General features: G+C 38.4%; 1 protein-coding gene across 2 annotated transcripts; it reads left to right on the forward strand.

Moving 5' to 3' along the window:
• The first annotated feature begins 5560 nt into the window (after positions 1 to 5560).
• Positions 5561 to 31068, forward strand: FAM199X (family with sequence similarity 199, X-linked). 2 transcript variants are annotated; one of them, XM_007182759.2, is made up of 6 exons: positions 5561 to 6095; positions 13890 to 14109; positions 23091 to 23240; positions 23616 to 23777; positions 24856 to 25122; positions 26409 to 31068. In XM_007182759.2, exons 1-6 carry the CDS (start codon positions 5899 to 5901, stop codon positions 26577 to 26579), a joined length of 1167 nt encoding a protein of 388 aa, XP_007182821.2. In that variant the 5' UTR covers positions 5561 to 5898; the 3' UTR covers positions 26580 to 31068. The 2 variants fall into 2 exon arrangements, with proteins under 2 accessions (XP_007182821.2, XP_057394545.1); XM_057538562.1 differs by having other exon boundaries at positions 24856 to 24993.
• Positions 31069 to 72089: the final 41021 nt, after the last annotated feature.

Raw genomic sequence — 72089 nt, forward strand, 5'->3', positions numbered from 1 at the left:
TGTCTTTTATATCATACATTTTGGCCCATTGGTTTGTCTTCTAGGAAAAAGGATAAGCAGATAATTTAATTCAAGAAAGAAAAAAAGGGAGGGGGACTCTGACTAGAGAACTGAAACCCTAACTACTTTTGGGGAATTCTGGATTTCTTTTTCCTCTCCTCAGGCCTCTTAATTTCATGCTTTATAAAAGGCCCAGAAAGTAGAGCAAATCCTACATGCTGTGGTTCAGAGAATATCAAGCAATTTAGACAATGCCACTGCAGTGGGCTGAATGGTAACCCCCTGAAAGATATTTCCACTTCCTAATCCCTGAAATCTTTGAATATTACAATATATGGTAAGCAAAAAAAAAAAAAAAAAAAAAAGATAAATTTAAGGATTTTGAGAGGAGACCTTATCCTAGATTATCCAGGTGGGCCCTACATCAAAAGACAAGTGTCCTTATAAAAGTGAGGCAGAGGAATATTTGACAGACACACAAAGAAGGCAGTGTGATGAAGGCAGATGTTGAAGAAATGAGGCTACAAGCCCATTAATGCCAGGGCAGCTACAAGAAGCTGAAAGAAGCAGGGAACCACTTCTCCCCTAGGGCCTCCAGAGTGAGTGTGGTCCTGCCAGATTTCAGATTTCTAGCCTTCACAACTGTGCAAGAATAAATTTCTGTTGTTTTAAGCCACCAAGTTTGTGGCAATTTGTTATAACAGCCTTAGGAAACTAATACAGCCACTAAGATGATAGAACTTCTTGCCTCAGAAGTTCATAGAATTGAGCAGGCCATGGTTCAGAATTGAACTGTCTCAGATATGATTGGCTTCTTGAGGGAGAATGTGAGCTACTTTAACAGTAGAATGTTGTGCTTACATCCCTGCAGACTTCTCTGAGATCTGTGATACTACTAAAAATCCAGGAAGTAAACCAAGAAATCAGAAATTGGGTAATCTGGAGAATGACCTCATAGCTGGTTCAGCAGACTCTTCAGATCAGAGATGGGATATATTCCCTTGGTTTAATATAGGCACTCTTGGCTCCTGGCTGAGAAGTGTACCACAAACTCTGATCATAATCAAACATACAAAATCTGATCACAATCCTTCCTTTAGTATTTAGTATTGTTTGTTTTGCGGTTTCAGATTTATGATCTCCATCACAGCTGTTGTTCTGTCAAACAATCGAGCAAATGGTTATATAGCAGAAAGAGCAGAAAAACCTGATACAGAGATATAAACAACCACTGTGGGAAACTTGGAGACTGGAACAACCATAGACAGAAACTTGAAATATGATTGTGACACCTCAAGCAACAGTGAAAATCAAGAATGATCACACCTTAGACATTAATGATGTATTTAAGGAAAAACTGAGAGCCCAAACTAGCCCCACACTCAGCCTGGACTCTGAGAACCAAAACTATGCTTTACTGTCTATATTAATATAACTTTGCTATTCCTCTGTCTTCATGAGCATCTCTTTATTTTCAGGACTGTCCTGCCCAGGTAAATGGTTTGATTGCTCATCCCAAGAACTTCCCCAGGATACAAGGTTAATATACAAAAGTGTCACTTTCCTGTATACCAGCAATGAACAAGTGGAATTTGAAATTAAAAACACAGTACTATTTACATTAGCACCCCCAAAATGAAATACTTAGGTGTAAATCTAACAAGATATATATAAGATCTATATAAGGAAAACTATAAAATTCTAATGAAAGAAATCAAACATGAACTAAATAAATGGAGAGATGTTCCACATTCATGGACAGGAAGACTCAATATTGTCAAGATGTCAGTTCTTTCCAAATTGATCTATAGATTCAATGCAATCCCAATCAAAATCCCAACAAATTATTTTGTGGATATCGACAAACTGATTCTAAAGTTTATATGGAAAGGCAAAAGACCCAGAATAGCCAACGCAATGTTGAAGAAGAAGAACAAAGTCAGGGAACTGACACTACCTGACCTGAAAACCTACTATAAAAGCTACAGTAATCAAAACAGTGTGTTATTGGCAAAAGACTAGACAAATAGGGCTTCCCTGGTGGCGCAGTGGTTGAGAATCTGCCTGCCAGTGCAGGGAACACGGGTTCGAGCCCTGGTCTGGGAGGATCCCACATGCCGCGGAGCAACTAAGCCCGTGAGCCACAATTGCTGAGCCTGCGCGTCTGGAGCCTGTGCTCCGCAACAAGAGAGGCTGTGACAGTGAGAGGCCCGCGCACCGCGATGAAGAGTGGCCCCCGCTTGCCGCAACTAGAGAGAAAGCCCTCGCACAGAAACGAAGACCCAACACAGCCAAAAATAAATAAAAATAAATAAATAAATTAATTTTTAAAAAAAGGAGAAAAAATAAAAAAGACTAGACAAATAGATCAGTGGAACAGCACAAAGAGTCCCAGTTTAGACCCACATAAAATAATCTTTAACAAAGGTGTAAAGGCAGTACAATGGAGAAAAGATACCCTTTTCAAAAAATGGTGCTGGAACAACTGGACATCCACATGCAAAAAAATTAGTCTAGACACAGACCATATACCCTTCATAAGAATTTCCCAAAAGACCCACTAACTCTTCAATGGGAAGCATCAACAAAGTTTGCACCCTAAGATTCTCTGAATTTCTTACCTCAATTCTTGCCTTGCTGCTTCCACCACTCTTGGACTGTTGTATCATGATTCTGAATCCTAATCGAGTCTCCACACTGAAATCCCTACTTTAAACCAAACTTCCAATTTTAATGAATTCTATCCTTACCTCTTCCCTCTGAGACACTGCCAAATCTTTGTGGAATAGATGTTCTCCCTTGCTGTGATAAGTAATATACTCAAGCTTTGTTTTTCAGGTTGTGTTGGTGATATTTGGGGAGCTTATTATATATATAATATATATATTATTTAATATATATATATGTAGATATAGATGTCAATACATACACACTCATACGTTGCATCCATCAATCACATGAAAAAATTATAAGAGTTAGATCATAGATCATTGGGTCAAGTTCAATATTTTTTTTATCCAATAGTAACTAAAACGATAAAGATTGGTTGGCAATTCTCAATCCTGTTCAGTCTCTCACAACACTCTTGCAGTTCATCAACTCTCTGGGTGCTAAGTTATGCATCTGAGGAAGGTAGATCACTCCAGAGTTTCCTTCCAGGCCCAGACCCTCAAAGAAGGTAGGGAACTAATACATACATATTAGAATTATTCCATTCCATTATAATGGAAGGGAGGGACGAATTGGGTAAATGCATTCAGACTAGGTACACCCAAGGGACAAACCAAACAAATTGAAGTGGGGCAAGAAGGGAGGATGCACAACAGTCATCAACTCCTAGTGGCTAAGAGCATAGTAAAGATGTATTAGTACATAATTACCACGTATTTAAGTAAACATTACACACATAGTGCACAGACTCTATGTACTGTCATTATCTATATCACTGTTTCTCAGCTGAAAAATATATTCAAGGGAACTCTTAAAAGAAAAACATTCTCTCAGACCCAATCATTTATGTAAATTCTTTTTATACTACTATTTCTTAAATATAAACAAACAAAACTAAATATGGACTCTGCTGTTCATAAAGCTCTTATACAAATTCAACACCAACGTAAATTTACAAATTATGCACAAATAAAAAATAATGTTCATTTAATGTGATACATGATGTTTGCTGAGACAAAACTGCCCTTAGAAACCTGAACATACTACTGACTGGCCAGTGTGTGCTCTTGACCTTCAGCATGCTTGTATGTCTTGTGAGGACTCTCCTTTCCCATCACTTTCCTCTCGCAAACTACTGGAAAATCTTCATTTGTACAGTAAGCCATGAAGTAGGAGGTTCACCTCATTTATTTTCTCACTAACTTATGACAAAGTAGTATTACCTTGTGCCAACTTGATTTTAAAAACAGACTCAAATACATGTCCAAATTATGTGGCAGCTGTTATCATTCAGTCATCCAGGCACTCCAGAATATGCTTAACACTGGATGTAAAAGTAAGACATGCTTGTAGAAAAACTCAGACTGTCATTGGATTCCAGTTTGAAAAACACTGTCCTATTAAAGTATGTGTACAAAATATATGTTTAAATTAGGCTATTTTGTTAGCTTTTTATTAATACTTTCTGGTGCTATTACCTGAGTACCTACATTATAATGCAACACTTGACTCTTGCTTCATTTGGACAATCAAGTCTCTTGTTTGTGGGGACTAAGCTATGGGCCATTCTGTCTCACTAGTCCCAGGCCCCTGAGAATGGGTGCATTGGGACCACAGGTCAAACCATCATCACTCTCACTTCTACGATCTCTAAATTAAGTGAAAGAAGACACACATACTCAACAGTTGGGTAACCAAATAACTGAGGCAAGACGTAAATTTTAAGGAGTGGTTGAGGAGCTGTTTTCATTATAAGTTGCATTGGTAGGACAAGGCACCGAGTTTAAGACTGTTTGGGGCTTGTGTGAAAACTCCCCACTTCTCCAACCCCCTTTCTCCTTCCCTTCCTCCTGCGTTCTTTCACTGTTCCTCTCCTTTCCACCTACTTTAGTTCTATGCTTCCCTCAAAGTTCATTGTGATGTTTTCCCATGAAGCTAAATATATTTTTTATTGAGAGATTATGCCCTTATCATTTTATATTAAAATGTGCTTCCTTTTATAAAATAGTAGTAGGTAGTTTTAAAAATTGTCTTTGTTTGGCAAAATAAGTAATTGGCAATGTTGTGTTTTCCTCCGACTATTTTTAAAAATTTTACGTGTCCAAGATCTGGAACCACTGTCTAGAAAACAGAGAAAAGAGAAACAGGTAGGAAGAAAGAAAAGCATGTAAGTTGATTCAAGTTGAACAAGTTTAGCGCCATAATATATCTTCTACGGGAGCATTGGCGGGAATACCTAAGTCTCATTTGGGAGTCAGGGAAGGCTTCACAGAGGAGGTAACGTTTGAGCTGGGCTTTAAGGATTAGCAGTGGAGAAACGGCAGGGCATTCCAAGCAGAATGCATAATGCGTGCAAGAGCACAGAGCACAAAAGAACACTACGTGTCCAGCAACTCTAAGTAGCCTGGTGGCTGTTGCGCAGTTCTGGGGTTAGGTGATCAAGGGTGAAGCAGGGACTATTTCTTCCTACTTGGCCCACTTCCCCTGCAGGTCATTGCACAGTGCTGGGCACACACACTTCAGAAGCTCAATAATTACTTGTTGAATTGGGACAGGGTGATCGAGTGTGCTGGGAACCAGGGCCTCCGGATTCTTTCTCACGCACCGCAGTGTGACCTTAGCTAAGTCCCTTTTCTCAGGACTGCGGCTTGCTGATTAGTAATCAGCCGAGGGTGAGAAAGCGGAGGAGGAGGTTGACCTGAAGCGCCAGGCCTCTCCAGCGCCTGGAATCCCTGATTCGACGCGTGGAGGGCAGGGCGGGGCGGGGCGGAGCCGGAGGCGCGGGCTGCGGCGGGCGGAGATTCAGTTCCTCCTCCGCGCCAGCAGGGGGCACAGGGAGCGGCTTCCCGCCGCCTTTCCCTTCCCTGCGGGTGTCGGGCTGAGTGCTGCAGTTGCGAGCGGCGAGCGCAGTGGGCGGGACGGTTGGCGGCGGCGGCGCGGCGCTGCGCTGACTGGGCTGGGCCGGGCAGCGGCAGCGACGGCTGAGGTGGTTAAAGAGGCCACTGAGGCGCTGACTGAGTGGCCGGCAGGCGCCTGTAGCCTCGAACAGCCGCTTCGTGCCGCTCGGCACTCCCCGGGCAGCGGTGGGCCGCGGTGCGCAGCCTGCCAGGGAGCTGCGGCGGGCACACCCCGGCGGCGGCGACAGCGGACAGGTTAGAGTGGGGGCAGGGACGGTCGCGGGGGCAGTCGGGGGCCGGAGAGGGAGCCCGAGCCAGGCCATCTCCAACCATGTCCGACGAAGCGTCAGCCACCACTTCGTATGAGAAGTTTCTAACCCCCGAGGAGCCCTTCCCGCTTCTGGGACCCCCTCGCGGGGTGGGCACCTGCCCGAGCGAGGAGCCGGGCTGCCTGGACATCAGCGACTTCGGCTGCCAGCTCTCGTCTTGCCATCGCACGGATCCGCTCCACCGCTTCCACACCAACAGGTACAAACCTCCGCTGAGGGCAGGGGTAGACTGCCCACACCCCTGCTTCCAGCCGGAGAACGCCGGGTTCCCCCCATTCTGGCCCTCCGCCTCGGGTCTGCGTTTCCAGTCGCCCCCTCCCCCACCTTCCTCCGCCCAGCGCTCATTCCCGGGCTCCTTCCCTCTTCCCCTCCCTATTTCACCCCTGTCCTCCGATTTTCCTTTTGGCCGGCATTTTACTCTCTCTCTTTTCCCCCATTCATCTTCTGACCCAGCGACTCCTCCCTTCCCCCTCCCGCCCCATCTGTACCCTGTGAATCCCAAACCCCAACCCTTGATTCTTAGATGCTTCCCTGTTTTCATCCACCCTCAAAAGTTTAACCCCTTCCATTTCCGGTACAATCCAGTCCTCCATAGAGAGGATTTCGGATGGCTCAAAATCAAAAGTCGATCTTTTTGAAAGGTGGCACTTTAAAAGCTTGAATCTACCTTTTCCCAATTTTTAACCTGTCTCATAGCCCTATTTCCACCTCCCAACCCCCCATTTTTTAGTGAAGCTCTAGGAAACCAGGCGATTCTTTTTTTTTCTTTGCTCAATGAACTCTTTGCCCTAGCGCTTTAGGCCCTGCCAAAATGTATAAGCTTAAATCTGGAAGATTCCTTCCTGAAGCACATCCTTTGGTTTGCTCCCCCAGTGGAAGGATGCAGCGAAGCTTAGGATGGGCTTGCTTATACAAATTTATTCAGAGGGTGCATCCCCTAACTGGTTTTATTGGAAGGTAGAGTGTTCTGGAGAATTCTCTGATGCAGGCATTTGTGTTATATCAAATGTGGGGGATTTGAAGATGTTTTACACATACCCCAACCTATAACATAGGTGCATATTATATGTATATGTGTGTATACACACACACACAGAAGCCTGGAAGGGGGTGGAGAACAAGGGAGGAGGGAGAGAGAGAGGGATTCAGCTATGGAAAATACTGGAGTTGCATTAAGGAGTCTAGTTCTGATTTCTGGTCCACTTTACAATATGAACACAAACAAATCCTTCCACATTCTAATGCCTTTTGCATGCTCCCCCAACCCCTTAAATCAATCTACAGAGTTACTAACCTTCTACCAAGTACAAGGAATATATAAAATATGATTCTTACCTAAAAGAAAGTTATAGTCTGGAAACAAGGTGTTACAATTAAATAATCATACAGAACATCGCTATAACACATTTGAAAAGAAAACGGTAGTAAACTTGTTACAACTGTTCCAAATCCTCATTGCAAAAGTGAGGAAACTGAGGCCCAGAGAGAAAAGACTGTGTTAAAGTTAATAAAACCGAGTCAGGCAAAGCCAGGATTACTCCTTCGGAGCCAGTGATGAAACTTGGAACAGAACTAATGGCTCCAGTGTTATAAATGGTTGTTACGGTTTCTTAGACTAACTCACAGAAACCCATGATGTGACTATAGCATGAATGTAACATATTTATGAAATCAAGTGTGCTTAGAATTGTTTGCATTGGAAAATAAGGTAAAAGAATACTTGTGCACATATTGGATATTTTAAGTTTTGCAGCACTGGAATAAATCATATACACAGGAAAGTTAAATGATCTCAGAATTAGCCTGCTCTGATGATGAGGGCAAAGGAGTGGGGACAGAGGCTGAGGGTAAGTGCTGCCAAAATGTGTGGGGGTGATGGGGAGGGAAGCATGGTGAATAATACATTTCTTACAGCTTGTTCTGTTCTTTCTCCTCCTCCCCATTTTTTCCTTGTGTTTTTCTACCCCTTGTCTTACAGACCTTGGTAGGGTCAAGGTTGTTTCCAGCATGAGGTGGTGAAGATAGAGGGGGAGGTTCTTGTTCAGCCCCAGTTTTCCCAAGTCAAGCATTTTTTCTAGTTACTGCCTGCTTTCTTAAAACCCCCCTCTCCTACCCTACTTTTCACAAGGCTTCGAATGGTAGCAGGAGGTCTAGTCTGTCTTGCTCTGTACCCTCCTCAGCTGAGATAAGGGGAAGCAGAATTAGCAATTCTTACAGCAGGTGATGTTTCTGCCCTAGGCTACCTTGCTTTTTAAATCTTTTCTCCTTCTGGAACATTCTGCCTTCTTACCCCGCTCCTCAGGATGGCGTTTGAGAGGACCATATGCTTCCAGTTATTTCTTTTCAGGGAGAAGAAAACAGCTAAATCATGTATGTGGGCAAAGTTTAGTTTAGGGAGTTCTTTTATTTTGGAGTTGTATGGGTCACAGCACATCATTCACCAATTCAAGCAACAATCCAAAACAGAAATCAGATCTGAATAGTTGAGTTCTGATATCGTGCCTTGGGTTTAATCATTATAAAACAAGTTTCATTGAAAATAGAAAGCTTGTCAGTGGGTAGGTACTTGATTTACCTTTATTTTGCTTCTTCCTTGTTACCTGATAACAAAACTATGGAGATTGTTTAAATAATGCTGTTGATAAGGGCCTTATGGTGATGATGATTTTGTGTCTGCTCGTTTACTGGACTCTGGGGTATCTATGCAGTCTTCATTAATCAAAAGAGTCAAGGCACTATTACTTATGATTCCTAAGTTTGAATGTTTGTTGCGTTTAGAGTCACCTGTGACTTAGATTGGTGTGTCACTGGTCTGGGTTCAGTGGAAAATGAATTACACGAACATAGCCAGCTTCCTGAGAATTCACTTTTCTAGGAGTATCTTTTAGGATTTTATCACCAAGTTGGGTTAGTCTAGAATTTGGGGGGAATAAAATAAACTTCAGTAAGCCAAAAAAACTTAAAACATTTCATTTTTAATTGAAATATCAATATGGAATATATATATAGTTTCTAAGGCTTTTTTTTTTCTTTTAGTTTGGGGGACAGGATTTTTCTGGTGTAATTGTGGGTTTTCTCTTAGCATTTGTCCACGGTAACTTCCACTGTCATCAAAAAAGGATATCATTTAGCAAATTGAAAAAAAATATAATGATATTGGTAGGTCCTGTAATTAAGTTGTGAGATGAAGGAGGTTAATATGAACTACTCAGTGTGTTATTCTCTTCCTCTTTCAGGAGTACATCAGTACTTTGACATTGAACAATTGTGAAAAGCATGTGGGAGGACAGTGCCTCACTTTTGTATACCCTATTGGCAGGATACAAGATGAACTACGTATTGTATAAAGCAGTTACTCAGTTCTGTGATTTCAGAGCCCCATTTTCAATCACCATTAACTAGCAAAAGCCCAAGACTACCGTGTGCCTTTTGTTCTACCCACAGTTTTCCTGTCTTGTTAGAGAATTAGAGGTGCAGAAGAGTTGTGAGTTACAGGTGGGAGAACCACGTTTCATGAAGTGAGATGTATTACAGAGGCATGAGGAATTTGGTTTGGGGGCTTGTTGTGACAAATTGAGAATGGGGATCAGGCTTTGGAGAACTATTTAGGCTAGAAATGTAGATTTCTAGAACAGAGATTCCAGTAGTGTGATAGGAGTGGAACTGTGGGGTTACAGAGGTTGAGAGAATAGAAGACACTTTTCAATAAATTTAGCAGGGAAAGGAAGGAGAGATGTGGTAATTTGGAAAAAAAAAAGTGAAGGTTTCTTCATTTGTTTTTTGCCTTGTTTATTTATGTATTTTCCAAGAACAGATATTTTAGCTCCTTAGAAGCAGCCCACAGGAAAGAGAGAAATTGAAAATACAAGAGCAGGTGGGATGACAGGAGATGGATGGGATTAACTCAAAAGGCCAAATGGAAGAATTAGCCTTAGAAATGACATGGAATGTTGTTTACTTCCCAGACTGTAGAGGGGGTAGGAGGGATGGGTAAGGATCCCAAGACAATGGAGGTCGCTGGGAGGAGAGTTGGAAATTTGAATGAGTAAAGTAGGGGGGTTGTGTCATCTGCTCTAACTTGGGACCTTGATGGCCTGTTGGGCTCCAGAGGAGTAGCAGAAGTCAGGGTGGCTGTATGGGGATTCTGGCAGGGAGTCAGTGAGGAATACAAAGAGGACTGTTAACTGAGAATAAATGGCATGGATTTGGAATGACTTTCAGTAACTTGACAGTAGGACTGTATTCCACAGTGCTCATTGGCTGGATTCTTATCCTGGGAGGTAATAGGTCTACCTGAGAGAGAAAGGGCTGCAGAAGAATGTATGTGGTGCACATGCTTTTCTTAATTTTAGAAAAATACCGCTGAAATCCTTTCATCTGTGTATTCTTGCTGAAAAGCCTTGAAGATAAATGTTCTTGGCTTTTTTTTTTAATTAAAATTTGGGCAGCAAGCCTAGTTATTGAGTTAAACCCCATTTCATGGATTCTTTTCAACGTTTCTTTTAAAATATGGAGAAAGTCTCCTTTGTGAATAATTGCATGGTTATAGCTAGGATCTTAGTGTTAGGTAGTTTTCTGTTAGTGGAGTAAGATGTAAGGGCTTTGTAAATTTGAAGAGTTCAGTGCTGAGCACACGTGCACAGTGCCCTTCCATTACACATTTGAAACCAACAGAACAGTCTAAAAGCATCTCTTAAATTTCTATTATAAAAGTTCATTATAGAAAATTGTGGGCATATACGAAACTGTAAAGACCACTTATGATCCTTTTCACTAAAGATAACAGCTGTCTACATTTTGATGTTGTTACTTTTTTTTTTTTTTTTTTTTTGGCCGTGCCACATCGCTAGCAGGATCTTAGTTCCCTGACCAGGGATTAAACCCCCACCCCCGGAGTGGAAGTGCCGAGTCCTAACCACTGGACCGCCAGGGAATTCCCTGTTGTTACTTTTAATGTTATTTCTTTGTACATACATAATTTTAAAAATCAGGATACGGCTATATATATAATTTGTGACTAGGTTATTTGCAGTTACATTTTATTTTCTTTTTCAATAAATAACCTGAAAATATGATTTTTAATGATTTTTAAAACACCATTATTCAGATATAGATATATCATTTAATTATTCCCAATGTTTTGGGGCATTTGTTTTTCCTTTTTTTGCTATTATAATATTGTTTGGACATGTTTGTGTATACATCTTTTTTCCAAAATTCTATTTGGGGAAAGGGATAGATTCTTAGCAAGGCAATTACTGAGTCCAAAGGAATGAACCTTTTTAAAGCTCTTTATATATACACTACCAAATTGCTTTTCAGAAAGATTATGCCAGTGCCAATTTAACATTCCCACCAGCAGTGGATGAAAGTACTTCCTACTTGGTTTTTATCTACCTTGTCTTAAAATAATAAGAATAAGAATGTTTGCATATTAGAAGATAATAGAATTTTTTAAAAACTCAAAGTACTATTTTTCTATTTTGTAAATGATTGTTTCAAGTATGAGACCAATTTCCTTGCTGCTGTTAATTAAAAAAAAAAAAAAAAGAAAAGAACAAGGAGCTAAGGCTTCTAAGAATACCCAGAACCTTGTAATATCTGTTATAAAGTTATAGATCTGGAAAACTGAGGAACATCCTGATTTTGCCCTAAGGTAAGAGCACAAAACCAAGCAAATTCCTGACTCCCTTGTCAGTGATCTAATGATTAGGTTATTAAATATGGCTTAGTTTTTAAAAAAGAGTCATTATTACTCGTGAAGGGAAACACATTTCTAGTAAGTTTTCGAAGCTAAAGAGAAATTCTCATTAAAAACAATTATCTAACAGCTTTTCCTAGTACATGACACAGTGCTTTGGCGCACTGAAGATGCTGACTAAATGTTTGTTGAGTGTGTGAAAGGACAGAACTTTCACTGTAATTGTCATTCACAGCTTTCTATTGCCTTACTGCATGACTGAGGCAATTTGGTTAATTCTACCAGGTTTGTTGATTTTTAAAAAATGAGGATACTGCTTACCTAGCAAGCACGTGATGAAACTAGGTAATATTACAAGGTATTCTAGGATTCTTAGGTGAATTTTAGGTTTTTGCCTATCTATAAAAGTTTGTTGACTTCTGCTTTTATATTACTGAACTATAAGAGTTTAGAGTGTGTGTGTGTTTCAGTGCTTTAAAATACTCTACCTTTAGTACAAAGGAAAAGGTGCCATAAAATTGTCAGGATGCCCAAATTTTGTAAATCAAGAACTTTGGAATTAAGATTAGCTATATAAAATAAGAGGGGAAGTTTAAAAAATGAATACACAATTCAGGAAAAAACTGGATTTAATGAAAGGTGAGAAACAACCTAATAATAGGTAATAACAAGCTTTTCTTCAGGAAGTCATTATTTTAGTACCTTATTAGTATCAGATATACTAAATCATGTCTTAAGGGTTAATTTCCCTAGGCTACTGCCAAAGCAATGAAGATTATCTCATTAATAATATAAAGCTACTGGAAATTTATAAAAGAAAACAGATTTGTAGATTTCAAGATAAAAAAATTAAAAATATATAATACTGCAACGAATAATACAGACAAAATGTTAATATCCTTAACATATAAAGAACTCTAACAAAATCAACAAGGAAAATATTAATACCTAGTAAAATGCTGTAGCAAAATAGCTAATAATTATTTTTAATTTTGCTCTTGCCAGTAATCAAATAAAAATTGATATAAAAATGTTTTTCTCCTATCAGCTAGGTAAAATTTTTAAAAATGAAAATTTTGGTGCTGTTAAGGTTGTGGTGAAATGAGCACTTTTATGGACTGCTTTGGGGAAGGCAAATTAGTGCAGCCTTTTCGGAAAAGGCACTTGGCTAAGTATACTGTCACCCTTAGAAGTGTTCATATTCTTTGACTCAGTAATTTCCTTTCAAATAATCTATGGTGAGAGATTATATATTTCGATAAATAATTATAAACAAAACGGTTTCATCTCAGTATTATTTGTAATACCAAAAAAAGAATTGGAAACAGCCTAAGTACCTATTATTGGAGTAATGTTAAATAAATTATGATACATTTAATCAGTGGAATATTATATAGGCATTAAAATGTTTTCAAGTAATATAGTTGGGTAAATGTTCAATATATAATGTTAAGTGAATAAAAGTAGGATACTAATATCTATCTACACACACACACACACACACACACACACAATGCTGATTCTGTAAAAATATACATATGCATGTAGAAAAAAGTGCCAAAACATTATGGATCAGTTATTGTTAGTTAGTGGAATTATTGGTCATTTTAATCTTATTCGTCACTCCTTTCTTGTTCCAACATCTTTGCAATGATCCTGTATATCATCAATATGTAAAGGTTATTTAAATATAAGAAACACTTTGAGCTTCTACCTGTGTACTTTGTTGGTGCTTTTCTCTGCCCTGCACTGGCTACTCTCTTCTTTAATAATAATAGCTGCCATGTATTGAGCACATTTTATGTCTGCTGAGTGCTCTGTATGCATTCTCATATAATGTAAATAGTAACCGCATTTTAAAGATGATGACCCAGGCTTGGGGAGGATTTGTTTCGCTTCAGATCAAACAGCAGGCAAGTGACAGAGCAAGAATTTGAACTCAGTCCGGCTCCAGTCAGACAGATATGAAAGTAGAGAATAGTGTAATGAACCCCATATACCCATCGTGCAGCTTCAACAATTACATATGGCAGTGTGCTTTATCTATACCCCTACTCATTCCTCAGCCCCTTCCTTACAATTTTGAGACAAATCCCAGACATATTCATTCATAAATATTTTAGTATATATCTTTAAAAGATAAGAGCTCTTTTGAAAATAATCACAATATCATTATCGTATCTAAAAATATGCTCATATTCCTCATAAATGTACTAATCGTATCCTATTTGTATCTTAAAATTGTGTGGATTCTGTAGTTTCTGTTGTGATTTCTTTTGTGTTGTTTTTAAGGTGGAACTTAACTTCCTGTGGAACAAGTGTGGCCAGCTCAGAATGCAGTGAGGAGCTGTTTTCATCAGTTTCTGTTGGAGATCAAGATGATTGCTATTCCCTATTAGATGATCAGGACTTCACGTCTTTTGATTTATTCCCTGAGGGGAGTGTCTGCAGTGATGTCTCTTCTTCTATTAGCACATACTGGGATTGGTCAGATAGCGAATTTGAATGGCAGGTAGGATTTTTTTTCTTATATTGCCATCATTACTCCATAAGTAGAAGTATGAATTTCTGTTTTGATGTTTTCATCTCTACCTTAAAGTAAATTTCTCCAGTGTTTATTCAGTCTTGGAGATTCTCTGACAGCATTAAGAATTAGAAGAAATATGTATCCTTTATTTTTGCTAACGTACCTTTTAGGCTTCTCACGCTACAGGTACCTTTTGTACATTTTCATGTAATTTAATACTTGTATAATGTTCCTATTATTATATATCATTAGTACCTTTCTGTGCATTAATCCAAGCAAATTTTCTCTTTATTGATAAATGGCCTTCATGTCCTTATAGGCACAATACCTTTACATCAAGGTCACGTTATATATCTAAGATCACAAACCACTACATAATACATAATTTTTCATTGTTATTAGGAATATAATTTCTCATTTTGTATTCTCTTCATATGTAGAGATGTTTTTCACCTAACAATGTTTTTTTTTCTGTGGCACATATACCACATAAAATGGCTTTGTGGCAAATTGCACTCATCATAAGGCAGCATTTCCAAACAGTCTTTCAGAAAATGTAGATCATGTTATGGCAACATCCATTTTCTGATTGTAAAACACAATAACGTTTGAAAAAGCTTTTCTTGCATACAGCAACTGTTATATTCAACAAATACTTGAATATATACTATGTTTGAAAGCCATCTAAATACTTGAAGTTGTTTTCCAAAAGATGAATCAAACATTTTATTTCAAGCAATTTTTATTAAAATATCAAATAATACCAAATAGCATAAAATTAAAAATAAGTCTCCAAGTCCCACTCTTCTGTGGTTACCACTGTTAAGAGCTTGTGCAGATACAAGTATGCTTGCACAGCGTTAAAAACACACAAAGGGACTTCCCTGGCGGTCCAGAGGTTAAGACTCTGCGCTTCCACTGCAGGGGGGCACAGGTTCGATCCCTGTTCGGGGAACTAAAATCCCGCATACTGCTCGGTGAGGGCACCCCCCACCAAAAAAAAAAAAAAGACACACAAAAATGGGATCATACTTCAGCCACTGTTGGGCCCTCTGCTTTTTTCAACTACCTGTACTATATCTCATTCTTTTTGATAACTGCATCATAATTTAATCAGTTCCCTAATAATGAATATTTAGGTTGGTTTCAGTTTTTTCTTGTTATAAACAATGCTATACTGAAAATTAAGAGGCTTTTAAAGAGGAAAATATAATCCACAGCCCTTCTATTTTTAAATTTTATTTTATTTCAAATGCTTCTATTTCATATACAGTTGTAAATATGATTTGGATAAAAATTATTTAAAAATTTTAAAAATTGAGATAAAATATACCATTTTAATAATTCTAACATGTATAATTCAGAGATTTTTAATATGTTCACAGTGTTGTGCAGCCATCACCACTATCTAATTCCAGGACATTTCTATCACTCCAAAAGAAACCAATGCCTGTTAGTAGATAGTCCCAATTTCCCCCTGACCCCATCACCTGGCAACCACTAATCTACTTTCTCTATGGATTTACCTATCTGGATATTTAATATAAATGTACTCATATAACATGTGGCCTTTTGTGTCTGGGGTCTTTCACTTAGCATAATGTTTTCAAGGTTCATCCATGTTATAGCATATAGTATTTCATTCCTGTCTTAAGTCAGCTCGAGCTGCTATAACAAATACCATAGACTGGGTGGCTTAAACAACAAACACTTATTTCTCACAGTTCTGGAGCCTGAAAGTCCAAGATCAGAATGCCATCATGGACAGGTTCTGGTGAGCACCCTCTTCCTGGTTTGCAGATGATTGCCTTTTGCTGTATCCTCACATAGAGGTGGGAGAGAGAGAGAGGTCTGGTCTCTTGGTCCTCTTATAAGGTCACCAATCCCATCACACAGGCTCCACCCTCATGACCTCGTATAAACCTAATTACCTCCCAAAGCCCCACCTCCAAATATCATCATGTTGGGGATTAGGACTTCAAGATATGGATTTGGGGGGTGACAAACATTTAGTCCATAGCAATTCCTTTTTATGGCTGAATATTCCATTTTATGGATACATAACATTTTGTTTATTCATTCATCAACTGATGGATTGTTTCCACTTTGGGGCTATTATAAATAATACTGCTATGATCATTCAGGTACAAGTTTTTATATGGACGTATATTTTTAATTCTCTTGGATATACACTGGAAGTTGCTGGGTCATGTGATAACTTTATGTTTAACTTTTTGGGGAACTGCCAAAATGTTTTCCAAAGTGGCTGTACCATTTTACATTTCCACTAGCAATACATGAAAGTTCCAGTTTCTCCACATCCTTTCTAACACTTGGTATCGTCTTTTTTATTATAGCCATCCTACTGTGTGTAAAGTGGTATCTCATTGTGGCTTTGATTTGCATTTCCCTAATGGCTAATGATGATGAGCATCTTTTCATGTCTTATTGACCATTTGTATATCTTCTTTGGGGAAAATGTCTATTCAGATCCTTTGCCCATTTTTAAATTGCATTGTCTTTTATTGTTGAATTGTAAGAGTACTTTATATGTAATGGCTACTAGGCTCTTATCATACACATGATTTGCAAAAATATTTCACGTTCTGTAGGTTGTCTTTTCATTTGATATAGTGTCCTTTAATACACAAAAGTTTAAATTTTATAGAAGTCCAATTTATTTTTTCTTAGAGTTCTGTGCTTCTGATGTCATATTTTAAAAACCATTGCTTAATCCAAGGTCATGCAGATTTTTCATCTGTTTCCTTCTTAGAATTTTAGAGCTTTAGTTTCTACATTTAGATCTTTGATCCTTTTGAGTTACTTTTTGTATATGGCATGAGGTAGGACTTCCAAATTCATTCTTTTGCATGTAGATATCCAGTTGTCCCAGCACCACTTGTTGAAAAGACTAATTTTTTCCTTATCTAATGGTCTTGGTACCCTTGTAGAAATGAATTGGTCATAGGTGTTTATAGGTTTAGTTCTGGACTCTCGATTCTATTCCATTGATACATATATCTATCCTTATGCCAGGAAATCCTTATCCTTATGTTTTGATTACTCTAGCTTTGTAATAAGGTTTGAAATCAGGAAGTGTGAGTTCTCCCACTTTGTTCTTCTTTATCAAAGTTTAGGATCAGGTTGTCCATTTCTGCAAAAAGGGAAGTTGGAATTTGATAGGGATTTCATTGAATCTGTAGATCAATTTGGGGAATGTTACTGTCTTAACAGTATTATTAAATATTTCAATCCATGAACATGGGCTGGAATGTCTTTATTTAAGCCTTCTTTAATGTCTTTCAGTGATGTTTTATAGTTTTCTGTGTTTAAGTCTTATGGTTCCTTGGCTCAGTTTATTCCTAAACATTTTATTCTTTTGATACAGTTGTAAATGAAATTGTTTTCTTAATTTCATTTTTTGGATTATTCATTGCTAGTGTATAGAAATACAGTTGACTTTCATATATTGATTTTGTATCCTGCAACTTTGCTGAACTTACATATTAGCTTTAATAGTTCTCTTTTTCTGGTGGATTCTCTAGGGTTTTCTATATTTAAGATCGTGTCATCTGTGAATAGAGATGGTTTTCCTTCTTCCTTTCCAATCTGGATAGTTTTTTTTTTTCTTCCTTAATTGCCCTGGCTAGATCTCCAGTACAGTGTTGAATAGAAGTGGCAAAAGCAGGCATCCTTGTTTTTTTCCTGATCTTAGGGGAGGAGCTTTCAGTCTTTCACCTTTGAGTATGTTAGCTGTAGGTTTTTCACAAATGTCCTTTATTATCATATTGAAGCATTTCCCTTTTATTCCTAGTTTGTTCAGTGTTTTTATCTGAAAGGGTGTTAGATTTTGTCAAACATTTTTTCTGTATCTGTTGAGATGATCACGCAGTTTCTTCATTCTGTTAGTTTGATGTACTACATTGATTTTTGTATGATGACCCACCCTTGCATTCCTAGGATTAATCCTAATTGGTCATGGTATATAATCCTTTTAATTTGCTGCTGGATTTGGTTTGCTAGTATTTTGTTGAGGACTTTTGCATCGGTATTCATAAGGGATATTGGTCTGTAGTTTTCCTTTCTTGTGATGTCTTTGTATCACTTTGGCCTCATAGAATGAGTTGGGCAGTGTTCCCTTTTCTTCTGGATAAGATACTATAATAAAATTCTCATTTAACATATAAACTTTTTCATGATCTGCAAATTATTCACTTAATGACTACATAATAGTCCTGGTACTCTAGTATGCCAGAACTTATGAAACCATTCCACTATTTACGTCTGTTTCAGTTCTTTTTCTATTATAGATAACACAGCAGTGAGCATCTTTGTGTGGGTACTTTTTAATTTTTCAGTGCCTCATTTTTAAAAAATTTTATTGAAGTATAGTTGATTTACAATGTTGTATTTCTTAGGTACAGCAAAGTGACTTGGTTATACATACATACACACATATATATATATATTCTTTTTCATATTCTTTTCCATTATGGTTTGTCACAGCATATTGAATATAGTTTCCTGTGCTATACAGTAGGACCTTGTTGTTTATCCATCCTATATATAATAGTTTGCCTCTGCTAATCCCAAGCTCCCATTCCTTCCCTTCCCTACTTCCCAGTGCCTCATTTTTTTAAAGTGCACACTTTGTATTGAAAATAAGACCACAAGGATTCTTAACACAGTATAAGCAAATGGAGTTCTGATAATTCTGATAAATATTTTTTCTGCTTATTTCATGTGACTTAATTTAGAGTTATCCGTAATGTTGCAAAATGGCAGGCGCTTTTTAATTTTAATTGCTGACTTCTTCACTCATTTTATGAGTAGAGTGGAAAACTATCCCCGACCACTCACTGTTAATGCACATGACTGACAACACTGAAACAAAAATAAGGCCTGCCTTAGTAATGTGTTTTCCACTTCTGAAATTGGAGTGTAGGTACTCTGTTACCATGGATATTTGCCGTTTAAATATGCTGAAAGGTTTAAAATGCTCTCTTGTCTTTGTGGGATCTCATAATCATGAACAATAAATTACCCCAGAAGATAATTACAAATTATGTGTTAGGATTAATGTAGGCTAAAAATCGTTGACTGTAGTTTAAAAATTCTTATTACCTCTGTTGTGATTAAAATCTTCATCTGTTTAAATCTTTCTTTTAAACAGATGTTTCAGTTACTACTAAAGTAAATATAAATGATTCATAGATTCTCTGGGAAGAGAAATGCTAACTGCTTGATAAGGCAGGATTTTAACCTTAGAATGAAGTAGCATTTTAGCATTTGAAGTAGCATGAAAACATCTTGCCTTGCTGATAGTTTTCTTTGCTTGCAGTCCTTTTACTATTAAAGATATATTTGACTAGTCTTAGAACTTGAGAAATTATTTTATTGTTGAGCAGGAAAGCATAGAATATTTAAAGAGTGAGTAATTCAGCTGTCATGCTTGAAACCTAGAGGTACAATTTGAAATTGCGCATCAGCTGTTACAGAAATGAGCTTACTCATAAAATTTTGCTGCATACTGCAGAAAATATGGCAGAGGTTTGATTTAATTCTCCTTACTTGTCACAATTACTGATTCTAATATAGATATACCAAATATTGTTGTCCATGAAAAATACGAGATGAGAATTATTAAGCATTTTTATCCTGAAGTATATTATCAGTTATAAAATGGAAAATTGCTGTCTAATAAATACACAGGAGCACATACAATTAATTCTCCTGTACATCTGCAGCTCTAATCCCATATCTCCAATTGACTACTTGACATTTCCAGTTGAATGACCTTATTATTTAGTGCTAGCCCATTATCTGATGCTGAGTCCTTGATCAGTAATGCAACTTCCAATTACAGTGTTTCCATGGGGGAAAAAAAAAGACTCTGCTTTGTGACATGTCTTATAGTGTATTGTAAAATGATTATTGTCATTTCAAAGGACACTTGTACTTGCTTTTCTCATTATCACTGCAAACTCTTCATATCCCAAATTGCATTCTTCTCTCATTCCAAACTACCTGCAGGGCAGGACAGGCTGACATAGTTGAAAGCACTAGACTTGTGTCCTTCTTTGGATGCTGCCACTAACCGTATGACCCTCCCTGGATATCATTTTTCCCTTATTTGTAAAATGAGGTGTAGGTCTAGAAGATCTATGTAACATTACTTCAGGTCTCTTGCCATAAAAAATGAGGTCTTTAAGGGTTGTATGTTAACCAGGGTGGGTTGTATGACCGTGAAATGTTGCCAGTTTTCTTCTGGTCTCACATATGGCCATTTGACTATTATCCTTATCCATTCAGTTATCAAATAATCTTATAAATTATATTTCATTTGAAAATTTCCCTATGTGCTCCCATCTTTAGTCCAGGCCCAGATCACAAGAAAAGAGCTTCCTAATTCCAGTCTTTCCTCTATTTTGTCCCCATACTGCTTTTTAACTCATCTACCCTCAAGACCAATTTCATCATTACTACTTCTACTTAGAAATGTTATTGGCCTACTTCTTCATATCATATAACAGCTCTAGTTCGTTTGTTAAACTTTCAAATCCCTAGCACTGATTTTCTGTTTTAATTATATTGGTCTCCTTAACCTCATCCTATGTTTTTTTCTTCCACCTATGGTTTTATTAACTTATTCTCCTTACCTGAATACCTTTTCCTTTTCCCCATGCTGTCATTCCAAGAGACTACCTTGTGAAATTTAACCCAGCCACTTTAGCAACATGAGGTATTCTCTGAGGGTTTATGCTCCTTTTTTAAAAGGGTTTAAAACTATGGCAAGGTATAGAAAAAGGGACATACTGCGATTTATTGAGTATCACCCATGTGCCAGGCATGTTACCTTACGTAAATCTCTCAACAGTCCTTTGAGATGGATGACAGTAACCATAACTTACTGAAGACTCTGAAGCTCAAAGAAGGGAACTAACCTACACAAGATCACATGACTAGTGAGCAGTGGGGCTGGGATTTGATTTGAACTCTGTTTGGGATCTTTTAACCTCTCCCCAGAAAAAAATGGCCAAAGAATCATTAATTGCCTATCTTTTACCACCCACCCCCCAACAAACATGTAAACAGAATTAAAGGCACAAATTAAAATGCTTAACATACAGTCTGGCACTTAGCGGATATAGGCTAAAGATTTAGATGAATTCTTTTCTTAAGTTTTGAGAGTATAGATACTTTGAGAGTTCCTTTCTCTACCTAATTTATCAAAGGAGCTTGAAGTAGGGGAGGCCTTTCATCTGATAAGGAGCATCTCATTTTGTTTTAGGAACCCCAGGGAGATCTTTAACATAGTAATGTTGTGATTTGAAGTTTTTCAAAGGGAAAATAGCAAAATGTTTTACTGACGTTAAAGGCTGAAAAAGAGATGGCCTTCATGTGTGCATTCAGCAATCATTCTTTCATTACACTGACTAGGTAACATTTGGGCTAAGGGTGAACAAGCAGTGTTAGTTAATGAGATTTTAAAGGAAGTCATACAGATTGTTGGATGTCACTTATATGCTTAGATTCATCAATGACAGTCAAAGTGAAAATGTGGTTTTTAAGAGTAATAGCTAATGTGGATAACTTCATTCTAAACATCATGGTCACCTTGTGTAGTGATCAACCCCCTTTTTGTGGCTTCACTCATCTCTTCTATGCAGTTGACTCCCCAGTGCCTGCCCCCTTGTAGTTCTCTAAGCTTTAATCTTGTAGCTTCAACTCACACTATGTTTATATTATAGCACAAAAATTATATGTTTGTGCTATTGTATTATCCTTCCAAGTAGAATATAAAGTTCTTGTGTAAGGACCACGACTTACACTCCTTTGGATTCCCTGTACCTATTAAAGTGCTGTGGATACAATAGGAGGCCAAACACATGTGATTGCAGTAATCTGCATGGATAAAATGGCTTTTATGTTTTGGTAACTTCAAAAGCCTAGTAATCACCTAGAGTTCAGATATAATTGCAAAGTCTATAGAACCAAAACAACAAAAAGGTGCTGTTTTGTGCATTGTAAAAATGAAAACATTATTTTTGAAGATTGTTATTTACCCATGGTAGAAGAAAATATTTTATCTTTCTGAAAAATGACTTAAACACATTTATTTAAAATTAAATCCATTCCGACTTTTGGAAGTGATGGATATGTTTATTACCTTGATTGTGATGATACTTTCATGGGTGTATGCATATGTCCAAAGTCATCAAATTGTATATATGAAATATGTACAGTTCTTTGTATATCAGTTATAGCTCAACAAAGCTGTTAAAAAATTAAATCCATTCTAACTGATTTTTAATAGTCAGTATAAAATTATAGCACATATTTTTGCTGATTTGATTTTCTGTGTGTTAGGCTTGCTTGCTTTCTCCTTTGTCTACACGTTGTCTCTTGCCATTTTTTTCTAATTTTTCTTTTATAATACTTCTGGTCTTTAAAGTATTTTTCTTTATATTAACAACATATTTTAAATTAGTTTAATTGTCTCAAGGTTATGAATACAGACATGAGGACAAGGGCCATGATTTGTCTTTATATTGGCAGTATGTCTAGCACAGTGTCTGGCAAAGAGCCAGGTGGTGGCAGATCACTCAGGTCTCTTGAGATGGAGACTAGTGCTCCTTATTCATTATGCTGTGTGGGTCCTACATTCACATTATGAATTTAAAACCTTAATGATGATTGACTCTTAAGTTAGCATTTTAACAAGCCTTGATTGTGATTTTAAGCTTTTGGAAAATATCTCTCATTGAATAAGTGACTGTATATACAAAGAGTATGTTGATGTTGCTGCTTTGTCTAACATAGGAGTGGATCAGAGTTAGTGTCTTCTGATTCTGTATTTGTCATTAGTCTTTTATTAAAGTCATTTTTAATCAATGCAAAACATGTGGCATTTAAATTTATTTTAATTTTTCTTTCCCTGCCCCCTTCTCCTTATTTTTATAAAGTTACCAGGCAGTGACATTGCCAGTGGGAGTGATGTACTTTCTGATGTCATACCCAGTATTCCATGTTCACCTTGCCTGCTTCCTAAAAAGAAAAACAAGCACCGGAATTTAGATGAACTTCCTTGGAGTGCAATGACAAATGATGAACAGGTAGCGATCTCAACACTCTTAGTTAAAAGCATATATGTGGGGGACTTCCCTGGTGGTCCAGTGGTTAAGACTCTGCGCTTCCAATGCAGGGGATGCAGGTTTGATCCCTGGTCGGGGAACTAAGATCCCACATGCCGCCTGGTGTGGCCAAAAAAAAAAACACCACACATATGTGAAGCTTGATTTATTGCCTATTTAAAGCTACTGGATAAATGTGGATTGCTTAGTAAATATGAATTTGAGCTCTAACTAATTGTTTTGCAGGGAACAAATATAATATTAAGTGCTTCTGATATTTAAAACATTAAAAATTACACACTAAAAGATCAGAGGTTTTGGCATTGATCTTGTTTATTGTAATTTTTCATCATATAGGTGGAATATATTGAGTATCTGAGTCGTAAAGTCAGTACTGAGATGGGTCTTCGGGAGCAACTTGATATTATTAAAATAATTGATCCTTCTGCTCAAATCTCCCCTACAGACAGTGAGTTTATTATTGAACTTAACTGTCTCACAGATGAAAAACTGAAGCAGGTATGTAAAGAAAATACAGATTGTACAGCTATTGAAAATACCATTGTTTTATAACATGTATACTTGAATAGTCATATGTAAATACATAAATAATTAAGGTCAAAATCACTGCTGTGAAATGTAATATTAGAACACGTGGTTTTAAGAGGTTTTATGTACATCTCACCTGGCTGTACCTTTCTGGGACCATGTGGATCTAGAACCTGCTTTTTAGTTATGCAGATTTTGAAACCTAATTTCACAATTTAAGGGGTGGTTATGCTAAAGTATAGATTTATTCTAACTCAGTTTACAGAAGACCAATTGACAGAATCAAAATACTGATTATTGAGAGCTGTACTTGAGTGAACATCTGAGCTGGGGGATCTGAATAGTCTTATGCTGTAATTGAGCCTGGCTAGGATAAAACAATGAATTTTCCTTCTGCTATTCTGAGGTACACATTTCTGGTATCTTCTTTACTTCTCTTTCTCTGATGCATAGCTGAATGTGTACTTATGTTCTAATTTTTATTTTCTTGCATTTATCATCATTTATGAAAAATTTCTCTCAGTATTTCTCTCAACAGACATACTATAATTTTCTACATTCCAGCCCATTTTTCATTAGTATGGTAAATTGATGCCTTGCATTTGAAGACAGGTACTGTGGGCCCCTAGCTAAGATCTAGGAAACACTCTAATCTTAGATATCATCAGCAGCTTACTTAAATCATCTTAAGGTGCAACCTTTAAAAAATGCCTACTCTTATGCATTTTATTTTATTGTTAGTTTCTGTTTCTGAGTGTTATTTTCTTATAATCCTAAATTCTAGAGGCTAGTAGCCTTCCATTTACTGATTATATTTTATATGCTTTTAAAAATCTAACTTCATAATATGTATTCTAGAATTTTGAATATTGTCAATTTTTCTGGTACTTGTTTCTACATTTAGAGATTTCTTTTGTCTTTATATTCTACCTATGTGCACCTATAGCACTTTTGACAATTTTAAGTACAATATTCTTCTTTTCTCCATTATTTTGAAGGCAGAATGTCGAGGAACAGCAGTAACCAGTTTTTGTCTGTCTGTTCCAAGGTCAGAAACTATATCAAGGAGCATAGCCCTCGCCTACGGCCTGCAAGAGAGGCCTGGAAGAGAAGCAACTTTAGTTGCGCAAGCACCAGTGGAGTGAGCGGTGCCAGTGCCAGTGCCAGCAGCAGCAGTGCCAGCATGGTCAGTTCTGCAAGCAGCAGTGGGTCCAGTGTTGGAAACTCTGCTTCAAACTCCAGTGCCAACATGAGTCGAGCACACAGTGACAGCAACTTGTCTGCAAGTGCAGCAGAGCGGATTCGGGATTCAAAAGTAAAACGTCTAATCAATACAAAACTTTACCTTTCAATATTAACATTAGTATTCCTTCATATAAATTTCTTGAAGAGTTATAATTATCCTGCTGTATAGATGCCTGTGGGTTTTGGTTTTAATTGAACAAGCAGGATTCTCTCCTATTGATCAAAGCCCTCTAGGCTGAGTGCTTTGAAATGCTGTTTTGACCCACAGCCATATTACCTTCAATTTTATCTGATTTTTATGTCTGTTTTAAGTAAGATAAATTGATGGAAATAATGAGTGAGTCTCAAGATTGCAATACTGACTGCAGCTTACTACTAAGCGGACCTTACTATGTTGCTGATGTTGCTGTCTATTAGCTCCTAAAAATGTTCTGTATGTTTTTTGTGTGTGTTAAATGTTTTCTTAATGTTTTAATCTTGAATGTTCCTTCTTAGCTCTTTTTAAAATGTAATAATGCTTTCTCTAATTTCTGTCTACTCTTCTGACAGTTGAAAAAATTCTGTATAATATTATTGGGCACATAAATAAGAAGTTTAAATGTATATAGAATGGTTCTGTGACGCTTAGCAGGGGAGTTCGGTTCCTTGCAGTGGCGACAGTGTGGAGCCAACTTATGGATGATAAGGGTTTCTCTATAACTCTTTGGGAACCCAGTGGTGACAAGGATACACAGTGATTCCTTCCCTGGTTCTTACCAAAGTAGCAGAAACATAGCCAGATTTGTTCGTTGCCATGGGTTTCCTTTGGATATGTGGTCATTCCTTTTTGGCATCAGTTCACCAGTGACAAGGAATAGAGTACCCACTGGGTTTCTAATGGACTTTTAAGATGGTATTTGCTTAATATGAAAAAGACATGGTTCTTTCCCAGCCATTGTAAAATTGCTAGTGCTTTTGGATGAAAGGCACCTTAAAAGCATAAGCATTAGAGATTTTGACAGTGTTCTCTATATTTGTATTCAGTATTGTTCACTACATGTTTCCTCTGCACTGACACCAGTGTGCCTTAATTTGATATAAAAATGTCTAAGAAATGATTGGTTATCCATAACTAGTCAAATGATCAAGTTTCAACCCTTCCTTATAAGAAGATTCACTGGTCAAATACCATTGAAATAGAATCTTGAAGAATCATTTTCATGTCTAAGCTAATGGCTCACTTACTGGAACCAGGATTGTACTGCAGAGGAATTTGAACATCTCTAATCAGAAAATATAGAATTTGATCCATAAAATACTTTGGGATAGATAGGCCAGAACTGAACCTCACTGATTTAGAAATTTTTATTTTGACAGAAGCGATCCAAGCAGCGGAAGTTACAGCAGAAGGCCTTGCGCAAGAGGCAGCTGAAAGAGCAGAGGCAGGCTCGGAAGGAGAGGCTCAGTGGGCTATTCCTTAATGAAGAAGTGCTGTCCTTGAAAGTGACTGAGGAAGACCACGAAGCAGATGTAGATGTTTTGATGTAATAAGGGTGAATTTATCCGCGTTCTTTCTAAGCATTATTCTATCCTTATTTGTTTACATGCATCTTGACCAAACTTTTGTTGGTTAGGGCTGTGCTGATGTACTATTCATAATTTAGGTCTGTGGTTCTCAGCAGGTGGTCCTCAGACCAGCAGCTTCAGCATCAGCTGAGAAGTTATTAGAAATGCATACTCTTGGGCCCCACCCCAGACCTAGTGAATCAGAAATGCTGTGGGAGGGGCCTAGCATTGTGTTTTAACAGGCACTAGGTTATTCTGCCACACACTCTAGTTTTAGGAACCACTGATTTAGTAAATATTCTGACTATTTAAACTTCAGGGTGGTTAAGTGGGCTTTTTCAAAGACTAGTACTTTTATAGTTTAGAAGACTTTAAGGTACTGCTGACAAATAGTCTATTATGTCAGTATACATATGTAGAGATCATAATTCAGTTTCCTTCTTAATGTTATGATTTCTTAGTTTAGTTTTTCTAAAGGGCCGTAGCATAATTCTCAATTCCTAGTGGACATCTTTTTTCCAGGTTGGGGTAGGGTGTGGATTGCTGTTTACAATAGTGCCTTCATTAGGTTTAGTTCTATCTGTTTTCATTCATTATTAACTCAAAGGTGTAAAAACAGGCCCTGATATCTTTCGTTAGGTTTGTTTTTGTTTTTCACTTTATGTAAATTCAGAATCCTTTCTGCAAGTGATGACTACTGAGAAAATAATGTTACTAGTGGCTGAATTTTAGACTTGATGCTATGTTGATTAATATTCAAATGGAGAAATCAATTAAGCAAAACAACCAATTCTACTTTTCCACTGCTTTTTGAAATTTTAGGCTGTGAAACGGTTTTAAAGGCAGAAAATATCTCTATCAAGTTCTTTTGTAGGTCTTTTTATTTTCAGCACAGCTCTAATTTTTAACTATTTGGTGTAACAGCTTCTGGCATGTGAACAGGTTAATGTTCAAAATTAACTAAAGAAAACCCTTACAGTTCTGCTAAACTCTATAAATCGCTAGAAATACACTGAGCAGTGAGATATAAAAAAAAACTTAGCTTCTTGGCTACTAATAGAACTCTAATTTTAAATGTGAACTCATGGAGTCTCTTTAAATGTTTTCATGGAGAGTTTGTTATGAACATTAGAAGTAGTGTGATTCCTTTTATTTTTCCACAAATCTTTAAACATTCACATGGGTTAAAAAAAAAAGGAAACTGATACTACTGACAATCAAGCTGCTTTCTGACTTTCATAATTTTCTTTTTGTTGTGGAAACTTGGGAGGTAATCATAATTTTGTAGGAGGAGTTGTAATCAATATTTTTTTAAACTCTAGAGTCAGCGGTTGATAGAGTCCTACTTTTTTTTTTTACGTTGTATCATATCAAGTAACCTGTTAAAAAGATTAACAACTTAAATTCTTAATTCTCAGTTGATAGAAAGGCTTAACCTTTTCTTACAGTCATGTGTTTTGAAATTTTGATTTTATTTTGGTTCCCCGAAGGTTAAAGAATTGAAACTGAGGAAAAAATTTATATGTTGCAGCTTTGCTGAAGACTGTGGTATGGTTGTAACATTTCGAAGACTACTAAATTCATACTTCAAATTTTTACTAAAAAGTATATATGGTTATCAGTTGGAGTAGTCCTTCTGACTTTCCTCTTACCCCGTTTGTGCTTCTAACTAGCTTAGAGGGCCCAAAGAGAGCTTGGGGATAGATCCCAGAATATTCTGAGGAAGACAGAAAGGGTCTACCTCGTTGTTTTCCCTTCCAAATATATTAAGAGTAAATGGAGAGAAGAGCAAATACAGGTGAATTCTCTACCTGCTCTTAGCAAAAGCAAAATTCCAGGGAATGATTGCCTGTTCTTTTTACCTACTCTTCAAGGAAAACAGGCTACTTTTGGAGATCATAGAGCAGCATTTATCTATTAAACACTTGGCAACAGTTTACTTGACAGTGACCAGTAGAAGAAAATCCTAATAAGACCAATTCCTCTATTCTCCCAACAATCACGTAGTCTTACTACCCTAGATTTAACTTAAGTCACTATTAAACAAGTTTACCAAAGCACCACAGAGCCAATTTTTAAAGTTTATAAAGGTTTGAGTGTTTATAGTAAAGTGCGCCATGAAATTTTGTGTAAACTGGATGCGCTGTTTTTACGGTACCATAAATTAGAGATAGCTCATTAAGTTGGCTTGGAAGAGATTGAAAGAATGAAAAGAAAAGAAATTAAGCAACTTGGTTTTGCTTATCATCGAAGAGGGAGATTACAAAGTTTTTCTCTACCTACCCCCCCACAATAAAACAGCAGAAAAAGACAAAAAATTCTCATCTTTGTTAATGTGCTATACTTTTTTTTGGTTTTATTGCCTCCTGTAGGTAATTGAAGTTTGAATTATTTCTTTCTTGGAATAAGTAATAAATTCAGTCTGGTCTCTTTCTGAGTTCAATTTAAAACAAATCCAACTCAATATTTATTTCTTTTTAAATATAAACCCCAACTAACCAATTAATAAAAATGTGAGATTTATTTGCTCCAGTGTCAGTTCTCATCTGTAGAGAGTTGATGTTGGAGCAAATAAGTCTTTCCTTTTAAAAATCAGCCTTCTTAACTGAGGGCATGATAAAAAATAAGCCTTGTTAACTAAGGGCATGATAAAGTCACATCAGATTTATCCAGAAACATTTTATTAGAGATCTCGTATGTATGTCAATTATATCTCAACAAAACTGGAAAAAAAAAGATTTCGTAGAAGCCTGTCAGTCCCTACCACAGCTTTTAAAAGTGTGAACCTTGAGTTTAAACAAAATGGCATGTCTTTTTCCACAGTTTTGCAATGGAGTTAAAGTAAGGCAATGTAGTATAATGTGTAGTGGAGTATAAAGGGCTAATTCATTCTATCCCAAGAAGAACTTAGAGTAAAGTAACTTTTTTCTTTCTTGAGACTTGTCTTATTTTTAGTTAGGTGTGTTGGCAGTTTTGTCCGTTTTGTCAGTCCTTTGGGTTAACTAGATATTGCTGAATTAATCCCAGAAACTGACTTGTAATTCGATGACTCCATGAATTGGGTGGACATTTCATTTTATTTAGCTCTTAAAAGTGCTAAAACCCCTCATGAAGGAAAAATTTCAAGAAACTATTGTATAAAGGTATCCAGATTCTGATGAGCTTTAAAAATTGTGAAATTGATCAAATGTCTTCATATTTAAGCCAAAAATGTTAGTACATGACAAATATAGAAGTCTTGTTCCCAGGATTCTCTAGCAGAATTTTTTGTTTGTGGCTTACTCTATATAGCCTCATGTGCCTTAAAGGTGAACTCTGTACTTTTCGTCAATATCAGGCTGTTCCAAACTCAAAAGTAATCTAAATGTTGTAATTCGTTTTATAAAATGCCCATGCTGTTGGATATCAGTAAGCAAAGGCATTAAATCAAACCACGTAATCAATGATAAGAGTGTATAACAAAACAAAAACCTTCAGATCTCAAGTTTCATTTGCATAACTTGATTTTTGGCCCAGCTAGGTCATGGAAGAACATTGAAGTCAACTAAAGTATAGCTTAATGTATTCTTTTATTTTTTCCCCTGAAAAAAGTCATAAACCAGAATACTTTTTTATTTTTGGCTACGCTGTGTGGCTTGCAGGATCTTAGTTCCCCGACCAGGGATTGAACCCGGGTCCTCGGCAGTGAAAGCGCAGAGTCGTAACCACTGGACTGCCCGGGAATTCCCGAGAATACTTTTTAAAACCAGATAACTCTGGAAAGATAATTTTCAAGGCAAAAGTACTTAAAGAACAGAGATTATATAGCAAGTTGATTCTCTTGTTAACTTTAGGAATTCTTTGTATTCATTCATGTAATAGCTGAACATTCCTTTTCCCTTTAACAAATTACCTTTTAGCACTTCTATCTAGAAGAAAAAACGTTTGCTTCGAATTGGGAGGGGGTTACTTAAAGTCAGTATATAGTTTGAGATGGTTGATAGGAAAATTTCCAGTTACATTCAAATAGTAGTAGTGATGTTGATTACACTGACATTCAACATGTCTAAACTTAGAGGTAAATTTAATCCTTAAAAGGACTATTAGGTAGAAAATAAGTATTTGTATACACATGTACTGTGGTAACTTTGGATTCATTTTAAGTCTGACAAAGTAAGATAAGTTTTATCTTTACAATGAAATTATGCTAAGTGGCAGGAGGTATCTGAGAGATATTTAGACCTAGGCATCCCTGTCAGTATCTGGAACATAGCTCCTTAGAAATGCTTAATTCTTATTTCTTTGGAAAATAACTTACTTATTTACTTATTCCAAAAGGCTTAGAAGGAACTATGAAAATTCCTCTAGGTTAACTGGCTATTAAGAGTAAGAAGTCAACTATACTTTGATAAAATTTTTTTTAAGGATAAAAAAGAGTAAGGAGGTTGCATGGTATAGCTGAGTTGACTCACTAAAATTTTATTTTCATATTTTTTCTAATATTAAAATTATTTGTTTTCAGCCCCCCTTCACAATTATATTTTAAATTAAGGTTATTAATGTTTTAACCTAGATCACATAATGGTAAATTAATTTTTCATTAGATATTCATACTGAACTTGGAGGAACTGATTTGGTCTTCTCTGATTTCAATATGTAATACTTTTTATTGTTAAATTTCTTTGTTACATCTTTGTGGTCAATGGAACCTGTGGAAATCTGTGTTCTTTTTTTGTGGTGAGGGATGGGGGTAGAAAAGAGGAGAGTTGTTCTAATTATACATATGCATTTTGACTATATAAAGGTAGATGTAGAATTAATATGTATAAATGACAAGTTAACACTTACCTATTCTGAATTGTTCTAAGGAACAGTGGCCTGAAGCCATGGCTTGTTTTGTGGAGCTGCTTGCTCTTTAATAGTAGCTGACCAATTGGATTTAAGTTGAGACTTTGGGGTTAGGTTATCAAGCTGAGGCTTTTAGGAATGGAGCAGACCATGTCTGTTCCTATAGTGGATCAATTTAATTTCTCCTTTGAGTACTCTAATTTAGATATAGGTATTATCCATTCTAAATCTTTGTGTTGGGAGTTTTATAGAACTGTTTTCAAAAGCTATTAAGGATAAACACAAGTATATGTAAAACATTTCACAAACGGTTAAAACTTTCAATTTTTTGTTTTAGTTTCAAAGGTTAGTTATGTAGCATCAATATCATAACCAAAGCAAGTAGGAAGTTGACTGGTTTGGAGAATCTTCAAGTAGTCTTAAATACTGTAATGTATCAGGTTGTTAACCAGGATTTTTTTCCTGTATTTCTGCTAAATGTATTACTATATTAATGCACTTTTGTATATATAACTGTCTTCTGTACATTCTGTACTTACTACAGTGTATATAAAAGCTGTTTTTCCTGAAGCTGTGAGGGAAAAGCAATAGCTGTAATGCAAGTCATTTCTATTTTGAGTTTCTTCTTGTACTTGAAAGTAGTAGTTCAATAGTTAAATCTAAATGAGTATATATGGTTGTAATTAAAATGGCAATGTGGCAGAGCTGTCTTTTGAAACTGATTATCAGAATGAAAAGTGTTTTGGTTATTAAGAACTCTTGTAATATTTTAAACTGTCTCTTTTGATGTACCATGAATTCTTACAAACCCACTGCTGCTTACTACTTTATACTTCTGATTCTACTCCTTTTCATGTCTCATCCCAGAACATTTATCAACAGAGAAGAATTTCTCTCTTTTCTTTTGCTCATGGTTTGGTTAAGGCTTCATAAACTTTTGTTTTGTGAAAGCTCCAATTTCCCAAATGTCATTGGCAAATCATTATTTTTCCTGGAAAGATCAGATTTCTAGAGAGATTAGCATTCATAGTAAGTGAAAATTAGGTCTAACATTGTTTACAAAAAACCAGATCTATTTTCCTTATATATTGTTCTAGAGTCTTTTTAAGTTATAATTATATAAATGTCTGTGAGCAGTTTTATGTATAGGTACAGAAGCAGGTCAGCTTTTCAGCAGCAACTTTATCTCCTGCCACCAGAGGGAGGTCTGTGGTTGCTCTCTCCTTCGGAAAATGTCTTAGCTGCTTTTCTTTTGTTTTTAATTTCAGAGGTTGGAATTGACCTCATGCTCAAAATTCCTTTTGTGATATTAAATGCTTTGATTTGTTAGTCAAAGGTAAGTTAATTGAACTTGTTTAATAAAGCCAATATTCATGCTTTTCTGTAATCTTCAATTTTTAATAAATGTGAGTTAGATATTAAGTGAAGTGTCTGTGTCTGTGTGTTTCTTAGGTAGTCTACAGCTGTATATGCTGTTCATTATGGTAGCCCCAGCCACATGTAGCTATTTAAATGAATTAAAATTAAACTTAAAATTTAGTTCCTTCGTCCCATTAGCACCACTTCAAGTGCGCGGTAGCCACATACGGTGAGAGGCTACTATATTGGAAAAGCTACAGAACATTTCCATCATCACAGAAAGTTCTGTTGGATAGTACTGATCTAGATATTTGATGTTTTATGCAGTGACCACTATCATCATTTTACCAGTAAACAGTAATCAGTGACTCAGAACTGCTGCCCACTAATCATTTATTAGTGATTGGTGTGAGAGGGAGAGTGAGCTGTATTTCATTTTCTACTTCATTAAAGCCACTATCTATGTTGGGAACTTGGTGGTTTAATGGAGAAATTTCTCAAATATTGACTATTTCATTTGACTATGAATACAATTTAATGTTTGAATAACGTGGAAATTGGGTGCCAGTTTCTGTTTTGATTATTTCAAAGAGTGCTACCATGGAGCTTTCTATGAGTTTATCCTTCTCTGATGCAAAATCAATTTTAAGTGACAATACTGGGACATAAATTTTTAAAGACTCCATTTTTTAAAAACTGTGCTTACAAATACGTAGAAGTGTAAATTTCAGAATCATCCCTCAGAGTGTTTCTTTATTCTTGTGATGTGAGAGCCTTAATAGAATCACTGTTACTTAGGTCTGACAATCTCTACCTTCTCCCTCACTATCAGTTTGAATCTCATGGTAAGTGGAATGTTTATATTACATTATCTGTGTTTGTTAGTAATAGCTTGATAGATACTAGATTTAGGTACAATGCTACTTCCCTTTGTAATGGGTGAATAACATTTTTAACATTCCAGTTTATTCATTTGGTGGCCAGGATCCCATTATATGCTTTTTTTTTTCTCTTAAGAACAGCAGATAATTGAATTGGTACATTTTCTGCTTTGTCTTATAGAACTTTTGAAGTAGGACAGTAAAATGAATCCCCACATACCCATATTTCAACTCTTCTCTCATGGCCAATCTTGTTTTCTTTTCCCTCTCTACCCACTCACCTTAACACTGATGATACTAAAGCTCGCAGGTGGCATACTTCATTTTTAAATATTACAGTATCAGATTTTTAAAAGATAAGGATACTTCTATATTATACATAACTATGATATCATCATATCTCATTAAAAATAATTCCTTAATATCAAATATCTGGTTTACTTGTTTGAAATCAAAACCATAACCATTAGCCTTAATTTCAAAATCATTCTGCTTTTGTTAGCACTAAGGTAGAATAATAATTTTTATTATTGCTTGATAAGTCCTGATGGTGTGTCTTGAGCACATTTTCAGTGAAAACGAGATACTTGTTGCTTTTAGATAAAAAAAAGTCCAGATTTTTTCCGTACTACTTTGTTAGTAAAGCCATGGAATAATTTGGATAGCAGGCAAAAGGGAGGGAAATAACTGTTCAAGATAAGCTGAACCAGGTATTTTCTGTCTCACCTACCTCTGGGTTGAAAAATTTTCTTTTTCAGCCAAATTGGACCACATGGTAAAGATATGAATGTCTAGTATTTGTAAAGAGTTATGCATGGGTACTATAGGGGACATAAGGTAAAAATAGAGATTCTTATGCTTTTATCCCTTAGAAATTAATTTTAGAAAATCTTTTTCAACAGATGTGACCGAGACTATTGGTTCTGGTTTTCTATTTTAACTTACTGAAGTTTATACTTTCCAAATAAATTGTAGAATTTGAGAGCTTGAAGAGACTTTAGAGATCACTTAGCTTGGTGGTTCTCAAACTTGAGTGTACATCAGAATCCCGTGGAGGGCTTGTTAAAACACAGATGGCCAGGCCCCACTCCCAGAGTTTCTGATTCAGTAGGCATTTTTAATGAGTTCCTAGGTGATGCTGATGCTGGTCCAATGAACACATGGAGAACCATTGATGTAGCTCAATCCCTTTTCCTCTTCCACTTTGCAAATGAGGAAATTGACACTCAGAGGAAAGTGACTTCTTCGCTCCAAACTGGTTAGTGACACAGCCAAATCATCCAAATCCTGAGGTGCCTTGTTCACACCCCAAGCCCAATGCTTTTCCTATTGTGCATTTGTTTCCTTCAGAGAAGGTGCCTCCAAAGGATTCCTTCTGAGTCTTTTCAGAACATTTAGATTTTCTTAGTAGTGGTACATCTTTATTTCCCCAGACTGGGAGTTTCTGAGTTAGAGTCTAGGGATTAAAATTGTCAGCAAAAATTTTTTGCATGCTGATGTACTTTTCTGGGGAGGGCTGTGTATCTTTCATCAAGTTCTCAAACGAGTTTTCTTTCCCCTAATGGCTAAGACTCTGTTCTTTTAGGGCAATTTTGGTTTTTAGAAATAACCAAGGGTCATTTGGAGGGCTGTCTGGTGGTTACGTGCCGGTGAGAAAGCTGGCTACATTTGGTCAATGAAGTGTGATTTTAAAAGACTGTCTTTCTTGTATGGCCTAAAAACTGGCTTTGATGTATATTTAAAAAAGAGTTCCAAAAGTATTTTGGGCAATGACAACATCATTGGACTAGGTGTTTGGTGATGACATGAAATGTAGATCTTATTAATTTGAATATATTAGCTCTGGCTTATTGATTAAAATAGCCTTCATTACTTCATAATCATAGCATGTATTCTAGAGGAAAATCTTCCACTAATGTTTTAGAAATATTGGGTTAGATTTTATGGAATTGTTTATCAAGTCTGAGATAACAGAACTAGATGGTAATCTGAAAAGTTGAAAGAGGTATAGATTTTTTGATTTAATGGTCATTAAACCAGTCTCCCTATTTTGTAGATGAGAAGCTTGAGGCTAAGAGAGATGAAGTGCTTCGTCCACGTCCTATAGCTGAATGATGACAAATTAAGGACTAGAATCCAAGTCTCTTGAGCTATAGACTAGTGCTCTTTGCACTGTATAACACTGCTTTGTATCATGCTGTTACTTTTCACACTGTTTTGAGAGAAATCACTATAAGATTTTGGTATAGAGCAGTAGTTAAAGTGTGGACCCCACACCAGCAAAATCAGCATTACCTGAGAACTTTTAAGAGGTGCAAATTCTCAGGCTCCACCCCAGACCTATCAAATCACAAACTCAGGGGATGGGGGCCTAGCAATCTGTGTTTTAACACGCTCCACCCCCACCCTGCTGAGAATTCTGACGCATACCTGAGTTTGAGAACCACTAGTATAGAGTAATAATTCTCTACTCTGGCTGAACACCAGAATCACCTGGGGAATTTTTAAAAAATAATCGTGCTTAACCACCCACCCCCCTCACCCACCCAGACAAATTAAACCAGAATCTCAGGCAGTGAGGCCTGGACATCTATTGTTTTGTAATGAGCATTTTATTTTGGAATAATTTTAGGTTTACTGAAAAGTTATAAAGATAGCACAGAGAATTCCTGTATACCTGTTACCCAGTGCCCTAATGTTAACATCTTATAACTATGGTACATTTGTCAAAGCTAAGAAATCAACATTGGTACATTACTATTAACTAAACTACAGATTTATTCAGAGTTATTTCTTCATTCATGATTTGATTTCACTAGTTTTCCCACTAATATCCTTTTTCTATTCCAGAATCCAATCCAGGATCCCTCATTGCATTTAATCATCACATCTACTTAGCTTCCCCCAGTCCGTGACAGTTTCTGTCTTTACTTGTTTTTCATGATCTTGACAAATATAAGGTGAATTGGTCAGGTATTTTGTGGAGTGTCATCCTCAGTTTGGGTTTGTCTGAAGTTTTTCTCATGGTTAAACTGGGGTTTTGAGATTTGGGGAGGTGAGGTACCATTCTCATCACATCATCCTGAAGGGTGCATCCTATCAACATGACTTTAACACTAGTCATGCTAGCTTTGGTCACCTGGCTAGTGTTAGCCATTGCAAAGCTACTATGTTTTCCTTTTCATAGTCTGTTCTTCAGAAGCAAGTCTCTCAGTCCATCCCATACTCAGTGGTGAGAGGAAATACATTCTACCTCCTGGAGATTTGCCTCTCCATTTATTTATTTATTCAGTCATTTATATCAGTATGGATTCATGGATATTTATTTTATACTTTGGGTTATAACCTAATACTATGTTATTTATTTTGTTGTTCACATTTTTCCAACTTTGGATGTCGGGAACTCTTTTCTTTTTTATTGGAGTAAAATTGCTTTACAACGTTGTGTTAGTTTCTGCTGTACAATGAAGTGAATCAGCTATATGTATACCTATATCCCCTCCCTCTTGGACCTCCATCCCCCCCCACCCCATCTTAAAGGTTGGCTCCAGTGTCCCTTTGACCTACCCCTATCCTTTTGTATTTTTAGCGCTTTATTTTTGGCACTACATGATGCTCCAGCCCTAGAATCAGAATTTCTCCAAGGAGCTTTTGAAAAGCTCCTCAGGTGATTCTAGTGCAGAATTAAGTGTGGGAACCACTGATATTGAGAGTCAACCATATTCTTCTGTAAATCTCCTAATGCCATGATCAGACCAAATCCGATCTTGTATTTTCAAAAAACATAGTCATCTTTGATTCATTTCTCCTCCTTTTCCTTCCATGTTCAATCTTTTCACAGAAGCTGTTTTCTCCTTCTCAGCAACAAGAGCGGCATTTTAGAAACTTTAATGTTCATAGGATCTTGTTAAAATGGCAGACTGATTAAATGGGTCTGTGGTAGGAGCCCAAGATTCTGTCTTTCTAGCAAGTATTTAGGTGATATGAATGCTGCTGATCCATGAACTGCATTTTGAGTAGCAAGCATCAGAACAAAGTTCAGACAACTTAGGACACCTCAAGAGCCTCCACAGTCGGCCTGACTCCAGTCTATTTCCAGCTTCATCATCTGTGCATTTCTTCATTTACCCTACACTCAAATCAATCAGTCTACTCACCATTTATAGCATTCACCTTCTGATGTGGCCCCCAAAGATCATGGTAATTCACTCCTTTGTGTAATCCCCTTCCCTTAGGTGTGGGCTGGACCTAGTGACTTGCTTCTAACCGACAGAATACAGCAAAACGGATGGGATGTCACTTCTGTGATTAGGTTACAAAAGACTGTGACTTCTGTTTTGCTTGTACTCTCTCTTGTCCCCTTGGTTGTTCACTCTGATGAAGCAAGCTGCCATGCTGTGACATGCTCAGCGAGGAGGCCCTCATGACAAGAAACCAAGGGACTGAGGCCTTGGTAGTTCTACCAAGGCCTGTTCAGCCCATGAAGAACTGAATCCTGCCAACAATCGTGAGTGAGCTAGGAAGCAGATCCTTCCCAGTGGAGCCTTGGAATGACTGCAGCCTTGTGAGAGATCCTAAGCTCAAGCACCCATCTAAGTCATGTCCAGATTCCTGACCCACAGAAACTGTGAGATAATAAATGTGTGTTGTTTTTAGCTGCTAAATTTTGGGGTAATTAGTTATGCAGCAATAGATAACTCATACATTATTTACTAAATATACAATGAAATAACTTCCTGTTGCATCCTTGTTATCCTGCAAAGGAAAACTCAGCTGCTGCTTCCTCATCTATGTAATGCTTATTATATAGTAGGCACTGTGGTAAACACTAGGAGATAAGTGGTAAATAAGCAGACACAGTCTCTGCCCTCCACAGCTTACATTATTTTGCTTTGGTTTTCAGAGTTTCACAAAAGATGGAACCAAGATGCATTTCATTAAAGGAAAGCTATTTTTTAATGCCAAGAAAGTAGGAAGGAAGTAATCTAAAGGAGCTTTAGCCTGTATGCCATTCTTTCTTACAATTAGCAGGGTTTATTTGTCTTCCCCACTAGTCTTCATTTTCATTTTTACATCCCCATGGTTCCTTCCTTGCACATGCGCAAAGAACTTTGCTAATTTAATATTAATAATAGCTTTGTTAATCTGAGATTAATGAAGATTTAAAATCAAATAGAGTTCTTTACAAAATCCAAACAATGTTGTTCTTCATTTTCTCCTGTTTTTGAAAGAGGATATTTATTGAAAGCACGAATACTGTTTGTCTCTTTGTAAAGCCCTGTTCCTTTCAACATGATTTAGGTCATGATAATGCTACTTATTAAGGTTACAAGTTCTAGTCATTGCAACATGAAGTACAGCCATTTATAGGCTGATGAAATGAAGATAATTTATGATTCTTTAATGTTGTAGTGACATGTATTGAAATTCTCTTATTTTAAAATTTTCTTCCATTAAAATAGTTCTCTTAGTATTCCATTATTCAAAATTTATCTGCAGGTATTTGATTTCATTTTATATATTTGTACAATACCCTGTATGATAGAAATATGCCAAAATATATTTTAAGATAGTCATCATTTTAGGTTAATTGCGTACAAATTTCCTGAATACTCTGATGCTTGTGTCTGTTTATAGCTAGAATAAACTTATTAGCTTATAAATTTAGAGTTTCTAACTGCCTTGCAAGGGAAGAATAGTCACTCAGTGAGCCTAGCAACACTGATTTGTGATTAATCATTTTACTTAGTGACTCATCTATGATCACAGTACAACAAAAGTTTCATGTTTGCTTAATGGTATTAACTCCATTTATCTCATGTGCAATCAGAAAATTGCCTTGTCATCAGAGGACTATATCTAAATAAGACAGTTATTAAAAGATTTATTTCCATTGAGAGTATGACCATTTAAAACCTCCCCAAAGAATTCAGATTAAGTAAATACTTTATTATATAATTTAAAACACCATCATTTGTAGCAGAGGAGTTTGACACCTAGCTTTTCCTTGATTTTTTTTGTCTTAACTGTATATTTTTATTTATTTATTTTTATTGGAGAATAGTTGCTTTACACTGCTGTGTCAGTTTCTGCTGTACAGCAAAGTAAATCAGCCATATGTATACATATATCCCCTCTTCTTTGGATTTCCTTCCCATTTAGGTCACCACAGAGCACCAAGTAGAGTTCCCTGTGCTATACAGTAGGTTCTCATTTTCCTTGATTTTTTAAAGAAATATGTTTTTAAGTTAAAAATTTCAAATTCTCCATCTACCTTTCCCCACGTTACCACATACATTTCTTCAAGTAGTTGATGTTTTCCTCACTTTTTAAATTAAATTGTCTACCAGTTCTAGCTGATATCTGATCTTTTTGTTAAATTTTGTTAGTTGTTTTAAGTCACCATTTGGTATACATGTAAAACACTGTAAAGGAATAGTAAGTAAACACGGAGGATGCCTGATTACCTAGCACTTCACATTGGATGGAAGTGATGCCATCCTTGTTTGCATACCTCTGGAAGAAATTAAGTGTAAATTTTGATGGCCTGGTTTATATGTGTGTACTTTGATTCAGGATTGTACATAGCTAGTTGGTTTGAGTTCGAATGAACTCAAATGAAACCAAAAGGATACAATTTGCCAAATCCATACTCTAGGAAACACAACAGAACAAACAACCCAATTTCCTGAACAAAAAATTGCAAGGAAAACAAGAAGATGGAGGGAGAATCCTATCAATTAAAAGAGACATGGGAGGGACTTTCATCGTGGTGCAGTGGTTAAGAATCCGCCTGCCAATGCAGGGGACACGGGTTCGAGCCCTGGTCCAGGAAGATCCCACATGCTGCTGAGCAACTAAGCCCGTGCGCCACAACTACTGAGCCTGCGCTCTAGAGCCCACAAGTCACAATTACTGAAGCCCGCGTGCCTAGAGCCCGTGATTCACAACAAGAGAAGCCACCCCAATGAGAAGCCCTCACACCGCAACGTAGAGTAGCCCCCGCTTGCTGCAACTAGAGAAAGCCCGCGTGCAGCAACAAAGACCCAACACAGCCAAAAACACTGACTGGATATTCAATAATCTCAAATATTAAAGAATAATCATTAATTTTTCCTAGTGTGATAATGATATTGTAGTTATCTTTAATTTTTAAACAGTTTTTATTTTAGGGATCTATACTGGCATATTTATGGATGAATTCATATGATGTCTGGAATTTCCTTCAAAATAATTCAGGTGTGGGTAAAGTATGTGGGGTAAAGATGAAAGAACGTTGGTATGATTGGATAATTGTTGAAGCTGGGCAGGAGGTACATGGAGGTTAATTATATTCTCTCAATTTTTAAATATGTTTGAATATTTTAATAATTAAAAGTTTAAAAGTATGAGGGCAATATAAAGTCATTTTAAAACTCAGAAGCAGAGATTACCGCCAACAGACTCTCTAAATATGTTTCTAAATATGTGCTTCAGGAAAAAAAAAATAATCCGAGAAGGAAGTCTGATATTCAAGAAGGAAGGATGATTATACTTAAGATCTGTGCATTTCACTGTGTGTCAATTATACTAAAAAAGAGACATGTCTATGACATGAAGACCCATAAAGGTTGAAGGTCAAACAGTGGGGAGACATATATCAGGCAAATATTAATCAAAAGAAAGGTGGTTTAGCTGTATTAATATCAAACAAAATAGACCTGAGGGCAAATATCATTACTACAAAGAAGGTGATCACAAGTAATGATAAGTTTCAAGTCACCATAAGAATACAAAACTTCTAAACTTGAATGTGCCTAACAACCTAGATTCAAAATATACAAGGCAAAATTTACAGAACTACAGGAGATATTGACAAATCCACATCATAGTGGGAATTTTGAACAATTTTCTCTCTGTATTTTTTAGACCAGGCAGATAAAAATTCAATAAAGATATAGATTTGAACAACACAATTAGCAGGCTTAACCTAATGGAATATACAGAACACTATGCCAAATTATTACAGAATTTTCAGCAAGCCGACACAGCATCTGAACAAAGTTTTAAAAAAATCTTCTTCAGACCACTTCCTCTGACCACAATGCAGATAAATTAGAAATTTTTAAAAGATGATTAGGAAAAACCCATAGTTTTGGAAGTTTGAAAATGCACTTCTAAGCAACTCGTGTCCATGAAGAAATTCTGAAATTAAAAAATACTTACAACTGAATGGAACAGAATATTATGCATCAAAACTCATGGTATGCAGCTAAATATTATTCGTGGGAAATTTATAGCCTTAAATGCTTATATTAAAACAAGAAGAAAGGCTTAAAATTAATTCATTAAGTGTACAAGTTAAGAATTCAGAGACATGGGCTTCCCTGGTGGCGCAGTGGTTAAGAATCCACCTGCCAGTGCAGGGGACACGGGTTCGAGCCCTGGTCCGGGAAGATCCCATATGCTGTGGAGCAACTAAGCCCGTGCACCACAAGTACTGAGCCTGCGCGTCTGGAGCCTGTGCTCCGCAACAAGAGAGGCCACGATAATGAGAGGCCCGCGCACCGCGATGAAGAGTGGCCCCCGCTTGCTGCAACTAGAGAAAGCCCTCGCACGAAACGAAGACCCAACACAGCCAAAAATAAATAAATAAATTAATTAAAAAAAAAAGAATTCAGAGACAGAACAACCAAGTAAAACTACAGAGAACAGAAGGCAAGTAATAATAAAAATAGCAGAAATGAACTAGAAAACACAGCTTCACTCTACAGAATCATCTTTGACATCATCCTTGAATCCTTTCTTTAACTCACAATCTACACTCAATCTATCAGCAAAGCCTGTTGGCTCTATCTGCAAAATTTGTCCGGAACTTGAACACTTCTCACCACTAGCATTGCTACCACTGAGGTCTAAGCTGCCATCACATTACTTGCCTTTAGACTGTGATGCAATTCTGACACATGTGAAAACAGAGAGGGAAGAAAGGAGAATTGGGGAAGAAAAGCCTCAGATTGCAGCACAGCTCTAAAAAATCTCGGCCAGCTGAATGGGGCGCTCTGCAAAGATTACTCGTGTGCAAAGATTGTCCTGTGCTGGCCAGAAATGGCAAGACTTTGTACCACTACCATGCTCAGTCATAGGCTGAGAGCTGCTTGAGAAGCACATGGCCTCAGCTTAAAAACAGCAGGCCCTAAAGGAACCTGCATGTAGAAGCTGTTGGATGATTGCATTCTTGGAGGCTGATTGTCTCTGACTGGTGCACCTTCATGGCTACCACAGTATTCATTTTTCTTTGATGTTGTCAAGATGAGACTCAGGACACAGTACAGGGCTCAGCAAAGTATGGCCTGTGGGCCAAATCCAGCCTGCTACCTGGTTTGTAAATAAAATTTTATTGGAACATAGCCACACCTATTCCTTTATTTCTTGTCCATGGCTGCTTTCATGTTACAGTGGCTGAGATAAGTAGTCAAAATATAGAGGCTATATTGCTTATAAAGTCTAAAAACTCACCCTTTACAGAAAAAGTTTGCAGACCCCTGACTTAGTATATATTTAGAAATATGCAAGGCACTGTGGAGTCTATGAAGTTATATGTTAGCTTTCTTTTAGGAAGAGTTAGACATACGCACAAATACATATGATTCTAGGGCTATCTTACAAATTCTATTCTTCATACAACGTGTAACCACTTTGGGTGTACAGAAGAAACAGGGATTTGAGAAGGGCAGTTCTATGTTCTGATTTAGGCTTTTAAAGGTTTACTCTGGCTGCTCTGTGGAGACTGTATTATAGGAAGACAAAGATAAAAGGAGGAATATCTGTCAGGAAGCAATTGGTATAGTCTAGGCAAGAAATGATGGTAGTTTGGACTAGGATGATAGTGGCAGAAAGGGAAAGATGACATTTTCTGAGATGAGGAAAACTGGGAGAGGGATTGAGTAGTGTGAGAATCAAAGTTTTGTTTTGACATGTTGAATTTGAGGTATCCAAGTCGAAATACCAAATAAAAAGTTAGATAAATGAGGCTAAAGTTCAGTAATGGTCTGATTGATGATGTAAATTTGGGAGACAGCAGATAGGTAGTATTTCAACCTAGGCCTAGATGGAATCATGTATCAAGGGAATATAGATAGAGAGGTGTTTCTTACGACCAAGACTTGAGACAACAACATTAAGCTGTTAGGGAGAAGAAAAGTCAGAAGAGGAGCTAGTGTAGTGTTTCTGGAAAGGGGCAGTTAACAACTGTGTGGAATGCTACTGAGATTAAGATGAGGTAGGAAAATGGTCCATTGCATTTGGCAACATGGAGGTCATTGGTGACCTAAAAAGTAAGCAGGTTTTTTTTTTTATTTTTGGTTTTTTTAATGTTCAGGAGCAGAAGCTAGAATGAAATGGATATAAGAAAAAAATGGGAAGTAAGGAAATGAAGATAGCCAGTGTAGAGACAACTGTTTTGAAGCACTTTACTATGAAAGGGAGCAGGGAAATGAGGGGTAGTTGGAGGGACATGTGGCATCAAGGGAAATACTAGAGCTATAGTTTGAAGGCTTTTAAGCAGGGTGGTGACTCTATTAGTGCCTTAGGAAGTCTGATCATCCTTATCTTCTTTTGCAGAATAGAACTTACAGAGAGAAATCCAGGTGAGAGACGATTAGAGTCTCAACTAAGGCAATGGTAATGAGGATGGAAAGGGGGGACAAATGCATTCTTCATTTTGTAGAAGCCACTTGCCTCAACTTATTTTTTTCTGAGATTTATATATATATATATATATATATATATATATACACACATAAATATATATATTAGCCATTCTTGTCTTGATATATTTCTTTCTTGAACGTATAACTCACTTAGATTTTTCCTTTTCCTATAATACTTGAATTAGCATTAAATGTTAGAGATGGAATGAAACTAATGAAACTAATTAGCCAGCTCTAATCATGTACCACGCAAGCTGCTACGTTGCCCTTTGTTTTATTACTTATACTTTGGAATCAGAGAGACTAGGTTACCATTGCTGTGTCTCCCACTTTTTAGCTATGTGATGCTGAGAGAATAATTTGGATTATTGTGAGGCTTATGTGAGGTAATATTTTAAAATAAATGTTTCAAGCAGGATTTCCACTCTGGTAATGGTGGACTAGGAATTTGGGCAACGCTCCCATTGAGGGATACCATGAAAAGTGTATGTGTGTGTGTACATGCATTCACACACACACACACACACACACACACACACACACACACACACACATACATTGCTTCAAAGCAATAAAGAAATTTGGAGGCCAAGGTCTAGAGGGCCAAGAAAAGGCGGAAACTCAGAGAGATGAGTCTGACATTTGCGGCAACTTTTCCTATAAGGCCTCTGTTGATTCCAGAAGACACTGTTCTATGACTGAGAAGCCAAGCAGTACTTTGACAGCTTCAAGGGGCAAGGAGATAAAAAAGCTGCAGTCCAGAGCTCACCAAGGAGAGAAGGGCCTGACAACTCTGCCCAAAGCTTTTAGTTGGACTTCAAAAGGCTACATCCTAGGAATAATGGGAAACTAGAAATAGACCAATCCTTGCAGGAACAAAAGCCCAGCTTCCAATAATCTCAATCCTTGAAATTGGATTAAGATAATACCAGATTGCTTGGGACTCTAGCCACTTGCAAGAAAGCTCTCTGGGTAAGGCAATTTCATTCTAGGCCTCAAATTATCTTTTGCAATTGTTCATATGCAGTGTTCATCACTCATTCAAAAATAGCTGTGTATAAAAGTGAACAAAATGTTGTGAACAAAAACCAAGAAAAACAACAGACAATAGAAACAAGCTCACAAGTACTCCATATAATGGAGTTATCAGACACGGACTTTAAAATAACTATCCTTAATATGGTAAAGAAGATAAAAGGCAAGATTGACAATTCAGGAAAAAGACTAAAAACTGGGCAAGAGACTTCTTAGGTACTTCACAAAACATCTCCAAATGGCCAATGAACATATGAAATGGTGCTCAACCTCTTTTGTAATTAGGAAAATACAAGTTAAAACAATGAGATACCACTACATACTCCTCCAAATAACTGAAATTAAAAAGACTGACAATACCAAGTGTTGGCGAAGGATATGGAGCAATAGGATCTCCCAGACTTCGCTGCTTGTGAAAGTGTATTTTGGTGCAACCACTTTAGAAAAGAACTTGGCATTATCTACTAAGCTTGAACATATACATGCCCTTTGACAAAGCAACTTTATCCCTGGGTATATATACAACAGATATGCATGCATATGTGCACCAAGAATATTCATAGCCGCATTATTTGCAACAACCCCAATTGAAAGCAGTCTAAATCTCCATTAACAAAAGAATGGAAAAATTTTAAATGTGTTGTCTTCAGACAATAGCATACTATATAATATAGTGTACACAAAACCGTATGGATGAATATCACAGTTACAATGTGGAAAAAACCAATCCAGACACAAAAAGAGAACCTATTGTATGGTTCCAATTATATGAAGGTCAAAAACAGGAAAAACTATTCTCTGCTGTTAAAAGTGAAAGTGATGGTCGCCTTTGGAGAAGAAGAAATAAGTAGTAATAGGGAGAGGGCATGGGGGGAGCATCTGGGTGCTGGTTACACATTTGTAGTGACTTTGTGACAATATACGGAGTTGTACATTTACTTCCTATGCACTTTCCTGTATGTGTTATACTTTACAATAAAAAATTAAATCTTGGGCTTCCCTGGTGGCTCAGTGGTTAAGAATCCACCTGCCAATGCAGGGGACACAGGTTCGAGCCCTGGTCCGGGAAGATCCCACATGCCACGGAGCAACTAAGCCCGTGTGCCACAACTACTAAGCCTGCATGCCACAACTACTGAGCCTGTGTGCCACAGTTACTGAAGCCTGCACACCTAGAGCCCGTGCTCGGCAACAAGAGAAGACACGGCAATGAGAAGCCCGCACACTGCAACGAAGAGCAGCCCCCGCTCGCCACAACTAGAGAAAGCCCGTGTGCAGCAACAAAGACCCAATGCAGCCAAAAATAAATAAATAAAATAAATAAATTTATTAAAAAAATTAAATCTCTATATCTCATTCTCCAATTCCAACCTACTTTCACTAACTGTTCATTCGACACTCCAGAATATATCCAATTTGGCTCTCACAACTTCCTCACCTCCTCTGTGAAGCCTTTCCTAACTCCTCCACATAGAGTTGTAGACTCCTTTCTTTGGTCCCTTACTGTATCATAATCCTTGTAATAATATTCTTATGTGTTGGTTGTGTCTCCTACTACAAAATTGTAAATTCCTTGCAGATAAAGATTATTCATCTTTTTACCCTCAAACTGAGTGGAATGCCTGGCACCACAGGCATTTAATACATATTTGTTGGTAGAATGAGTTGCAAATATTATCTTTCCCATTTTACACATATGAAAACCAGTACTCACAAAGGTAAAGTATCCAGCCTAAGGTCACACAGCTACTAGATTGTTGAACTAGGTTTGAACCCTGATTCTGAAGCTGGTGCTTCTGTCCTCTACAGTGACAAGTTACCTGTGTTAGTCTACTTAATCTTAATCTTCACTACATCTTTATGACCTCAGTACTAGTATCATCCTCATTTTATAGATGAGGCAGCTGAGGCTCAGAGTTGTTCACTAACCTAGATCAGACCCCCAGGAAGTAGTTGAGCTGTGATTCAAATTCAGGTTTCCCAAATTCTTAAAGCCCTTGCTCTTAACACGATCACAATACATTTATGATGTACCTCATAATACATTTAGAGTACATAGTACCTCATAATACATTTAGATTTGCTTCCTGTCAGAGCAGCATACAAATACAGCATTTTCATTTCAGGGTTTGGTGGTCAGAAATTCCTATTCTAACTTTATTTTGCTTCTTTCAAGGTGGTATCTTTTTGCAGTAAGTTTCCAAATGGGATTTTTATCTTTGAAACCTCCAAGTTACAGAGTGGTCAATAGAACTCTGGACCAGATCTGGGTTTGAATTTGGGCTAATTATGTAATCTCCTCACCAAGTCTCGATTTCTTGATCTCTAAAATGGGGCTAATGATAGTACTTATCTAATAAGACTGTTGTATGGATTAGCGCCTGACAGTAGAATTGCTATTGTATCATTATTGTTGATGACATTTCTTAAGTTCCTGTTTTATGGAAAGGACAAAAGAAGCATGAGAGAGTTGAGGCAGTTACCTGTTCTAGGCTGTGTTCACCCACAAGGATTTACTTAAGGAACAAGTGCACTTGTAGAACCTGACTGGATTTTGCTCTAGTTTGTTCTTTTAGGATAAACTCTGTTAAACCCTGTTTTCATTATTTCTTCCTATTCAATAACCAGATGATTTTTTTCCTCACTGCTCTTTAAATCATGTACATCCTCACCACAGCATCTGTGGTTTTGCATCCTACATACTCTTCCTGTTCCCTCCATACCTTCCCATTCCTCCAATGACAGCATTCAATGCTTCCTAACCTGGCCCCTGGGCCATGAGCTGGCTGCTCCCCTCTGATCCGCCTCCAACCCCCAACACACTCAGGTCATTGATCCTTCTATTCTAGTCTCTTCACCTGGAAAGCTAGTTTCCCTTCTGATCCATGGACAAGCCCTTTAAGACCTGGCTGAAGACTCCTATCTTCCAAGTGTCTCACTCATGTACTCAACAAATAATTTTTGAGTGGCTACTCACTGGGAATATTGAACTGAGAGACAGACAAGACGTGCTTTCTTTCCTGGAGCTTACATTCTAGGGGGTTAGGGGGAAGAGAGAGGAAGAGAGAGAAAAAGGAGAAAGTGAGGGAAGGAGAGAGAAAGGGAGAGAGGGAGAAAGTGAAGGAGGGAGAGAGGGGAAAAGGAAATGATAATTTCAGGTACACAAAAGCACTATGAAGAAGATAAAATCAGGTAATGTGATGGAGAGTGACTGGCAAGTGAGTCACTTAAGACTTGGGAAGACTGAGGAGGAGAAATTTAAGCTTTGTCTTAAAAGACAAGATTAGGAAGCAGTCATGCATTCTTGGCAAAGGGACCCACTAGGGCAAAGAGACAGCACAGAGCACAGTACTGCATACCAAATAGGCGCTTCGCAGATTCCTGTTGAACACATAAGGATGGCTGCCTATTACCATGGCTTTTCTAGTTAAAATGTGATGACTCTTTAGGCAAAATGGTTCATAATTTTTAAAAAATTCATTCCCATACAAACACTGTAATTGATAACACTAGACCTAACTCAATACCCACACAGACGAGAGAAGGGAGAACCACTGAGGTCACCAAATAGATCTGGCCAGCCACCAGCCACTTCCATTGGATTTGCTAACCAAGCCTTGTGGTCTTGCCAAGGTCCAGCTGGACTCATGGAGCCACCATCATATGCACAGTGCACTTTAGAGGGGCACACACTTCCTAGGAACGAGATGCTTTTTAGACCAGGGTTCAGGCTAAACAAGAATGCTACCTGGCAGCACCCAGTGATTCCCTAAGAGGGTTGTTTCCAGGGAGCAACATAGAAAATGAGTCCCTTTATGGGTTAATTGCCAGCACAGTATATCAGCAGAATTGCTACAATTCTCGGGGACTTCCCTGGTGGTCCAGTGGTTAAGAATCCGCCTTCCAATGCAGGGGATGCGGCATCCATCCATGGTCAGGGAACTAAGATCCCACATGCTGCGGGACAACTAAGCCCGTGTGCTCCACAACTACTGAGCCCGAGTGCTCTGGAGCCCGCATGCCACAACTAGAGAGAAGCCCACAAGCCTCAGCAAAGGGCCCACAAGCCGCAATGAAAGATCCCGCGTGCAGCAACTAAGACCTGATGCAACCAAATAAATAAATACATATTTTTTAAAAAAAGAATTACTACAATTCTCCTTAATCTCCTCTCTCTGGGTCTCCACCTCTCAGTAGCTCCCTCTCCTTTCCACCAATCTGCTGCAGGGTTGAAATTCTATCATAGGTCATTCCTGCATTTAAGATTTATTTCCTAGAATCCTGTTAAAAAGTTTACAGCCCTAGGAAGGGGAACATGCCATACCATTACTTCCTTTTAGCATACTTCTATAACCTGATTAGTCAAATTGTCCTAAGTGTATATACAACCTGGACACAGGAGCAGGCTTCCCAGTAAGTTCTGGATGCAGAGTCAGAATAACCAGCAACAGTTCTGCCACTGCCTACGCTCTGTCCTTCATGGGTGAGGGGAAACAGAAAAGTAATAAGTGAAAAAGAGTGAGATAAGCAAAGTTTTTCTTTGACACTACCACCCTCTTTTTCTATACAATCCTCCATGCTCTCATTACCCTTCCTTCCATCCTCATGTGGATTTGCAATTGAGAGTTGCTTAGAAAAAGAAAAAAAGTCAGATCCCCAGGCTCTATGCCTAGGGATTCTGATCCAGCAGATCTAGGTGGGACCTGGGAATCTATATTTTAACACTTTCTTCCAAGTGACTCTGATTCTTGTCTTCCCCATACCACACTGAGAATCACTGATTTAAGGTCATAGAGATGACTGGAGGGCAATTGGGACTGAGGTTTTACACCTGAGTTTGTGCATTTGGGCTGATGTTGCTACAAAGCCTGGAATATGGATAAATCATTTATAATAAAATACACTACCTAGGCGCTTGCTGGTCAGAGCAATGATTTCTAACAACTTAGCAACCATGTTTGAGGAAGAGTTCAGAAAGTCATGTCAGGTCGGGGGACGGGGAGGAAAGTGAGACAAAACGGCTGCCACTGACCAACTGCACATGCGCAGTAAGGGGGAGATGTGGAGAGTGGGGATGGTTATCAATCTCAGAGGGGCTTTTCCTGTCCAGAGATAAAGGAGCATAGGCACCTACCTGAGCAGGTATAGCTATTAAAGTGGTGTTACAGAGCAGAAAAGACAAGAGGGGTGCTGGGGTGAGAGAAGTGGGGTCAGGGATGGAGCTAAGAAGGGGCAGGACTAGAGTTTAAACCTATGGCCCTCTCACTCCAAAGCATTACTTTTTAATCCGTCCACTATTTGAGGAACTCAGCAGAATTAAGTTCAACTCAATAAGCCTTCATTGTTGGCAATCATGGATGTTCTCTGGACCCTGCAGTAACTACAAAGATGATGATACTAAAGCTCTCTACTCATATTTTCTCATTTATCTTCACTGCAGAGGTAGGTACTATTATTGTTCCCATTTTATAGATACTCACATTGAGGCACATAGGCGTTAAGCAATTAGTCCAGATCACACAGCTATAAGTTACAGAGCCAGGATTTGAACCATGGCAGCAAGACTCCTGAGCTTCACTGTCCAATTTGCTAGCCACTAGCCACAAGGGACTATTGAGCACTTGAAATGTAACTAGTTCAAATTGAGACATGCTGTAAATTTAAAATATACACCTGGTAATTTAACCAAGGAGGTGAAAGACCTGTACACTGAAAACTATAAGACATTGTTGAAAGAAACTGAAGAAGACATAAATAAATGGTAAGATATTCCATGCTCCTGAATTGGAAGAAATTACATTGTTAAAATGTCCACATTACCTAAAAGCAACCTACAGATCCAATGCAATCCATTTCAAATTTCCAAGGACATTTTTTTCACAGAAATAGAACCAAAAATTCTAAACTTTATGTAGAACCACAAAAGACCCTGAGTAGCCAAAGCAATCCTGGGAAGAAAGAACAAAGCTGGAGGTATCTCATGCCTTGATTTGAAACTATATTACAAAGCTGTACTAATCAAAACAGCATGGTACTGGCAGAAAAACAGTTACATAGGTCAAGGGAACAGAATTGAGAGATCAGAAATAAACCCTTAAGGGACTTCCCTGGTGGTCCAGTGGTTAAGACTTCATGCTCCCAATGCAGGGGGCCTGGGTTTGATCCCTGGTCAAGGAACTAAATCCCACATGCCACAACTGAAAGATCCTGCATGCTGCAACTACAGATCCCACATGCCTCAACGAAGATCCCACACATGGCAACGAAGATCCGGTGCAACCAAGTAAATAAATAAATTTTTTTTAAAAGAGAGAATATTTACATTTATTAAAAAAAAGAAATAAACCCTTACATATATGGACAACTAATTTATGACAAAAGAGCAAAGAGCATACAATGGAGAAAAGACAGTCTCTTCAATTAAAGGTGTTGGGAAAACTGAACAGCCACAAGGAAAAAAATGAAACTAGACAGCTATGTTACACTATACACAAATTGATTAAAAACTTGAATGTAAAACTTGAAACCATAAAACTTCTAGAAGAAAACATAGGCAGCATACTCTTTGACATCGGTCTTAGCAATCTTTCTGGATATACCTCCTCAGACAAGAAAAGCAAAGCAAAAATAAACAAATAGGACTACATCAAACTAAAAAGCTTATGCACAACAAAGGAAACCATCAACAAACCAAAAAGACAATCTACTGAATGGGAGAAGATATTTGCAAATCATATATCTGATAAGGGGTTAATATCCATAAAATATAAAGAACTCCTATAACTCAACAACAACAAAAACAAACAACCCAATTAAAAAACGGGCAGAGGACCTGAATAGACATTTTTCCAAAGAAGATATATGGATGGCCAATAGACACATAAAAAATGTTTAACATTAATTTTTAGGGAAATGCAAGTCAAAACCACAGTGAGATATCACCTCACACCTATCAGAGTGACTATTATCAAAAAGGCAAGAAATAACAAGTGTTGGTGAGGATGTGGAGAAAAGGGAAGCCTCATACACTGTTGGTGGGAATATAAATTGGTGCAGCCACTATAGAAAATAGTAGGAGGATTCCTCAAAAAATTAAGAATAGAACTACCATATGATCCAGCTATTCCATTTCTGGGTATTTATCTAAAGAATACGAAAACCCTAATTCAAAAAGATATATGCACCCCTATGTTCATTGCAGCATTATTTACAATAGCCAAGATAGGGAAACAAACTAAGTGCCCATCGACGGACAAATGGATAAAGATGTGGTATATATATATATATATATATATATATATATATATATATACACATACATACACAATGGATACTAATCAGCCATAAAAAAGATGAAATCTTACCTTTTGTAACAACATGGATCAACCTTGAGGTATTATCCTAAGTGAAAAAAGTCAGACAGAGAAATACAAATACTGTATGATTTTACTCATATGTGTAATATAAAAGCAAACGAACAAAAACAAAATAAATGAAAAAGCAGAAACAAATATGTAGATACAGAGAACAGAGAACAGAGTAGTGGTTACCAGAGGGGAAGGGGTGGTGGTGGGGAGGGTGAAATGGGTATGGTAACAGATGGAAACTAAATTTTGGGGGGGCATAAGCATGCTGTAGTGTATACAGAAGTAGAAATATAATGTTGTACACATGAAACTTACATAATGTTATACACCAATGTTACTTCAATAAAAATAAATTTTAAAAATACACACCAGGTTTCAAAGATGTAGTATGAAAGAATATAAAATATCTCAATGATATTTTTATATTATTGCATGTTGCAATGTTAATATTTTGATATGAATTTAAATATATGAGCACAATTAAATTTATCTATGTCTTTTAACTTTTTTAATATGGCTACTAGAGAATTTTAAATCACATGTGGCTCACATTATATTTTCATTGCACAGATCTGCTCCAGTGGCTGCATGCTAAAACCACAACTTTTGCTTGAATTAGAGATTAAGCAGATGGTTCACACTGTCAAGAAGCTTATAGTTTGAGTAGGAAGGATAAAAGAATCAAAATTTTTCTTAAAATTGTATTATAATTAAGCGCTATGAAAGAGGAAGAAGAGAGACTTTCTAGTGTGTCATGCGGCAGGGGGAACATTTAAATTGGTCCTTAGAAAGACTAATAATGAAGGTGAGGATAAGAGGAAACATGGGTACATTTGGGAAAAGGCTAGTAGTCTAGTTTGAGGCACATGGTACAGCAAGGAGAATAGAAGATGAGGCTGGATAAATGAGGATCAATTCTTAGCAGGACTCGAATATCAGGCCATGAAGTTGGGACTTTGTGTTGTCCATTACAGGGAGCCACTGACAGGTTTCAAGCAAAGTTGTCATAAGATGACTTGGTTTTAGGAATGTTAGCCTTCCAGCTGTATTGAGGGTGGCAGTGGAGATGAGGTTGGAGACAAAGAAACTGGTGATAGGAAACAGTTAGGAGGCTGTGCCAATAATTCAGGGGAAAGCACTAAGCCCCTGAACTTGATTGTTGGCATTAAGAATTAGGAAGGCATGGGCTGACTTGGAAAATACTGCTGAAGTAGAATCATTAGATTTGGCAGTAGGTTGATGCAAGTCCCAGAGAGTGAGTCAAGGAGGATTCAGTAAATGCAACCAGTGGGGTTCCCCAGTTTTGGGGACTGACAAAGCAGGTCAAAAGGGTCAGGGGTTCCTGCGTTCTAGGCATAAAATGACTTAAATGACTAACCTTAGAGTCTAGGCTGGCTCAGAGGCAAGTGAAGGCTAGCAGGAGGGAGGACAGGAGGGAAGAAGAAAGGCAAGGCTCGAATCGCTGGGATCTCAGTTTTCCTGTCTGAGAAAAGGAGCTTGAACCAGATGATCTGTTAAGTGTCCTTCCAAGGCCAATATTCATTCTAAGACTTGTGCCGACAGTAGAGGATGTCAATAGGGCATAATAAAGTTACCATAGGTACCAGCCCTATTTTGTTCTCAAGATCTATTTCTATTAGCTGCTTCTCCCGCCCACCCCCACCCCCCGGAACTTGTGATCAACTCTCTCCGAAGAAAGTTTTCTATTGCAAAAAAATTTCTAGATGCTAAATTTGATGACAGGGATGGGAAAGAAAAGAGAACTTGTGAAATATTTAAAGATCAGTTAAACGGTTTGCTGCCCAAGAGGCTACAATGACTAAGAGACGAAGGAAAAAATATATAACTTAACTACAAGGAGTTACCGAACCAAAGTGATTAGCATCAGCTTAAAACTTTCAGGCCTTCCCTTATTAATTTTAAGCAGAATCAATCTGTAAACGATAATAGTGCTAAATTTAAATTACTCACAGCAAGTGCCGCTTTTCAGGGCCTGTCAGACAGCTGTTCTTTCAACTGCACTTGGCGTGTACGAAACAAATTAATGTGGACAGAAAACAGTTGTAATTTGGGCCAGTTTACCAGTGTATCTTTTCACTGCATACAATTACTTTTGACGTTAAATGGTCTTAATTACACATATAATGTGATCCATGGTTTTGTACATAGATAGCCCTGCTGATGAAGAGAGACGATCCCAGTAGCAAGCGCTGCTGTCAGACTCCTTCAGAGGCTGGGGAGAGGAGGAATGACCAAGAAGGTAGAGAAGCAGGAACAAATATGATTTCAGCAGGGAGGGGTCCACAAAGCGCTTCTCCCTCTGGGAATTTCACATATCTCAATACATAGCCAGTCCGTATCAAATTGTCAAGTGGGCAGCCAGAGAACAGGGAGGAAGCCCGGAAGAGAGTGGGGTCCTCGGAAGCAGGGGTAGAGAAAGTTTGAAGACTATGTCTTTGTGGTTTATGATGCTATAAACTCATGACTTGGAAGCTGGAATGCCAAGTGACAGCGTAGTCATCCAGTGCCCTTACAGCAAAATTAGGTTGCCATATTTGTGATGTCTTTATTACAATATGTATCCAATGGACTCTAGGAACCACCTCCATCAGTACCAGGGATTGAGAGAAGCTTTTAAAAACACAGCTACCCTGACTCCCAGGCTCCACTCCAGACCTACTGAATTAGACTTTTTGGAGGTGAGGCCTAGGAATATACACTTTAATACGTTCCCAGATGTTTTGGATGCATACCAAAGTTTGAGAACTATTACCTCACTAGAGCAGAAATCCTTGAGGTGCATATCGTGTCCTGTGTAGTGCTTGGCACAGTGATGCTTAGTGAATTATTACAGAGCAAGCGATTCTAATAAATGACTGGCTTTTACATTACTTGCCAAAGCCAAGTATTCTTTTCCTTCTTTGTTAGTTCTTCAATATCTGTGAACAGTAACAGAGTGATAAACTTAGAGTACCGGGTATAGGCAGAGAATATTACCTCCTTCACAGAGAAAATTGAGACTATAGCTTCAAGTCCCTCAACTTCCTCCTTGCCTTGCTTCTGTTCTTAAGCAGAAAGCATTCAGTCTATTACCATTACAATATTAACTGGAGATTTTTCATAGTTGCCTTTAACAGATTAAGGAAATTTCCATCTATTCCTGGATTGCTAAGAGTTGTTTTTTTTTTAAAATCAGGAATGGAGGTTAAATTTTGCCAAATGCTTTTTCTGCATCTATTGAAACCGTTTTTCTTTTTTGTCTGTTAATATGGTAATTACACCGATTTTTGAATGCTTAAACTGTGTGTTTCAGCAACTCATGGAAGATTTCAAAAGTTTTCACTAAATATTCTTAACCGGAGATAATGGCTTAGCTTTGGTCCTAACTTATTTGCTGAGGTAATTTCAAAAGTTAAAAAAGTTTTTGGTTTGTTTCATTATTGCTGATTTTTTTTTTAAAAAAGAATAATATTCCTGTATTGAGAGAAACTGAAAAGCTAACATGATTTGAGGTAGTATAAAAACATAAATGTTTTTGGGAAGTGTTTGCTATATATCTTGTATATGTGTCTATTGTATTTCCATATTGTTAACACTATTTAAAGAGTGATATTATCATGCTCATTTTCCGTTAGACCCAGCTTTATTTGCCTGTGCTTACAGGAGGCAAGTGATTTTAGGACCAAAAGGAATGATCTCCCAGTAAATTACTGTTAGCTCTGATACCGGATTCTCAGTACCTTCCCCATTTACCATCTAAGTATCTATGGAGGTAACATTGCAATTTGTTTGCTTTATCCTATACTTGTAGGTGACATCCAGCTCTTCTCAGTCAAAGAAGTGATAAAGTGTTGGAGATACCAGGTCGGCTTCTCTTGGAAAGTTTACTTTGATTATGTAGTAAGTGTCTTGCTGTACAGTAGCCAATGTCAGTTTGTTCACCGTATTTGATGGTTCTTCTTTTTTATGGTTGATTGGGCCAGGGCAGATGTTTGTGTGAAAAGTCAGGCAGATTATTCTTTTTTCGTGATCCACGATAAATAAGATTCTCATTCTCACTCCAGTCTCTCTGTCCCTCCCCCCCTGCCCCAAATCAACCACTTATACAGAATAGACAGTGTTCCTGTCACTACATTTCATTATTTGGACCTCCCCCTTTCCCCAAACTGGACCATCACAGCCACAAAAAGTATCCTTTTCCCCTAAGGTATCATTAGATCTAGACCTGTTTTTGGCAGATCTTATTCCCTATTGCCAGTCACATTTAGGCATTGTTACATTGCTAGAAAAGCCTGATGCTATGGCTTCTCTCCCTGTCCATACTGCTGCCAGAGAGAGTTTCCTAAAACACAGGACTTCTCTAGTCAAAAGTCTTCAGTAACTCTCCACTACCAACAGAATGAAGACAAAGCTTCTTAGCTTGGCATTCAAGGCCTCCCCAAAGTTGTATTGTACGACGATAGCATCATTTCTTTTTTTTTAACATCTTTATTGGAGTATAATTGCTTTACAATGGTGTGTTAGTTTCTGCTTTATAACAAAGTGAATCAGCTATATATATACATATATCCCCATATCTCTTCCCTCTTGCATCTCCCTCCCTCCACCCTCCCTATCCCACCCCTCTAGGTGGTCATAAAGCACCGAGCTGATCTCCCTGTGCTATGCGGCTGTTTCCCACTAGCTATAGGTTTTACATTTGGTAGTGTATATATGTACATGCTACTCTCTCATTTTGGCCCTGCTTACCCTTCCTCCCTGCGTCCTCAAGTCCATTCTCTACCAGACCTACTAGAGGATAGCATCATTTCTTAAAGACTGTTCCCACCCCCAACTTTGCTCTCCTTTCTTCCCCACTATGCTCCGAACTGCCTTGCCTCTGCTCCTTTGTGCAGGCTGCTCCCGCTGCCAGAAATTCTCTACCCACCTTCTCTGTTGAAATTCCATTTATCCTTCAAGGTTCAAGTAATCGTCACCTCTTCTCTCCCTCCATTCAGAAGTAACTGCTTCCTCCTCAATACCTCTGAATAACATTCTTCAGCAACCCTGGTGGCACTTGCCTAATATCCTGCTGGCTACTGTCTGCCAATGGAGGGCAGGGACCAGGTCTGCCCTGTGTCTGTAGCCTCCATAATGTCCAGCACAGTGTCATGGACTCACTGGACTCTCCATTTTGGGTCTGACAATGCTCTGCATGATCTGGCTCTTGCCTGCTACCTTAGCCAAATCTCTAGCCACCCTCCTCCTTTCCACAGCACACTGGCTTTCTGTCAATTCTTCAAAAGTGCCAACTGCTCCCCTACCTTGGGGCTTTTGCCCACACTGTCTTCACTGCCTGAAATCCTTTTCCATCCATTCGCCATCTGGTTAACTCCTACTCATCCTTCTCATGTGAGCTTAAAACATCGCTTCTCAATGAAGCCTGCCTTGACCTCTCAGAAAAACTGTATGTTTATCACCCCACCAGACATCTCATAAGCTCGCAGTCACGGGAGAGGGAGGGAGGGAGAGTGGAGGTCTCAGAACAGACCTACCCTCTCCCTCCACCGCCATGACTAAAGGCCTGCCCTGTGGGTTGTTGGTCAGGAGTGAATTACTTTGGGTTTCAAGAATAACACAAGACCTGCTGCTCCCCTAGGATGCCTTGCCCTTCCCAGCCCATTCTCTTGCCCCTTGGGGCACAGTGTTTCTTAAGATTCTGCCAAGTTACCTGCTTATCATGAAAAAGAGCAGCAAAATGTGCCAGAAAGAAGAGTCAGGTCAGGTGGGGCCTAAAGCTTGGTTTCTTATCGTGAGGCCTCTTGTCTTGGAACCTCATGATGTCTTGGTTCTCAGTGGTCTGGGATTTGAGATCAGAACTAGGTAATAAGAGTAAAAGATAAAGTCAGACAAACTCAGAGGTAGGAATGGAAGATGGAGAACAACACATATATGGGAGCAGGACTTGTAATGAGGAAGATCAGGGCAGAATGATGGCATTCTAATTTTGTTGATTTTGGAAGGGCTTTCCATTACTTTCTACTGCTTCCGAGTTGTGAAATTTGCCTAAAGTTAGCCTTTTAGGCAGAGGTTATGAATTGGCAATTGCAGTCTGGATCTGGTCCTCAAACTTGTTTTAGTTGGCCAACACAGTGTCTATAAAACATATTTGAATGAGTTACCAACATTTAAGGATTGGAAGATTTCATATAAAACTTTTTTATTTTTGGCTTCTCTTGAAAAAAATGGGAAAATCTGGCTGCCCAGGCCCACGTTCCCATCCAGCAACAGTGAGCTGGAACTGAGTACCGCCATCCCTTTTGGATGAGACATATTCTTTCCCAGTTTTCCACAGTTCCCATCCAATTTGCTTCACTTATTTATGTTACCTGCCTGGCTCTGTAGGCATGTGAGTTTGCAATCCTTGATTTTTTTCAAGTTTTATTATGGAAAAAATCCAACATATACAAAAGTAGAGAGAATCATAAGATGAACCCCCATGCACACACCATCCAGTTTTAACAACTGCATTCATAGCCAATCTTGTTACATCAGTGCCCTCACCCATTCTCCAGCACTGCTACCTCCTACCCCTGGATTATTTCGAAGCAAATCCAGACATTGTATCATCTTATCAGTAAATATTTCAATATGTGTCTCTAAAAGATAGACCCTTTTTATCAACAGAACCATAGCATTACTATCACAGCCAAAACATGACCAATTCTTCATTATCATCAAGTATCCACTCTAACGTTTTAATTCTTCTCCATATTATTCACTTCATTTGATTTCCTTTCTCTTTCTTTGAGGAGAAATAAGAATAAGAAGGGTTGGTCTAGGAAAGGGGAATGGGAGTAGAAATATGACTAGGATATCCTGTTCTCTAGAAAGTAACAGATGGAATGATTCCTTGTGTCTGTGTGAGATCTTTATCCCTTTATACGTTTCTGATTTTTTAAAAAAATATGTCTGATTTCACTTGCTCCCTAGAACAACTTTGTTTACATGGGGCTGGGTTTTGCTTTCACAATTTTGTATGAAACCACATAGATACAATGGGTTAAGTGGGTTTTGCAAATTACAGAGATAGTAATAGAGCTGCCACAAGAACCCAGACCACCTGACTCGTAGTCAGGCCTCTTTCTGTTGTGCCGCATATGAAAGGCATATGTGATGATAGGACGCAGTATAGAGTAATAGTAGTGAGCCTTTCCTGAGCACTAACTCTGTGGCCAGGGGCTATGATAGGTACATAAGTTATATTATTTATTCCTCTCATCAGTTCTCTATTATTCCAATTTTAGAGAGAAGAATGCTGAAGACATAGAGGTTAGGTAACTTTCTCAGGAACAAATAGCTGGAACAAACAACCGGCAGAGCTAGGACTGGAAGCCAGATCGCTCTAACACTAGCATCCCAGTGCTTTACCACATTATTAATCTTGACAGAGGAAGGGCTTTAGAGTCAGACGGACTTGACTTCGAATCCTAGCTTTTATTCACTTTGTGACTGGGCAACAACTGTCTCATCTTCATTTATTTATTTTTTTCCTCATCTTTAAATGGAAATAATAGTACCTAACTCCTAGGATTAATGGGACGATCAAATAAGATCATTCATTTTAATTATTTAGCACATCACTTGGCACAGAGTAAAGGCTCAATAAATGAAAGCTACCAAAAGAGGGAGGTTTATAATAGTACTATAGCCACCAAAGTGCCTCAGCAAAAGGATCAGTTCTATCTTACGTTATCCCAGCAACATGTGGTTCACGATTGGTGTTTCTATACATTTTTATATGGGAAGTAAAATGAAAGTATGCTTTATACTTTGAAATGAAAGAGCATTTTTCATTCTAATTCTAAAGATTTTAATTGTCAAAGGCACAACAGGTTTGATGTGGAAATTCCATAATCCAGTCTGCCACAAAGCCTCTTGGCTTTTCATCCTAAGAGCTAACTTCTCAGATACTTGAAAACTAGTGCCAAGTGATTCTGGAAATCTTTTCTGGAGTTTAAGGGGAAGACGTATGTTTGAGAAAGTCTTGAGATGGTGTAAACATGTCACAAATCTGATCAATCGCCAACCCCCCACCCCAGGGAGGTGGTATAATGGGAGGGTGATTTCAAGGTCCCCTGCTCACTTTTCCCCATTTCTTAGCACCTACAGATTCTGAAGTATTTTAGGGATGAGATCAAAGAGCAAAAGTGGGTGGGCTAAACAAAGTGGTATAGAATATACCAAACAGAAACAACTAATTTTTGGAAAGATATTGCCTGTGTTCTGGGAGCCAAAAAGGCAGGGGCCAAGGACAGGCCTGCTAATTTTTATTGGCCTCAGGGAAATAAGGTTAAGGGCAGAGAGCACAAGGGTCCATATAAGGAGAATCCTTGCACAGCTTTCACTTAGCTAATGAATTAGTTTCCTAGAGCTGCTGTAAATAACTATCACAAACTTAGTGGCTTACAATACATATTTATTATCTTTTAGCTCTGTAGGTTAGAAATCCAACATGGGTCTCACTAGGCTGAAATCAAGGTGTCAGCAGAGCTGCATTCCCTTCTGGAGGCTCTGGAGACTAGTGTGTTTCCTTGTCTTTTTTCCAGCCTACATTTTTTTTGACTCATGATCCCTCTCTTCCATCTTTAAAGCCAGCAAGGCCATTCAGAGTCCTTTTCACATCTCATCATTCTGACCTACTCTTCTGCCTCTCTCTTTTACTTTTTTTTTAAATTATTAGCACCTTTTAATTATTATTTATTTATTTATTTATTTTTGGCTGTGTTGGGTCTTCGTTGCTGTGCGAGGGCTTCCTCCAGTTGCGCAAGCGGGGGCCACTCTTCATCGCAGTGCGCGGGCCTCTCACTATCGTGGCCTCTCTTGTTGCGGAGCACAGGCTCCAGACGCGCAGGCTCAGCTGCTGTGGCTCACGGGCCCAGTTGCTCCGCGGCATGTGGGACCCTCCCAGACCAGGGCTCGAACCCGTGTCCCCTGCATTGGCAGGCAGATTCTCAACCACTGTGCCACCAGGGAAGCCCCTCTCTTTTACTTTTAAGTGCCTTTGTGCTTACATTGGGCCCATCCAGATAATCCAGATCATCTCTCTATTTTAAAGTCAGCTGATTAACAACCTTAATTCTATCTTCTACCTTAATTCTCCTTTGGCGTATAACGTAGCACATTCACAGGTTCCAGGGAATAGGACATGGACATCTTTGGGAGGAGGTATTATTCTGCTTACCACAGCTGCTGAATGTTAGAAAGAGAATTGGCCCCTCTTACTAAAGAGAGAATAGATTAGGGACAGTTGTGGGACTTCAGCAATACCGACAGACTATTTAAGTTTCAGGTGTTATTTGTAAAATGGCCTGCTATACACCTGCTCTTGAACGGGAAGATAGCGTACTTGTAAGTATGACAATTTGTTCCCAATGATTTTCTAACTTTAACACAATTTCGATTAAAAGGGGAAAATAAGCAAGAAAACCAAAAAATAGTCTTAAAAGTAATAAGGAAGACTCATCTCACCACAAATTAGAGCAAGCTACAAAGCAGTAATCTTTAAGACTGTCATGCTGGCTCAAAAGTGAGATATTTATCAATGGAACAGAGGAGAGAGGTTGGAAGTAGCTTTAGCATATATAACATTAACAGATGTCAAATATACACCATAAAGCAATGAGCAAAATATTTTATATTAAGTAAGCACTTTGAAACAACTGGGTAGCAATGCAGAAAAAATTAGAACTACACATCTACTATAGGGCACAATTGATCACAGCTGGGATTTTCACTGAGTTAAAATCAGGTAAAATCAAATCTAAGGATAGAATAGACAACTCTTCATAAGCACAATTATTTGGTAAAGTATAATTACAACTGTGGGGAAGAGGACAGACAATTCACAGAACAAAAAAAGCACATAGCATAAATCAATACTTGAAAAATATGTGTACCTCATTATGGGACAATGAAGTAGAAATACAAAAAAGTACCATTGTATACCTACTTAACCAAAAAATTGTTTTGAAAGATAAAACCCAATATTTGTGAGGCTGGGGGAAATACATAATGTTAGAAATGATGATCATAATAACTGCAGTAACCAACCCACATTCCTTATAACATTTCTGTGCAGGGGGACTTGGTTTCTCCCATTTAATAACGGAGGAAACTGTGACTCAGAGAGGTGGGGTAACTAGTCCACCCTCACATAGCTAGTATAGGCAGAACCAGCTTAATCAAACTTTGTTGAAGTCCAAACCCTGTGTTTTTAAGCAGAACTCCTTCTACAGCAATATGTAACTAGAGCAATGAAAAAATTCTTACCCTCTGACTAATGTATTCCAGGCCCATAAATGTAGCCTGCGAAAATAATTTCAAAGAAAAAACAACCTCTCTATATCCATGTCTATATCTAACTATGCACACAAAGATGTTTATTAATTCAACAAATAGCTATTGATTGCTCATAATCTACCAGGGGGAAAAACTATAAGCAAATTCCAATATACGAATGCAAACATTAAAATGATCAATGTGAAGAATATGATCAAATGTGTAAAAGAATTTATGAAATGATGTTAAAGGAAAAAAAAAAGTTGACCACACTATTGGATATCCTCTATGCAGAAACAACTGGTCACAGGGTGAGATTCATGAGCTAAATTTAATCAGAAAAGTTTTGTGACTTGGGATGGGAATTGCGGGAAATTTCTAATAAGGACTTTTTCAGTGGGGAACCCTGTCGCTTGACCTTGGCGAAACCAGGGGGTTAAGTTTTAGTGTTGATTGCCTATAAAAGCCAACTTTGCAAAAGTGGTGGTCTACGCGCCCCAGGGTTGGTGGGTAAGAGCTTTAGTCCCAGAGAGAACACTCCCTCCCCTCCCCGCCCGCCCGCCCGCCCTCCGGCCCTCCGAGAGGCCAGCAGCACGTGCTTCTTGAATGGGAAACCCGGGGCGGCAGAGCGCACGGGCAGGCAGGCGCGGGAGACCCGTGTAGGCGTGCTTGCCGCGGGCGGTTCCAGTGGAAGCTCAGCTCAGCCCACAGGATGGAATCATTTTCATTTCCAGAATCACTATACTGATCCCCTTTTCGCTGAAGTTAAACCACTGTGTGTCGTGGGCTACGGGGGCATTCGGCTTCCATTCGCTACCCCTCTTCGCAATCTGAGACCCTCTAGCGGCTGTGGCTGGCACCCAGAGCCCCAAGGCAGAGATTTGGGGGTGGGACTGGAGGGGCGGGGGTAGGGGTGAGGGTGGGGCTTTTTACAGTCTATGTCCATTTGAATATGTGGGTCCTTACCAATTATGCCACTAATTGTTTAAAAGATTGCAAGACTAAAAAAAAATTTTAATCACGAATCTGTTTTTGAAAGGACTTTTAAAAATTTCCTTCCTGAATACCTCTTAGTTAATGCAGACTTGTGAGCAGGGATACCCTTCTGGGGCGCTGGCTTTGTCAGTGCCTGGCTCACCAGGCTTTCTTCTCTGATGAAGAATTGTTCATGTTTTCTATAGGAAGGAGTTTGATGATATTAAGCCAGCGGTCCCCAACCTTTTTGGCACCAGGGACCGGTTTTCGTGGAAGACAATTTTTCCACGGTAGGTGCGGGGCGGGGAGGGGAGTGGTTCAGGCGGTAATGCGAGCGATGGATGAAGCTTTGCTCTCTCGCCTGCCGCTCACCTCCTGCTGTGCGGCCCGGTTCCTAACAGGCCGCGGACCGCTATCGGTCCGCGCCTCGGGGCTTGGGGACCCCTGTATTAGGCCACTAGATTTACGAAATATTTCCCGAATTCCTTGGGTTAGCCAGTTGGAATTTCACATTGGAAAAACTCTGCCATAAATGGACAATTATTTCTTGTTTGACCTCACTGGGAGCAACTCGGCAGCTAGTGGGGGACATTCTGATGCCCAAAAGAAGCACAGAATGAAATAGACTGATGTGACCATTGGGATATTTTCAAGCTAAAGATCTCATGTGCACGTTTGTGCAAAAGAGAAAAGAGCCAATAATGCCAAAAAAAAGAGAGAAGAGCCAATAATGCAGAGCTCAGAGCATGACTAGGACAGAGCATCTGAGTGCAACAGGTCCCTAAGGGAAGAGGTTATTTAGGTTTTTGATCCACATTGAGGTAATTTTTGGATATGGTGTAAGGTAAGAGTCCACCTTCATTTTTTTGCAAGTGGATATAGTTTTCCTAGCACCATTTGTTGAAGAGACTGTCCTTTCCCTATTGAATGGTCTTGGCACCCTTGCTGAAAATCATTTGGCCATATATGTGATCCACGAACTGCTTTTATAAGTATTGCCAGACAAACCATACCAATAAACTAAAAAAACATGCACACACACAAACCCACTAAAATAGGAACATTTTGGAAGCATTGGATTCAAAGTAGGAGAGAGTTGGTCACGTTCATGCTCTGATTTTGCCTTGCTTTTTAAAGTATGACACTTCCAGATTCCAATGATATTGTGTGTTCATAGACTGCTTATAATTCACCCAGAGAAAGGGAGATCATGTTCTCTTTTAAAAAGGACAGCTTAAAACAGAGAAAAAGGGATGCAGTTAAATATCCAATAGCTCAGGTAGAAGAACAAATTAAAAAAAAAAAAAGCCAGGTTGATACAAAATGATTTTACCTGCTTAAGTTTCATCCAGAAAATTACATGATGATATATTAAAGTAAATGCTTAATACATCAGAATGTCCAAGAAATGGGGTTCTTCTTCTTAATGGAGCTTTCTGATGAATTGAAATTTAACAAGAAAATCATGTTTTTGTGTATTTCCATCTTTTCTGTTGAAAAACTTGTGAAAACATTCATTAGTCCATTTTCCTCTCAAATTTAGAGCATAGTAAACAAAATTCAATGTTTACTTCAACGAGTGTGTATACATCAAAGTGAAAAGACTTTGGTTTGAATTCTATTATAGCCACTCATCAGCTGTGTGATTTGGGGCAGGTTACTTATCCTCTTTGTGTCTTAGTTTCCTTATCTGCAAAATAGTGATCATCGTAATCCATGACCACTGTTTTGTTTTTTTGTTTTTTGAATTCTGCAACATCCTCGGTGCAATTGGGGAACAAGAAAATAGGAGACGCAGTGGGCAGAAATTTCAGGTGCTTCCTGTGCAGGTAAGGGATATAAGAATTGCATCTATGAAATGGTTAAGTTTCAGTGAGATGCCAGAAGCTATGAAGGTTCTGATCCATACCTCAAGCCTACAGGAATGTAGGGAAGGGAGGCAACAGCTGGGTAGGAGGGATTAGGAAAGGAAGGAGCAGTGACAGAAGGAGGAAAAGGCAAAAGAGAAGCAGGTAAGCCCTGAATGATTCAGCTAGATGAGGGGAGGGCACAGGAATAGTACAAGCAAGGACGTAGGGTCAGAAATGAGCATGGCATATTCTGGGGATAGGCTGTGAGGTTGTAGTATTTCAGACTTATCATTCTGGAGATCAAATTTCTTTGCTGAGACAGTAACTGGGAAAGATGTAGGCAATTAGACTGAATGTGTGCTGACCCCTGGGACTTTCTTTAAAAGATTATACAAAGCATAACACAATGAAAGCAACAGGAAAAAAAAAAACCCAGGAAAATTAAAATTTAAAAAAACGGAGAAAAGGGAGAAAAAGGCTTTCCTGGCAATTTGTTTTTTCCTGTAATAAATATACAGTCCTGATAAACTGAAGTTCCTTGCAAATGTGATGTTATTTAATTGAGAGGATGGTGTATAATGTTATAAGGCTTATCAGTTATATGGGAGAAGAAGCTACACTTGTGCACAGGTCCCTGAAATGTAGCAGAGGAGGTATTAAAAGAGTTATTAAAAATACCGTTTGACGCGTATATATGGAATCTAGAAAAATGGTACTGATGAACCTAGTGGCAGGGCAGGAATAGAGACGCAGATGTAGAGAAGAGACTTGTGGACACAGCGGGAGAAGGGGAGGCTGGGACGAATTGAGATATTAGCATTGACATATATACACTACCATGTGTAAAACAGGTAGCTAGTGGGAAGCAGCTGCATAGCACAGGGAGATCAACTCGCTGCTTTGTGACCACCTAGGGGGTGGGATGGGGAGGGTGGGAGGGAGGCTCAAGAGGGAGGGTATATGGGGATATATGTGTACATATAGCTGATTCACTTTGTCGTACAGCAGAAACTAACACAACATTGTAAAGCAATTATAACCCGATAAAGATGTAAAAAAAATACCTTTTGATTTTTGCCAGTGAATTGAGGCTTTCTCATGGTTCTCAGGGGAGGAAATGATAAGGAGGAGTAGGGTGAGGCTAAAGGACCTTGGTTTCTGGCCTTGACTTTGCTTGTTACTCCTGGACAGCGATCTCATGACTTGTGAAGATGACTTCCTCATCTCTTCATGTCCCACATGTTTACTAGGATCACAGCTGGTAACCAGCTTCCTTACTTTCTGTTTGGAATGAATGGATTGATCATTTTAAAAAATTGATTTTTATTGGAGTATAGTTGATTTACAATGTTGTGTTAGTTTCAGGTGTACAGCAAAGTGAATCAGTTATACATATACATATAGCCACTCTTTTTTAGATTCTTTTCCCATATAGGCAATTACAGAGTACTGAGTAGAGTTCCCTGTGCTACAGTCAGTTCTTATTAGTTATCTATTTTATATATAGTAGTGTGTATATGTCAATCCCAATCTCCCAATTTATCACCCCCCCTTTCCCCCTTGGTAACCACAAGTTTGTTTTCTACATCTGTGAGTCTGTTTCTGATTTGTAAATAAGTTCATTTGTACCACTTTTTTAGATTCCACATATAGGTGATATCATATGCTATTTATCTTTCTCTGTCTGACTTACTTCACTCAGTATGACAATCTCTAAGTCCATCCGTGTTGCCGCAAATGGCATTATTTTGTTCTTTTTTATGACTGAGTAATATTCCATTGTATATATGTACCACATCTTCTTTATCCATTCCTCTGTTGATGGACATTTAGGTTGCTTCCATGTCCTGGCTATTGTAAATAGTGCTGCAATGAACATTGGGGTGCAAGTATTTTTTTGAATTATGGTTTTCTCTGGATATCTGCCCAGGAGTGGAATTGCTGGATCATATGGTAGCTCTATTTTTAGTCTCTTAAAGAATCTCTATACCATTCTCCATAGTGGCTGTACCAATTTACATTCCCACCAATAGTGTAGGAGGGTTCCCTTTTCTCCACACCCTCTCCAGCATTTGTTGTTTGTAGATTTTCTGATGATGGCCATTCTGACTGGTGTGAGGTGATATCTTATTGTAGTTTTGACTTGCATTTCTCTAATAATTAGTGATGTTGAGCATCTTTTCATGTGTGTTTTGGCCATCTGTATGTCTTCTTTGGAGAAAGGTCTACTTAGATCTTCTGCCCAGTTTTTATTGGGTTTTTGTGTTTTGATATTGAGCTGCATGAGCTCTTTGTATATTTTGGAGATTAATCCCTTGTCAGTTGCTTCATTTGCAAATATTTTCTCCCATTCTGAGGGTTGTCTTTTCGCTTGTTTATGGTTTCCTTTGCTGTGCAAAAGCTTTGAAGTTTCATTAGGATAGAAAGCCAAGAGATAAACCCACGCACCTATGGTCACCTAATCTATGACAAAGGAGGCAAGGATATGCAGTGGAGAAAAGACAGTCTTTTCAATAAATGATGCTGGGAAAACTGGACAGCTACATGTAAAAGAATGAAATTAGAACACTCCCTAACACCATACAAAAAAAAAATCAAAATAGATTAAAGACCTAAATGTAAGGCCGGATACTATAAAACTCTTAGAGGAAAACATAGGCAGAACACTCTTTGACATAAGTTGCAGGAAGACCTTTTTCGATCCACCTCCTAGAGTAATGAAAATAAAAACAAAAATAAACAAACAGGACCTAATTAAACTATCACTCTCTTAAATAGAGTGTTAAGCCGAGAGAGTTATGAGGCTATAGAATATGTTCACCTAATGCAAGAACAGATTTGGCCATGCAGATTCCTGAAGTCTAAGCTTTTGTGTTAAATAAACAACAGAAGAACCAGCTTAGCACCCTGCAGTATTTCCATCTGACTCCCTGTTGGAGTTGAGGTTTTGACATGGTAGGTGAGCCCATGGAATTCACTGGACACCCTTAGAAATTCCTTCAGGATAAAATGAAGGTATAGAACCATTTTGGGTGGGGTTTTTTGTTTGTTTTTATTTTGAGGTGCTAGGGCTGGGGACCTGGGCCAGGGGCAATCACATGGTAATAGGGTTCCCTCTCTGTGCTGACTTTCCCTCTTTCCTCATGAATATTTCAATCCTGGTGAGACCCCTTGAAGTGATCATTTGAGTTAAAGGAATGTAGAGATGAGAGGAAAAGAGAAAGAGTTGCCGCCTTGTTTTATCTTGTGATGCGGACTATGGACGGAGATATTAGGGACTGATTTGCATATTAACCTGAGTTCTGTTTTTCCTTTCTTCTTTTTTGTAAAGCTCAGCTAGCCAGGGCCACCTCCTTGTGCCCCACTGGCTACCTCCCAGAGACACTACTCAGCTGCTAGTGCCCACTAACTCCCCAGCTCCCTACTCCCCAGCAACAGCTCAGGGCCCAGCCATGCACGTGGGTCACCAAGGCCTTTTATTTCCACTCCTGACTTCAAAACATCTTTTGCTTCATCTCTTTGTCTCCCTTGTTCAAGGGGAACTGGTCAGACTATTCCTTAATCTCTACTCTGCCTCCTGTTTTTTCCTAAACCAAGATTCTTGGGCCAAGAATAGAAAATTGTGTTCCAGCTCTGCATTTCTCAGAGAGGCCCTAGTTTTGTCTGGGCTGTGGTTCAGAAGGGTCCAGGTGTATCAATTATGCTGCACATGCCTGGGTGCTGCCTCTTCAATCACTTGTGTCCCCTTGTTTGTGAAGCACAACAGAGTGTGCTTTCAGAGGGAGTCTTTTGTATTCCTAGAGTCTAAAAATATTTGCATGTAAATGTTGGGAATCCAGACAGTCTCCTTAAGATCTATGCTTTGCATGGGGAGGCATGCAGACCATCGGGGTGCATTTGAAAATTAAATTTACACCATTGCACTTTGGGTCCCTGCCCCAGAGCATTGCAGTGACATCTGAGAAGGAGAGAGTGTGACATTGATCAAGGCAAAGCATAAATAACCACATTTCAAAATGAATACTAATTGCATAATGACAGTTTCCAAACTATTAGCCTACTTTACAAAAAAAGTTAATTCAACACAAGCCCAGAGCTGGCTATGGCTTATGTTCTGTGCTGCCAGTTGGCAGGCACAGCTTTGCCAGGGGATTGGGAGAAACGCGGGTTATTGTAATGGAAGCATACTTGGCCTTTTGTGAGGAGGGTACAAACTGCACCACTCTCTCAAGCCCCTGCTGTTCAGTGTTCAAGAGTAGACACCAGGATACTGCATGCCTTCAGGGGAAGCTGCTTACTTTTCCTAGAGGTAAAATGGCCCAGTGCCGAAGCTTGGGAAGGAGCCTTGAGTTTGTAGCCCCTTGAAGGAAAGAGTTCTGGGCGGATGGAGGTGATGAGCACAGAGGAGCTGAACCTGGCCTCGTGTGTGCTGCCCCTGGCTTGGAAATCCTGGGCCCAGGGGAGGGTACGGCTACACAGAGGCTGGCCTTCTCCAGGATGAACTGTGCATGCTACCCAAGGCAGGCCACTCCACTGCTCTGGGCCTGTGTTTTCTCATCTGCAAAATGAAGGGGGTGGACTGGATGACCGTGAAAGCCCCCTCCAGTTCAGAGAGAATACCAGGGTCTCTTCCTCTAAGCTGAGTATCCCTCAGAAAAAGAAAGGCACTTGGCTTGGAAGAGTGGCATGAAATGACTGGACTGATTCTCTGTCATCACTGTCCTTTGACTGCAGGACTTGTGAACATTTGTCTCATTTGCCAAATTAACGTGACCTTGTGTGGAAGTACATTAAAGGAAGATGAGAAAGTGTCTGCTAAGAAGAGGAGGTGTCTGACACAAGAGTTCATTCTCTTTGGGACGTTCTATTGCCTTGACTAGTTGGGAGGGAGCATTAGGAAAGCCTGAAATGAATCCCCAAATGATAATTTCGTGCAGCATTCTTAGGAAGAAGGGCATGTGATGAGAGTTACATTATGATATGATTTGCCTCCAGCAAGTGTCCACTCAAGGTCTGAGAACCCCTGCCTATGTACCACTTTATACCAGCTCCCCCACCTCCATCAACAGGAGGCCCTGGGCTACAGGATTCAAATTAGACAAAGTAGGATTTACCAATCAGGAAATACAGGGAAGCACTCTGGTATTTTACTTTCAGGTTTTCATCAATTCCGAGAGTCATACCAGCACTAAATGTCTGGGTGGGAAAACAGTATATCTGTATGTGTTCAGAGCATGTCCAACTTTAAGCATATTACCCTATGTTCAGAATGCAAGCAAATGTCTGATTGTTTTTTTGAAAACAACTCAGATCAAACTCTCTTCCCCTTTATAAAAATACACTTACAGGGACTTCCCTGGTGGTGCAGTAGTTAAGAATCTGCCTGCCAATGCAGGGGACACAGATTCGAGCCCTGGTCTGGGAAGATCCCACATGCCGTGGAGCAACTAAGCCCGTGTGCCACAACTACTGATCCTGTACTCTAGAGCCCGTGAGCCACAACTACTGAGCCCATGCACCGCAACTACTGAAGCCCACATGCCTAGAGCCCATGCTCCCAACAAGAGAAGCCTCCGCAATGAGAAGCCTGTGCACCGAAATGAAGAGTAGCCCCCGCTCGCCGCAACTAGAGAAAGCCCGTGCGCAGCAACGAAGACCCAATGCTGCCAAAATAAATAAATAAATAAAAATACACTTACAGTACTGTAACTCTTTGTTTAAAAAGTCACTTTTCACACCAATCTCAAGGAAGATACTTGTATTCTCAACCAAATAATTATTTCTAGTCTCTCCTTTCCTTGCCCTTTTTTCCTAAGTACTTGTAGTCCAAAGGATGGCTGGGATTTTGATTCTCAGGCTCTTCCAAGTTAGACCTCCAAGGTTCTGACTAGATTTGTTTGAAACAAGATCCAGGTTACATAAATCTAATTCTAATCAAAAAAGCTTTCTTTCCCCCCAAATACCTCATACCTTCTCCCTGCTTAATTTGACCACAAAAATGACTATTGTGTGGGCTTCCCTGGTGGCGCAGTGGTTAAGAATCCGCCTGCCAATGCAAGGTACACGGGTTCGAGCCCTGGTCTGGGAAGATCCCACATGCCACGGAGCAACTAAGCCTGTGCACCACAACTACTGCACTTCCGCTCTAGAGCCCGTGAGCCACAACTACTGAGCCCATGTGTCACAA

Source organism: Balaenoptera acutorostrata, chromosome X, assembly GCF_949987535.1.
Source record: "Balaenoptera acutorostrata chromosome X, mBalAcu1.1, whole genome shotgun sequence".
Classification (NCBI taxonomy): domain Eukaryota; kingdom Metazoa; phylum Chordata; class Mammalia; order Artiodactyla; family Balaenopteridae; genus Balaenoptera; species Balaenoptera acutorostrata.

What these genes read in the sequence shown, in the direction of transcription:
- FAM199X (XM_007182759.2), top strand. Translation starts at nt 5,899, where the DNA reads ATGTCCGACGAAGCGTCAGCCACCACTTCGTATGAGAAGTTTCTAACC. An exon ending in CACCGCTTCCACACCAACAG is followed by an intron (nt 6,096 to 13,889) that starts GTACAAACCTCC and finishes GTTGTTTTTAAG; the next exon opens with GTGGAACTTAACTTCCTGTG. An exon ending in AGCGGATTCGGGATTCAAAA is followed by an intron (nt 25,123 to 26,408) that starts GTAAAACGTCTA and finishes TTATTTTGACAG; the next exon opens with AAGCGATCCAAGCAGCGGAA.